This window comes from Vigna radiata, chromosome 7 (genome assembly GCF_000741045.1).
Source record: "Vigna radiata var. radiata cultivar VC1973A chromosome 7, Vradiata_ver6, whole genome shotgun sequence".
NCBI classification, from domain to species: domain Eukaryota; kingdom Viridiplantae; phylum Streptophyta; class Magnoliopsida; order Fabales; family Fabaceae; genus Vigna; species Vigna radiata.
The window spans coordinates 39,466,023-39,527,176 of NC_028357.1; the positions used below are offsets into that span (position 1 = coordinate 39,466,023).

A 61,154-nucleotide genomic window follows, 5' to 3' on the forward strand; every position below is an offset into this window, starting at 1 on the left:
CAAATCTCACCACACCAAATTTCTGGAAACATGAAATGATTAAGGGGAAAAAACAGACTATAAATGGAAGACTAAAATATCACATATTGAAATCAGATAACAGTAAACAAAAAGGACAACACATGGTGAACTTGAGAAAACTTTTGAGAGTTTGGTATTATCACATCAAAAGAAGATTCAAGCAATTGAACTCATAAAAGATAAGAAAAATAATATAAAATAGGCATAGTTAGTTAATGGCATGAAAGAGGAGGAAATAGATGATCCAGCATATATTTATAATGAAGGAAAAACAATGAAAAAAAAAACAACTCTCTACTGTAATTTCCTTGATTACAAAAAGATAATATTTAGAGAACATTTTTTTATAACATTTAAACATTGATTACGTGTCAATCTGTGATTGGTCAAAAATTATTCTACAATCAATAATAATAATCATAAATATGATTGTGGAATAATTTTTGACCAATCACAGATTGATACGTAATTAATGTTCAAATATTGTTAAAAAAATATTGTCTAAATATCATTATCTTACAAAAATGCAGTGAATAAAAACTATAACTTACGGAGAAGAAGCTAGGGTTCAAACTTGGGTTTTCTCCTTACATCTTCCATAGACAAAAAGGTCCTTTCATAAAATTTAAGAAATTTCGAAATGAAATCTAATCTATCAGCCATTTATAAGATTTTTAATTTTTTTAATTTTATTTTTTATTTATGTTTTTTACTTTTTTTTAAAATATTCTTTTAGTTAAATAAAATACATTTTAAAATATTAAATTATTCATAATATTAAAATATTTAATTAAACTAAATATTTATTACATTTTTAATTAAAAAACAAAATTTAAGAAAATATATTAAACAGATTTCAAAATTCGTTAACCTATTTATGACTTATTTATTTATTTATTTATTTTTTGTATTTTTGTTTTTAATTTTTTTAAATGTGTTTTACTTGTTTTAGTGTAATAAAACATGTTTTTAAATATTAATAACATATTACAATATTTAAATTAAATTAATTATTTATTCAATTCTAAATTTAAAATTAAAATTTAAAAAAACATATTAAACGGTTTTGAAAATCCGTTAATATAATTATGATTTTTTAATTTTTATTTTTTGCATTTTTGTTTTTAAATGTTTTAATTTAATATAATATCTTTTAAAATATATTAAATTATATTCAAATATTAAATTAAATAATGTTGTAGATTTACTTATTCTTTCTAACATATAGTTATGTTATTCCAACATTTTCTTAAAAAAAAAAGTAATAACGAAATAAGAAACTCCTTTATTTATATGTATTATGATAAGATAAAAAAGATTAAGACATAAATATACCAAAAACAATATGATATAATTAATTTCTCTTAATATGTAAAAACATAGATAAGTATGATTATGTTACAATTTCTATTCACTCATTCAATCAATGGAGTTAAAATTTGTTCTTAGTTTTTTCTCCTGTAATTTAATTTTTATATTTTAAAAAACTGACATGTCGGTAATAGAAAGCGTATTAAAATTATATTTACAAGGCAAATTATATTAAAAGTTGATTGTTATTTTAAAACAACAATCAAAATTTATTTTCTCACACTTATTATCTTTTTTTTTCCGGTAACTTTGTTTTTTTTTTTTCATATTCCTCCTTTTTACTGTTTATATAATAATATCAAATTCTTTTAACCTTAAATTTAATTCTTAAAATAATATCTGAAATTTAAAAAAAAATATAAAATAAATAACTTATATAATAAGTATGTATTAAAATAAAAGTTAACATATAAATTAAAATGTAATAAATTTTAACTTAACAAAGTTAAAAAAATGATAAAATTTTGAAACTAACGAGTTAGAATAAAATAAAGTGAGCCCAACCCAAAGAATAGGCCTAGCATTATTTTTGTGTGAAGCGAATCCAACCTTTATGATACGTACAGTTGCTATTGGAGGAGAGCCACAATCCAAACAGGTCCTTTAAATTTGACGCAGGTGAAGGCGAGTTCGGAAATCGCCGTAGCCGCTGTTCAGGCCAGCGGAAATGATCCCAAACTGAAACTGAAACTGAAACTGAAACGCGCGTTTAGGTTTGCGTTTGCTTTGATGCTCTACTCTTTTTGTTTTGAAATCTGAATTGAAGAAATAACATAAAAATGGTGCAAGATTCTGAAAAGAGATTCCATTCCATCATGGACAAGCTATTCCATCCTCCCAAACCCCCTTCCTCCTCCAGGTTCTCTCTTCGATCTTTTTCTCACTTTGCAATCCATGAAATTTCATAATAACATGATATGAATCACGATAAACATCTATATATACCCTCATTATATTAACATTGTGTAGTTTGCTAGATTCTACTTACTAGTTACCACTGTTTCATCTTGCTAGTTCTGTTAATTTCTTTGCTGTGGAATTTGATTTCAAGTGTTGAGCGTGTCTGCTTGTTCAGCATGTGCTTAAAATTGGCTCTATCATTGTTTTCTGTAATCAAAATTTTTGTGGGAAATAGGGATTGGAAGGGATAACTAATTTGTTTGTGTTTGTGTTTGCAGTTCTTCTGGAGTGCAGTTATCAGGGAGTAAGAAACGTCCTTACCCGTCAGGGGGGATTGAGTTGAATCGGAGGGGGGATGTTGCTGAGGGACAGCAGTCCTCCTCGGCGGCGTCCACGGCACTGCAGGGACCACTCTGCCGACCGTGGGATCGTGGTGACTTTATGAGGAGATTAGCTACATTCAAATCTATGTCGTGGTTTGCTAAACCAAAGGTCATTTCTTGCTGTCTATATTCTCCCTTTTCTCCCTACTGATAAAGGCTTGTTTGGGACTGGGGTTTTGCAGTGAAAAACAAGATTTTGAAAGTAAAGGGTCATTGCAATAAGTTTATGATAATCTGTCATTTTAATACATTATAAAATTTGATAATATATATTGAAAATAAAAAAATTGCACTTCTTTCCCCTTCAAAATTTAGCTCCTAAGCACACCTTTAGTGAATCAATTTTTGTACTTTTATTACTGCGGTACCGCCATCTTAGTGTCATGGTTATATTTCAACGCTTTTAGTATAGTGTGTGGGTGTTCATGCGTTGCAACAAAAATACACGAGGCAGATACATATTACAAACTGGAAACAACGCTTGAGGAAGGTAAAGGGATTGGGAAGAATACCAAACGTTTGGCTAATGGAAAATTTTGCTCCATTCAGTCTATTTTTAAACTATGAAGGAATTTTTAAAAGTAATACTTGTGCTAGTGAAGTACGAAGAAGGCGATAGATGGCTTATATGATTTGTCAGTCCTTTATAGATAGGCTGTTTAAGATAGGTTTGTTCTACTGAACCTCAAAACTGTTGTTTGCTTTGCTAGGTTGTTTGCTTTTAATTAAGAATGACAGTCCTGTTGAAGAAAAACGTATAGTTCTTTATCAATATCTTGCAAAGAATATCATCTATTTCTATAAAGAAAGCCTCTCGCCTAATGGTTCATGACTTCCCTTTGTCAAGAATGAATCGGCTGTATATTTAATAAACTTTGGTCTACTGCCAACCACCTTTGTCATCTTTCTCCAATCTGTTTCCCCCCAAATTTTATGGCATATGATTTTATTTCTGATATTTTCATTTCAGGTAGTGAGTGCAGTAAATTGTGCTAGTAGAGGTTGGATCAATGTGGATATTGACACTATAGCCTGTGAAGCATGTGGAGCACGTCTTCTTTTCTCTACACCAGCATCTTGGAATCAGCAACAGGGTATGCTGTTCTTCCGAGTTATTATATTAGAACATCGTTCAATTATATGAGTTTTCTAACTAGAATGTCTTCTTTCAGTGGAGAAGGCGGCATTGGTATTTAGCTTAAAGTTGGATAATGGACATAAATTACTTTGCCCATGGATTGATAATGCCTGCAGTGAAACACTGGCACGATTTCCTCCTACAACTCCAGAGATATTAGTTGAAAATTTCAGAGAACACTGTTTTGCACTCTTGCAACTATCTGCTCTTCCACGAATTTCATCTTCTGCTATAGCCTACATCCAAAGCCAAAGTCCACTTCTGGAAGACTTTCTTGGGAAATCTTTGATGCTGGAGTGTGGAAATGGATCTACTGAAAATTCTGGGAGTGTGGATTTTAATAGTCAGGAGGAACTGAAATTGTATTATCAGGTAATAACTGGTTTTCTAGTAAGTTCAAAAATCTCATTTTCTGTATTAGTGTGACAACTTTTTCTCGAATTGGTGTATATGATCTGATATTGGTCTTGTTTTTGTGTCCATTTCTTTGATGCTGAATGAACAAGGCACTTGTTTGCTAGATAGAATTTTCTATATCTGCTTACAGGCTTATGCACTTAATTAACATTTTTAAGAGAGATTCTTCATGTATTTTTGGCTTAGGTGCTGCTTTATCAGTTGATGCTTGCCAAAACTGAACCTGTTTTGAACTATGATTCATTTGCAAACGAATTAGAACCAAGATTGTCAAACTCATGAATTATGAAAAGTTCTTGCGGGTTTGTAGACTTGTAAACTTGTACTGTTCACATAATACAAAAATAATATTAAGAAATCTTTTTCTGGGGGGATTTTTACACTACTTTTGGAAATGGGCGCGGAAGCAGTAATGTTGCTTGAGGAGACCTTGACCCACCAATTTCAGAAATTATGCAAAATGGGGACTGACAATACATACAATTTATGCCTACGTGCTTGGAAAATTCTGACAAAAAATAGTTAAAAAAAACCCACAAAATGGCAACTGTCACTGCTGGATCATGCTATTTTGGAGCTTAGAGACAGCACATAAGTCACAATGGGGTATACTTTCACAGCCTGAGACGTTTAATCAAGTGATGCCTTGTTCTTGCACACAAGAAATTGGTGCTTTGTTTTATGCAGGTCATTGTAGTTGTTAGAGGATGATCATGCACAGCTGTATAGTCCTTTCAGGTCGAAGCAAACTCATTTCAGGCTCAGTTTGCCAATCAGTCAGGTTGATTGGAGGCATGATCATATGTGTGGAGTTTTTTCAGAGGCTTAGATGCTAACAAAATGTAAAAAAGAGATGGAGTGCTGTCATATTGGCTGTGTGTGTGCTTGGAGTGACGAAATGGGGGTGGGGGGAGTTTAACATTTAGCTCGAGTGATTCACTCTGGGCTCTTAAACTCACTATTTTGAATGGTTCTGACTGAATTTGCTCAAAGTCACCGAGTCAAACGAAAACTATTTGTGTTCATGTTAGCACATTTTTTCACTCGTAGAATTATACAACTCACGCAAATTTAAAATTAAATTCACGAGTTTAACAATCACTATTAAGGTTGAAACTTCGCTGGTGATTGTATGTATCTGTCTGCTCCATATATATATATGCTCTTCATTTTTCAGCATAACATAAATGGTTTATCCTGATTTTTTATTATTAAATGGCTAAATGGATTTTATGATTGGTCTCTCGCATCAATATATTTTCATTATCTCTCTACCTTTTTTTTTTTTTCAGGATAACATCTTAGTGTATATATTAGCATTTCTTTATTTTCTCCACTATTAAATAATGATTACTGATGCTTTTAAGTTTTGCAGGCTCAAAAGCTTATAAGTTTATGTGGTTGGAAACTTCGTCCTCTACCTTATGTAGTTGAGTGTAAGGATATATCAGAGCAGTCTCTTAAAAATGCAACTACTCTTGCGATTCATTCTGCTGGCACTGATGAAAATAAAACCGATGAAAGTTCTATGGTTTCTATTGGGGAACAACAAGTGGATCCCAATTCTGCAGTATTGGATTGCACCCTATGTGGGGCCACTATTGGATTGTGGGCATTCTGTACAATTCCTCGGCCAGTGGAATCATTCAGACTAGTGGGATATGCTGAAGTGAATGGTGAAAGTGCTTTTGCGGTCCACAATTTACTGAATACAGATGATCTTGAAGATAGACAGGGTTTCATGCCTGATGTTACAATTTCATCAAAAGATACTTCTTCAAGTCTAAATATGACAATTGCAGGGGGTCCTCCCCCAACAAAGCAAAACTTTAAAGCAATAATATCTCTGCCTGTTATTGGTCAGAATTTATGGGCTCGTCTTTCTTATGATTCTAATTTTAGGGATCATGCTTTTGTTAACAAAGGTGGTGATGAATCAAATTTACAGGAGGAAACTGGCAATATCATTAATGCTTCTATTGGACAACTTGTTCCCCTGACATCTGAAACCAGGGAGACAGCAGATTATGAAACTGGTTCTCAAGCAAGGATCTGTGATTCAGATATTATTGTGGGCACCGATATTGCAGGACAATCGTTTTCTCTTAAGGATAAGATGCCTGTACACACAGATACTGATAAATTGAATAGTTCAGCTGCAGGATACTGTAGTAGTTCTCAGGTTAGAGATTTTTACTTGTCAAATTGACAGATAGTCATTATAGATACAAATTATAGATACAAATTATTGCATAGTCATTATCTTTTCTGTATTCACAATTAGTAAGACTTAACAAAATGCTTGATCATAAGTAGTTTTTCCATGACTAGTTGTTTGGAAATCCACATTAACTAAAATATTGCTGTACAGAAAGACTCTACAGAAGGTGAAGCACTTTCTGTTTCACGTAAGACTTCAGATGGCGTAGTTGGTAGTGACAGAGAAGACAATATTGATAGTGAAGATGTACCTTCTAGTTCAGGTAAGCTCTATGATATGGTTCATTGATAATCATTAACGTTGAATGTTTGAATATGAATTGCCGAGTGAAATATATTCTGACAATTGTATGTTATCTGTTCTGCATGACAATGTGTAGTTCACTTGTCATCATGAGTTAATTTGTTAGAGGAATAGAAAGTTTATGCATCTTCATCCCTTTGCTTTCCAGAGAAATCTAAGAACCCAGCACTTTCTGATAAAGCTATGGAATTTGATCCAATCCGGCAGCACAGACACTTCTGCCCCTGGATTGCATCAATAAATGGCGGGGAACCTGGGTGGAAACAGACATTATCTGCTCTGTATCATCAGAAAAATCAGTTGCCGCATTCACCAAATAGATCTCCCTCATCTCTTCCCATTGTTAAGGTATTTCTTGCTGCTATTAGGACTATTATTTAATCATTGGATGACTAATATATATCATAGTGAATTGGTAGATAGCAACATCATGGACCTAAGTGTTTGGAAGGACCTTGTCTTATTCTAACATAATTCAATCGATTATTTAACAGGCTTTGAACAAGAACCAAAACCCTAAATGTATAGATTTAAATTATTCAACAAGATCCCAAGGTTACACTGTAGTTCAAATTAGTAGTTTATATAAGCCTGCATATTGTGAATAATTGCTAATACTGTTGTAAAAAAGACAGTAAGCCTGACAGTCTGAAATTATAGTCTTTCATATTGTCTCTATTTTACTGTGGTTTGTTGGCCAACACTGTTGCAAGTTGCATCAAACTGTTCCTTTCATGGTCTATAAACATCTGAATATGCCTACTTGACTGTGGAATGGTTACTTAGGGAGATTCACTGTCTTTACATTTAGCATGTGTGTACATGCAGGTGGATGATCCCGTGGGTTCAATTAGAAAGCTTTTCATGTCTCCACCAACGAAGAGAATGAAGTCCACTCATATTATAGGGCAAAATACTTAATTTCTTGGACCCAGGACCCAGGGCATAAGAGAAGTACTAATTCAAGAACAATTCCCTCCTCGATCTAGATGTGTATACTGTCATTTTTTTTTCTTGGTATGCTATTCTATTTAAAAGCCTTAGTAATTGTTGTATCAAAGGTCTAATTTCTTTTTTAACTGATATATCTTAACAAAAGCAGGTAATCTGTTGCACCCTCGATAACTGTTATTGACGATTAGTTTGTCATTTGGAACCGAGCTGCTGTAATATTTTTCCCCCTCGTTTGTAATACAAATGACAGACATTACGTAGGGTTGGATGACAGTGGTGATTATTATAGAATGTGACATGTCTTCTTATACATTCCCTGGAAATCAACTATAGAAGGGATTGAATAATACAATTTTGTCTTACTGCATCAAACCACAGTTTGTAACAATGACCTTTGAATAAGGGCGGTTGAATCCTCTTTCTGCTACAACAGCTCTCTTGTCTCCTATCAGCTTTGCCACCCTGTAATAATAATATCAGTATACTTGCAATATTATCAATTGTACATAGCAGCAAAGAGATATAGGGAAGAAAACAAAGAATAGGTGCCTCAAGACCAAGTCCATCATACACGATTCAATAAATATTGTCTGGTTGACTCACCTAAAATATGGAGATCCTGTATTCTCCTGTACTGTTTTAACCTGACCGATCCTCTGCGCAACCTCCATGCCTCCTATCACTCTTCCAATTACCAGAGACGATGTATCCAATTCCGGCGAGTCCTTTGTAACTATGACAAATTCTGTACCATTGGGATCAATACCTACTTCTTCTTGATCAATCTCAAGCTTCCCTTTCTTTGCAACCAGCTTCATCTTTGGGGGTGGTTTTGATGGGTTTCTCACAATAATGCCAACACTTCCAGTCACGTTTTTAGTCCCGGGACATTTATCATACTCCCTCTCCCATTCCTGAACCAGACTATTAGCTCCCAAGTTGCTACCTGTCTTCGAAGAAATTTCAGCATCCACCCCATAGGATCTAAGGCCACTATGTTGAACATAATTGGGCATGATTTTGACAAACTCTTTTCTTCTGTAGCTAATACCAGCGGCTCCACTCACAATCTTACTAAACCTGTCAACTCCTGCAGGGACCTCATCTCCATAAAGTCCTATGGTAATGCGACCAGCAGGTTCGCCATCAATAGATATGTCTAAAAATACTTGTTTGGTAGTTTTTCTTTCGGTGCAGCTAGGAGTGGTAGTTAGATTGTCTTCTGGTTGGTCACTGTTGCTTGTTTGAGTAACATTTTCTTCTGCTAAATTCAAATTTTCTGCCTGCTGGTTAGCAGTATCTTCTGCTAAAACACGATTCTCTTCTGGTTGAGCAGTGTTAGTTGTGTTAGCAACATCTTCTGCTAAAACACGATTCTCTTCTGGTTGAGCAGTGCTGCTTGTGTTAGCAGCATCCTCTTCTACAAAAACCACATTCCCTTCCGGTTGATCACTGTTGTTTGTGTTTGCAAGTGCTGCTTCTGCTCTTGCGCTGGATCCATCCACTGCCTGAGTACCCAAGAGAAGTAGCAAGCAAGAGTTGCTGAAGATTGTGAGCTCTCTACGTGATAATCTGCATTGCTGTTTGAGGATTGGGAAAGATGGAGAAATGGGTATTAATTGAATTGGCGAAAGTGATGGTAGTGTCGTGCGAGTTGGAGGATTGAATGGTTGGGCGGAGTATCGCACTACTCTTTGTAGCATTTCTGCGTTATTGTATTTGCAATACTTGAAAATTGATTTATGTTAATGTCTGCATCAGCTCTTCACTTCATTTATAGGGAGATCATGAGATTAAGGGGAAAAAAACGAAGCAAGGAAGAAGAATAGATAGAGTAAGGGATACTGATGAGATTTCATGGATAAGAAGATTCAAATAGCAACCGTTCATTTCTTTCATGTTATAATTTTAGGCACACCAATTTACGTGGGTCCCTTTTTTGACGTTCAGAAAGAAATATGCCAAATATGCAAGCCTTTTTTTATTTTTAATTTTTGTTTTTCGCTTTCCAGATATCATTTATGTTATATTACTCTTAAATTTAAATATGAAGAGTTAAAAGTTTTCCAATTATTTAAAAATGTTCTATTCGATTTCTTATACATTTTTTTTTCAATATTTTAATCCAAATAGTAAGAATTAAAGTAATTAAAAATATAGTTAAGTAACAAAAGGAATTAAAAATAACATGTATATAAGACTGGAATATTAAGTATTTTTTTGGGACTAAAAAATAAAATAAGCAATTGAACTCTTTAATAATATTTTAAGACAGTGAGATTTTGAAAGTACAGAATGCAAAGAATTTGCGTCGTCCAGATTCAAAACATTTTATTAATTTTCATAATAATTATACAAATTGGCGGCTTAAAATTATTTAAAATAAGAATACATGTTTTTTTTAATCGACAACGCATACCTAATATTTTAAAAATGAAAATAATTAAAAGGAAAAGATAATATAATATAGTGACAATAATTCATTTGTATTTGATGTAATTATATCTTACATGTTTAAGATCTGAGATCAAATTATTAATTAAACAAAAATAATAATGATCCCACTCAATAATTCATTAAAGACGTATTTAAAAGTATTCATATTATGTAAGGTTTCAACATTGGTGACATAATATACTTTTAAATCATAAAAGAATTTCCTTATCGTGGTATACTTTTAAAAATGTAATTAGTTTTTATTAATGTCTGTTGACACATTATTAATAATTGATTTACCACTTCAACAAAATTAAATTAATAATACTTTTTTTTTCAGAAGTAGCCATGAATACTTATTAATTTAAAACTTTAAATACAGTTAATTTAAATTTAAGGGTGTCCTTATTTAATCTTGCAAAAGCTTATAATTAACTATGATATTAAATGAATTCTCACTTCAATAATTATTAATACAATTTTATTTTATTTAGATGTAAATCTAATTTTAATAATATTTAACTATTATAGTAATCATTATAAATTTAATATAAAAAACAATCAATTGGAAATAAATATATAAATGTTATTACAATTTTATATATATATATATATATATATATATATTATTTAGGATAATAACAGTTTTGAAAGATTTTATTACACTTATAAATTTAGTGTAATAACATTTTTAGTAGTATAGGATCGATTTTATATTATCAAGAATGTTATTACACTGAATTCATAAGTGTAACAGAGTCATTTAAAACTATTATTACACTGAATCTATAAGTGTAATAAAATCTTTCAGAATTATATCAATAGAAAACTAACATCCTAATGTATGCTTCAACATCATCTCCCTTTTGCTTTTGATCAATAAACACAATCTTATCTGCTCACACCTTTAAGGTAATAATTGCAAACAAGAAGACAAACGTACAAACAAACAAAGATAGAAGGGTAAGTTAATTTACCAAAAGAGCATGCATATAACACTTATACAAATTTATATCAACCAAGGCATACAATCATTCATTTTAGACTTGACCATCTAGATACATGCATTGATGTCAGACTCTAACGAGTTATGCACTTGAGGTGACCTCTACTACTCTGCAAAACTATTGCTAATCAGTTTCACTTTTGTTAACACTTTAAGCCAAGGTAAAACCCTTAGACAAAGACCTTTTGCTCCTCTTGTGACACCCGGGCACTGACGAGGGCGAGGAGTGATCGTCGGTGCAAGAGGCATGGTGTAGGGGGCACGGACAAGGAGCGGCTCCTGATAGGCTTCGAGTGGAAGGGGCACATGGACGAATCGAACATACACCGGAATGAGAGGGATCTGGAGACTGTATAGGTATGGGACTATACAGTTGAAAGATAGCTTAAAGGAATTGACTTGGCTACCCATATCACCAAAATGCATTTACTTTTCGGTAGCCTAACCCTTAAGAACTCCATGGTTAAGCGTGCTTAGCCTGGAGTAATTATGGGATGGGTGACCTTCCAGGAAGTTTTCCCGGAAAGTGTGCGAGTGAGGACAAAGCACACTGGAAAGTCTCGTGGTGATTTGTGGGGGCAGTCAACAGTCCCTGTAAGTTGCCGGAGCGTTACAAATGGTATCAGAGCCTAGCCTCTCCCAGTACGGTGTGGTTCGAGGACGAACCAGACGGAAGCTGGTGGGCATGTGACACCGGGGCACTGACAAGGGCGGGGAGTGATCGCTGGTGCAAGAGGCATGGTGCAGGGGGCACGGACAAGGAGCGGCTCCTGACAGGCTTCGAGTGGAAGGGGCACATGAACGAATCGAACATACACCGGAATGAGAGGGATCTGGAGACTGTATAGGTATGGGACTATACAGTTGAAAGATAGCTTAAAGGAATTGATTTGGCTACCCATATCACCAAAATGCATTTACTTTTCGGTAGCCTAACCCTTAAGAACTCCATGGTTAAGCGTGCTTAGCCTGGAGTAATTCTGGGATGAGTGACCTTCCGGGAAGTTTTCACGGAAAGTGTGCGAGTGAGGACAAAGCACACTGGAAAGTCTCGTGGTGATTTGTGGGGGCAGTCAACAGTCCCTGTAAGTTGCCGGGGCGTTACACCTCTCACCACATACATCACCCTTCTTTACTTAGATTGAATGGTTATTAGAGCGTCAAGATAACTTTGAATACAGAATCCTTACATCAATACATACACTATTAAAACTATCACAAGAAATTTCTTCTTGAAATTCCTTTCACAACATTCACCGTTCATAATCAAAGCCATGTTATAACCCATGAAACCTCACAATTTAATAATAAACATACATTAAACTCATAGCAAAACACTTCAATCAAACAAAAGATTAAAAAATCACAAAAACCTACATTGGTGCTTAGACTGAGGCTTAATGCAAAACCTCTCACGAAAGAGAGTGCCCAGTGCCAGAGCTCTCGCAAAATATCTATCTTAATGAGAACATGTTGCTCACCGAAAATATATTAAAAAAGTTCTAAACCTGCAATGGCAAGTGACACTCAACAGTACCTTTTCATCGCTAAGTGTCAAACCATTTGCAAGAATGATTGCTTAGTGGTGAGAGTGAGCGCTTTACAGTCTTGAGCAAAATTGCTTTCAGATTTGCACAACCAAGATGGACTCAATGCCACACCAACATCTCTCAATGCCATATCAGAACCAACAACTTCAATTTTGTAATTTGGGGAACCAAAGACTTTTTCATATGACCAAATTAATATTTCTGACTTAGTACTTGGTTCAAAAATAGGTTTTAATATCAGTGTTCATACCAACTTGTTCAAATGGCTAGACCCTCAGTCCTTCGACTCAACATCAATTTATATAAAGCAAACCACACATAAACTGTTTTTTTAACACAACATATTTCAGTAGTTCAAAACACTAACATCAGTGAGTTAACCAATTCTAGATAAAACAATCATGCAACTTAGATTCTCAAAGAACCAATAACTTTATAATGTAGTAATTAGTTTCCCTTACCTTTTAGATAACCAAACAACTCTAAGGGTCCTAACACAATTCCAACGTTTCAAGGAACTATATATGCTCTTACAAACCACTGAAACATGATCAGGACACATCGTTAAAACCACTAATCAACAAAAAGTGTTATAGAAGACTCAGACATCACATGTAAACCAAGGTAGCTCACATGCAATGAAGAACACACAGAATAAGGAAAAAAAGAAGAAACTAACTTAATCTAAAGGAGTTTTACCTTAATAAGTTTTGTAATAAAGGTTTCAATATAATTGATATAAGAAGTTGTTTGTAATTCTAAAAGCACAAAATCGAGTACTCTTAGTTACATTTTATGACTTTATTATACTTTTATATTTTAATCTTTGATATAAATAAAGATGAGACTTAAATGAATAACAACATTTATTTTATTTAAGTAATCATCACTTTTTAAATTAGTTCTCATTTGATCGATAACTGTGTTTTATGTTAATTTTTAATTTATTTTTGTGAACTACTTTCTCACTGTTTTATTTGACAAGATGACTAATGCATTAACTTCTTCAGAAATCATCTTTCTAGCAACCTTTTCTTCTTGTACATTTTTGGTAACGCTGTAACATGGTCAAACTTTTCATTAATACAAAACGATCTAGCCATGGAAATTCGAGTGAAAGTCTAACCATTTTGACAGCCCTGGTTCAAGTCGTTTAGCAGGATGAATTAAGAAAAACGATAAAATCAATATAAAATATTACGAATCTTAACACAATTTATAAGAAAAGAAATAACTAGATCACTTTTAAAAACTAAAAAATTTAATTGCACAAATTAAAAATTATGTATCATAAAAATTGGATTAAAGTAAAATTAAGCCTTTTTAGATTAAAAAAACAAATTGGTAAAAATATTAGATTGCCGCCATTAAGATGAAATGTTTATTTATCATACTCATAGTAAATAAAATAAATATTTATTTATAAAAATATCTAAAAAAGTATTTCTTTATTATTTGCAAGAATCAAATAGTCAATATTTCTTAAATTAAAACGGTAAATGATAATATAGATGGTGTAAAATAAAATAAAATATCTCTTAATCATAATGAAAAGGTTATTTATCATATTAAAAAATCAATAAAATAATATTGTAAAGATGAAATTGATAAATAAGTTAAATTAAATAACATGATCAATTTATTATTTCCATGATTATTATAATATTATTAAGAGATTATTCTGGTCAATGAAACTAAATAGATAGCAAGATCTATTATAATGTTTCGATAGATAAAATCTCTGGTTATCATGATCGCTGTAAAAGAGATAGTATTACTAAACTGGTAATACTATCGTTGAGATAATATTGATTAAAGATTAAACTGGTAAATTGGATAAAATATATGGTTAGAAATTTTAATCATCCTCACATTTAATAAGATTAAATTGAATAATAGGACAAATATTCATTTATTGTATTCAGATTCAATAAAATATATATTAATCGGTATGAGTAAAAATCATAAAAATTATTTATCTGGCGAAAGATTTAATGGGTAGAGAAGATAAAATAAATTGCAAAATAAATTAATATACAAATTCAAGTAAAGAGATTTGGTAAAAATATTAAATTGACAAAAAAGATAAATTATCCATTTATCATACTCAGAGTAAATAGTATAATTGAAAATTACTTAGAAATATTTATTTATTGTTTGTTTGAATCAAAACATGATATTTATAAAATTAAATCGACAAATAAGATAATATAGACAGCGAAACATAATAACATAAAATAAAATATTAATTTATCATATTTAGAATCAATAAAATAAATTTAATAGAATATCAATTGGTAAAGAAAAAAATACACAAAAAATATTTATTTATTATATTCACAATTAAAAACATGATATTGATATAGATCAACGTGGTAAATGAGGTTAAAATATATTACATTGTCTATTTATTATTTTTAGAACTAATAAGATAAATATTATAAAACAGATTAAAATGGTAAATAAGATGAAATAGATATCAATATCTATTATTTTGACTAGTGTTATACATATAGAATTTATATCTTTTCACATCTTTACCCGTTTTAAAATAAACCATTAGCTTACTTTTAAATCAAATAATATTTTTTTTTATGTTGGACAATAATATTCGTATCCTTTATTATTTTTAAAAAGAATTTATCTTTTTTTTTTAACCAACACACTCAATTATATTATATTAGATAAGATAAAATAAAACTATAATCATTTAAAAAGTCAATATAAAAAATTGATATTTAATATCTATTTATCATATTTGATTGATATACAAAATATTTCATATAAATCTTTTAAATTTTCTATATATATAACCCATAGTTAGTCATATTTCCTCGTTCACTATCATACAATTTTTTATTTTGAATCTTTAAATTGTAATCTCAATACCAAGTAAACATGACAACTTCAAATTTGACGAAAAAGACACGGCCCAACAAGAGGCAATGCCATGAAAGCCATGAGTCTACTCATTTGATTGTAATGGAAGGATCAGTTCAGAGAGATAACAAAAGACAACGCAATGAGCACGACAAATGTACACTATTTCCAATCAAATCACTTCCCACAGACTTATTGGTTAATGTGGTTGCAAAGGTAAGTTCTGAATCTTGTCTTGATCATTACAACATGAAAGTATGTTGTAGAGATTTTATGTATGCCACAAAAGACAATTATATGTGGCAACAAATTTCTTTAGAAAAGTATTCGTTGATTTCATGGTCATGTAAAGAAAAAGCAAGGGCATTTGACATTTTCATGCAAAGTTGTAAAGAGGGTGGAAATATTAAAGCTTGTACAGAGAAAGATTAAGAGAAATAATTAGATACAAGGGAAATATTGAAAAAGGCATTAATGACTTGAAATTGGCGGCCAAAAATGGTTATCTTGAAGCAAAATATGTATATGGTTTGATCTTATTATGTTCATACGACAATGATTTAAGAAAAGAAGGAATTGAGTATATGCAATTTTTGAGAAATGTCAAGTGTCTTGTAAGGTGTAGAAATAAGGTAGTATCTTTGTTAGGTAACATATGGAGAAAACCTTATGGAACACTGGTGCGCAATCCAACTCGTTTGTGTTCCGAGAGACAATGCAATGGTTGGAGTATGAAAAAGTGTTATGCTTGGAAAATAATGGATAATGAAGATGATGATGATAATATTAAGAATTCTTGTGAAAATTGTAAGTTGGATTTCGAGTTAGATTTTTTTTATAATATTTTATTTCATTCTCTTTAGTTTTAGTTATCATCCAATTATGCAAATTATTAGTTTTTTTAATTGAGTATTTATAACATTTTGTATAAATATTTCTTTATAATATACAATTTGAATAAAGATATGAATTTTTTCTTGAATTATTAATATTTTTATTGAGGAGTTATTTTTTTTATTGTAATTAAATGTCATCCTTGAATTAATAAATATATTGAAGTAATCTTTAAAAAACAGAAAACCATTTTAATTTTCTTGACCGAATTATGGAATTGGAGAATGATGTAAGATTTAGAGAATGATTTTTATTAAAATTTCTAAAAGAAAAAAAAAGTGAGAAATACTAATTCTTAGTTAAAACATTTTTTTTTCTTAAAACGAGTACATATTATATTTATTACATTGTTTAAAGTGGTAATGACATAGATTTTGATAAAAAGAACAATTTATCTTCAGATTTACAACGTAGATATCTAGGAATATATTTTTTCAAGAAAATGAAATTATTCTTATTAATAATCANNACTAAGCATGAGTGTAAAAAAATGTGAAAATGAATTTTGAAATGAACTGGATTTATAAACGTTACGCGAGGCAAAACTTTGAAGTAACGAAAAGTGTTTTTGAATTTTTAGTAGGAGATAATAATTATTATAATGAAAATGGTGTATTTGTTATATATATATAATATTTTTTAAATTCAATTAAGATTATTTAAAATTTAGTATCCGAATTAAGATGCGAAGGTTTTAACCTATTTTATAATATACTTACATTGTAATTTTATTTTTTATATACATTTTGAGGATAATATTTCAATTACTTGCACTTTTCTTTTGTTAATTTTACTTCACATCTTATTTTCATATACAATTAATGGCTTGCTTACTATAATTATTATGTGTATATTTATATTATTATTGATATTATTATTATTTTAATATATATTATCGTAAGATAATGTAACTATTTAATTTTTTTTACATTATTCAACTTTTTATTTATATAACATATCTATATATTATATATGATTATAATATTTAAATATATATTTTTTAAATTTATTTAAACAAATATAATAAGACTATATTATTTTTCTAAAAGAAATTAAAAAAGAAGAAGAAGAAGAAGAAGATCCGCCTATGCAAGGGTGAGAGATTAGTTGAAGTAGCAGAGAGTTATTTTGAAAGGCAAATAGAGAATTTGGCGGGAATGGAAGGGAGTGAGAGTGAAGCGGTGTTTGATGCTCTGAATCTGAACCCACAACTCTTCTGTAACGAAGTTCTCAANAACGTCGATGATGTTCTCCTTGAAGCTTTCGATTTTTTCTATCAGTAATACTCTTTTCTTTTTCTCTTTTTTTTCTATTACTTTTTTTTGAAATATAATTCTTGAAATTATGCATTCAATTGCAGGGAAGCATCCACCAAGTTGAACATCGAAGGCACCCAAAAGTCCCAAGATCTCAAAAGGGTCTCTCTCTTTCTCTTATTGCGTTTCATACAAAAATTAGGGCAATGGATCTTAATTATGAATTATAACACTGCTGTTACTGCTTTCTTGTGAAAGGGTGTTGATTGCATTCGTCAGAGGCTTCAATCTCTTTTGGACAAACAGCTTGGTGCTTGGGAGAATTACATCATCCGTCACTGTTTTTCTCTCCCGCGAGGTTTTCGTTTCCCAAACTCGGTATGTTCTGCTGTAATTACTGTTTTTTAAGCATTCTTTTTTAACTTTAATTCAATTTTTATTTGTGCGTATACGTCTTCTATGACATTGATGAATGACTATTCGCTAGAAGATGATGAGAAGCGTACATATGATGTTTTGTGTATGGTGGATGTGTCCTTTGAAGTGCATACCAGAAAACCTGACATCTAAACCCTAAGTCATACATGGAAAATATATGTGCTGGTTTATTGCTTCCTTAGTATAAATTTTCATTTTTGGTTGATTGTCTGACCATGATAGAATGTGTACTTCCAGGATGAATCAACTGAGACTGGCCATGATCCAGGTGCTCCTTTTGATCCAGATATAGATGCTCAGTTAGATTCTTTGAGAGAAAAATTAACTGGGGTAATAAGAATGGTGATTGCTAAATTCTTTCTTTTTTCAGAATTCATTATTGTTGGATTTGTCTTGGTAATGATTATGCTGTCAGGTGGCGAAGGATTCTGAAATGCTTAATCAAGAAATTCAACTATTAGAAAGAAAGTCTACTGTCAATGCTGGATATATCAATGAAGCAGTACAATTATACGAGCAAAACTCTATGAATGAGTTGTTTCAGGGTAACTAAAGAGCTCCTCGTCTTTTTNCTCATATCTTGACCGTCAGTATTCACAATTCAATCCCGCTGAACTATTTTTTATAGCAAAATTATGCTTTCCATTTTAATCAAGCAGGGGATACTCCATTTCTAAACGGTATCCGTTTTAACACCTGTATATTGCTTTTGATTTGCAGTTAGTGAACCACAAGAACATTGAATTCTTAGGTTATGCACAATTCAGATAGAACGTGATTTAATTATTAAGAACATCCCTTTTACGGATCCTCAGAAACGGCATTTCCCATTATTTATTCTTTTTTCTTTTACAGTTGCATACCTTGGTCATTTTATTAAATGATATACATTCATGATCGTATTGGTCATTTTATTCTGATTTTTTTATACGTCGTTTTTTATCTGATAGGAATTTGACAAAACAGTTCTAAGAAAGGAGGGTTACTTTAGTTCTTTGTACTTAAAAACCACACCAATTATTTAGGGGCACCATCATTGGTGCCTATGGATTGGGATGTTAAGGTCCTGCCAAATAATGCTAACAACACTTTCCAGTGTCCTATGTTGTTCTCTGTAAACATATGATGGCAAAAAAAATGCATTTTCTGGTTGAATTATTGTCAAACATAGTTTATATCATATTAAGCGTCTGAGTTGACAGATCTTTATACAAACCATTGATTGCTACAGAGATTGTGACCACAGCCTCAGAACTTGGAATGAAGTTGGGAAAGCTAAACTCCAGCTTGATTGAAGAGACTGACCAAATGAAAACAAAAAGGATCTATAGCACAGAAATGGATCTATCTGCTGTACATTCTGCTAAAGGTAACCAAAATTTAATTCATTGTAGTGCAACATGCATCAACTTTTGCTAGTTAAACTCTATTCTGTTTTTTAAATGATTATTCATGTTTCCAGGACTCTCAAATAAGAACTTAGACGACATTGAAGAATTTGTAGGTATCATTAAGAGTATGTGAACTTGTCATTTTCATCAATCTAGTTGGACTGGGCCCTGCGTGTTTTACCCATTATATAATTACTCCTGTATTTGTGTCAATTTCAGAATCTTAAAATTGCCTACAAATTTAATTGGACTGAGCTTCCCGTAGTTATATACTATGTATATGTTGAAAATGTTAAGTGGTAACTAAATAAGTTTGAAAAGCCTAAATTATTATTGCTGTTTTCTTTAAAATGATATCACAAATATANCAGATTAATTTCTCTAAATACATTCACATTAACAGGGCATGCCCAAAGTTATCATCTCTGGTCATCGAATGGTAGCAATGTTAAAATAACATGATGATTTGAACAATAATTTACAATACAGAATAAAATGTAGATTTAAAAATATATAAGTAAAAAAAAAAAGAAAATATGGTGGTAAAGATTTATGATAAAAACATCAAACACACAACGGAAAAACTGAAAATGATACCTTTACAGGCTTTGAATGATCTTGTTGTGAGCGGCAGTTTTCAAAATGTCAGGCATAAGACTAGTTCGCCCAGCCTGAATACAAGTAAACATTCTGTCTTGCTTGAGTTTTTTATTCTAATGTGCACTTCTCACATGAAACAAAAAAAAAAGATTATCTTTAGAACATAAAAATAAAATATGGACACAAAATTACCAAGAAAAAGAAAATTACAATATCTATAAAATAATATTGTAAAGATGAAATTGATAAATAAGTTAAATTAAATAACATGATCAATTTAATATTTCCATAACTAATATAATATTATTAAAAGATTATCCTGGTCAATAAAATTAAATAGATAGCAAGATCTATTATCATGTTTCCATAGATATCATGTTTCCATAGATAAAATCTCTGGTAATCATGATCACTGTAAAAAAGATAGTATTTCTAAAAAATATTAAAATTAGTAATTAATATAAAAATGCATAGAAATATTTATTTTTTTATTTTATCAATCTAACAATGTTAATTAAATTAGTATTTATAAGAACATATACTCATTTTTATTTATTTTATATTTAATAATATTTTTAGGTCACTGTTAAAATTTAAAAATGAATATATCCATTCATAAAATTAAAACAGAGAACGAAAAAAGAAAGAAAAAAAAAAAAACTAAAACGTGATAATAAAATAACTTACGGAGATGAAAAAAATAAACCATCCACATTTGACTTAGTATAATTACGTTATAAATTTGTAGAATGATTTGTTTTGTAGAATAAATGATATATATAATTATTTTATTTTCATATGATAAATAAAGATATATAAAATAAAAAATATATGTTGGTTTCAAATAAGACATATAATTAAAATTAAGAATATGTATGTGTGTGTGTATATATATATATATATATATATATATATATATATATATATAATTTAGAAATAATATGATTTAGATTTTATTTTTAAAAATATTATATTATAAAATTTCATATTTATTACATATTTTTAGTTTACCGTAAATAACTCTTTTAATTTTTCATATTTTGGTCTCAAAATTATTATTCTATTATTTACACAGAAATTAAAAAATAAAAATAAACTAATTATTGATTTAAAATAACTTTATACGTCATTATATCACACCAGTATTGTTTTTTCCTCTTTCATATAAGTTACATACTATATATATATATATATATATATATATATATATATATATATATATATATATGTATGTATGTATATGTATATGTATATATACATATACATAAAAATAATATAATATAATATATAATTAAAATTTAAATAAATATTTAAGTTAACCTCTTAAAATAAGATAGAATAAAAAAATATAACATCTAATAGTAATAAAATTATCATCATCAACAATGATAACATATTAAATTATAAATATTATAAAATTAATAGAAACACTCATTTGTCACTTTCAAAAATATCGTTGAGATAATATTGATAAAAGATTAAACTGATAAATTTGATAAAATATATGGTTAGAAATATTAACCATCCTCGCAATTAATAAGATTAAATTGAATAATAGGACAAATATTTATTTGTTGTATTCAGATTCAATAAAATATATATTAATAAAATACTAAATCCGTAATAAATAAAAATCACAAAAATTATTTATCTGGCGAAAGGTTTAATGGACAGACAGGTAAAATAAATTGCAAAATCCATTAACATACAAATTCAATTAAAGAAATTTGATAAAAATATTAAATTGACCAAAAGATAAATTATCCATTTATCATACTCAGAGTAAATAAATAATTAAAATTAAACAGTACATGATGAAAAAATATTTAGAAATATTTATTTATTGTTTGTTTGAATCAAAACATGATATTTATAAAATTAAATCCACAAATAAGATAATATAGACAGTAAAACACAATAACAAAATAATATATTAATTTATCATCGATAAAATAAATGTAATAGAATATCAATTGGTAAAGAGAAAAGTACACAAAAAATATTTATTTATTATATTCACACTTAAAAACATGACATTCATATAGATTGGTAAATGGGGTTAAAATTTATTACATTATCTATTCATTATTTTTAGAACTAATAAGATAAATATTATAAATCAGATTAATATGGTAAATAAGATTAAATAGATATCGATATCTATTATTTTGGTTAGAGATATACATGTAGAATTTATATCTTTTCATATCTTTACTCGTTTTAAAATAAATCATTAGCTTACTTTTAAATCAAATAATATTTTTTTTTATGTTTGACAAAGTAATATTCATATCTTTTATTATTATTTTTTTTTAAAAATTATCTTTTTCTTATCATCAAACTCATAATTATTATATTAGATAAGATAAAATAAAATTATAATCATATAAAAAGTCAATAAAAATTGATATTAAATATATATTTATTATATTTATTGATATACAAAATATTTCGTATAAATCTTCTAAATTTTTTTATATATATAACTCATAATTAGTCATATTTCATCATTTACTATCATACAATTTCTTATTTTGAATCTCAACATCAAGTAAACATGACAACTTCAAAATTGATGAAGAAGACACAATCCAACAAGAGACAATGCCATGAAAGTGACAAGTCTGCTCATTCGATTGGAATGGAAGAATCAGTTCAGAGAGATAACAAAAGACAATGCACTGAACATGACAAATCTACATTTTTTCCAATCAAATCACTTCCCACAGACTTATTGCTTGATGTGGTTGCAAAGGTAAGTTCTAAATCTTGCCTTGATCATTACAACATGAAAGTATGTTGTAGAGATTTTTTGCATGCCACAAAAGACAATTATATGTGGCAACAAATTTCTTTAAAAAAGTTTTTTTTGATTTCATGGTCATGTAAAGAAAAAACAAGGGCATTTGATATTTTCATGCAAAGTTGTAAGGAGGGTGGAAATATTGAAGCTTCGTACAGAGAAGGATTAAGAGAAATAATTAGATACAAGGAAAATATTGAAAAAGGCATTGATGACTTGAAAATGGCTGCCGAAAATGGTTATCTTGAAGCGAAATATGTATATGGTTTGATCTTATTATGTTCATACAACAGTGATTTAAGAAAAGAAGGGATTAAGTATATGCAATTTTTGAGAAATGTCAAGTGTCTTGTAAGGTGTAGAAATAAGGTAGTATCTTTGTTGGATAACATATGGAGAAAACCTTATGGAACACTGGTGCGCAATCCAACTCGTTTGTGTTCTGAAAGACTATGCAATGGTTGGAGTATGAAAAAGTGTTATGCTTGGAAGATAATGGATAATGAAAATGATGATAATATCAAGAATTCGTGTGAAAATTGTAGGTTGGATTTCGAGTTAGACTTTTTTTATAATATTTTATTCCATTTTATTTAGTTTTAGTTATCATTCAAATTATTATTTTTTTTAATTGAGTATTTGTAACATTTTGTTTTACAATTTATAAATACTTCTCTGTAATATTTTTATTTTGAATAAAGATGTGAGTTTGTTTTTGATTTATTAATTTTTTTTCTGTTGAGGAGTTATTTTTTTAATGTAATTAAATGTCGCATTTGAATTAATAAATATATCGGAGTAATCTTTAAAAAAACAGAAAACCATTTTAATTTTCTTGACCGAATTATGGAATTGGAGAATGAAGTAAGATTTAGAGAGTGATTTTTATTCAAATTTCTAAAAGAAAAAAAAACTGAGAAATACTAATTGTTCGTTAAAACATTTTTTTTTTCTTCTGAAAACGAGTACATATTATATTTATTACATTGTTTAAAGTGGTAATGACATAGATTTTGATAAAAAGAACAAATTATCTTTAGATTTACAACGTACATATGTAAATATCTAGGAGTATATTTTTTCCAAAAAATGAAATTATTCTTATTAATAATCATTACTAAGCATGCGTGTAAAAAATGTGAAAATGAATTTATAAGAAAAGTGTTAATAAAAGTAATATCTAATAGATAAAAAGTGAATAAATATTTCTGTCCATCATTATTAAATATAAGAAAATGCGAAAGAGAGATAAAAATAAAAGAAATGTAGATAAAAATTAAGAAAGGTTTTGGTGTGAAGAAGCTATTAGGGTTTTAGAAGAGAGCAGCAGCAGTAAAACCATTACAAAGAAAATGTCGAGTTCCATGGTTACGCTCTCAAGGTCCCTCTATCGCTCTCTGCTTCGGACCCCTAACACCTATCACCACCTCCTTCCACTACACTTCTCCACGGATCTCGTTTCCGACTCGGACGAGGCTGACTCACCACCCGACTCACCGTCCCCCGACCCCGCCCAAGGAGAGCAAAGGATCGTCGCCGATCGCCCCTTAGAGAACGGCCTCGACATTGGCATCTACAGAGTATTCCTACTCCCAATCCAATTTCACAATTAACACCACGCATTGTCCAAATCAATTTCAATTGTACTTGTGTTTCTTGTGTAGGCCATACTGGTTGGGAAGGCGGGGCAGGTACCGTTCCAGAAGACTCTCAAGAGTGGCACCGTCGTCACTCTTCTCTCCGTCGGTACCGGTGGGATTCGTAACAATCGGAGGCCGCTCGAGAACGAGAACCCTAGGGATTATGCCAATCGTTCCGCTATTCAGTGGCATCGTGTTTCCATTTATCCTCAGAGATTGGGAACTCTTGTCGCCAAACACGTTGTTCCTGGGTTAGTCTCGCTCACGTATTACTCTTTTGATCAACGAATCACTATACATTACTGACGGTGCTTGTTGTTGTAGTTCGATGCTCTATGTGGAGGGGAACCTCGAGACCAAAGTCTTCACTGACCCGATCACTGGACTTGCCCGGCGAATTCGAGAAGTCGCTGTTCGTCGGAACGGTAACTCTTCCCTCTATTTGTGTTAATTTGATTGGTACTTGTGGATGTTTTGAATGGCTCTGCCGGTGTTGTTTCTAGCTCTGGATTTGCTCTTGTCTGTGCTTTTATTGTTTTGTCCTATTTTCTTGTAAGAACCAGGGTCGTGAAGTCTTATTTCTGTGAAGTTGAATTATTTATGAAGTGAGAAAATGCTGCTTGCGTTGTCTTGTGTTTTTCTGTCCCATGGCTCTTGTAGATCAGACGGCTTGCTTTTCTGGCATTCTATTATATTTGGCATTCTACTATAATGTCATGTTACTTGGTTAGTTGTTTCTTTCAAACATAAAATGTAAAATGGCCTGGGATTAATTTCGAAGTTCAAATGTTTCTTTTTAATAAATCTTAATCCCCTATTTTTTACTCAAATTTTTCTTACCTTAAAATCATGAGTTTGTCGAGCTCTATAAGTGAGATTATCGAGCCTTGCATACCTTAACCTTCTTATATTGAGTAAGTGATGCTCAGGTTCATGATTCAGTGTGTGTGTATATGTATGTACACACACACACACGTTTTGTCCCCTAGTCCCTGTTGATCTTGCACATTTTAAAAACAAAAGAATTAGTTGTTAGAATGACTTAGTATATCTTCACAATTTATTTTGGGAATATTATGGAATTGAAATCTATTGGTCATCTAGTTGAGGACGCACCCTTGGGAGTGGTTACCACCATCCTGATTTCATTATAATTTCTGATTTGTTTTCTTGTTTAATTATGTCAATGATCCTGTTATATTAGTGGCCTTTGGCGCATACTCGTACTTGACTTATTTATTAGTATAAATATTGACCATTCGGTTAGTATTTTTTAACATCATTACATGCTACATGAATGTAATATTTCGTGATTAAAAGTTCTTCCTTTACCCCCTTTCCTACATAAATCTTATAGTTTTAACATCAGTTTATTATACCCATGATTGATCTACTCTCCATATCTATATGTTCTTCCTCCGTATCCTATTGGAACATAGATGTTGTCATGCGCTATTTCCCATTCCATAATGTTTGGCATGTGACACAAGCGTGCTTGAGAATCTGTAGTTCCTTGCCAAAGGCCTTGATGCAATACCATTTCCTTTCAGGTCGCGTTGTATTTCTAGGCCAAGGCGGTGATGTTGATCAAGATACACAACAAAATAATCTGAAAGCTGTTGGCTATTACTAACGTAGATGCTTGAAAGTTAACATGGAGAATTTTCAATTTTGTAATTATGTTTTTATTTTTTACCACAAAGTTGGGAATTATTTAGCAGACATATTTGTGTGCACGAAACCCTTGGTTTGGGCGATTTGTAGTTTCTGTGTGCAATTTAGAATTAGGGAGAATATTGAAAGCTCAGCCTTCCTGATTATGCATGGGGAATGAAGAATGTCAATTTCTCTTTGTTTTTTTTTATCTTGGAGGAATAGTTTCTTTTGGGCCAAAGGCGCAGACGGAGGCATTTCAATTAAGACATCCTTCTTCCAAGGGCCTCACTTAACCTCTCTGATTAAATAATTGCTGATTATATATTGATGAAATAAAAGTAGTAATATTTTGACAACCTTTTTTCTCACGGTGCCGTATATCTCGAAATGGTATTTATACACCATTATTGGAAGCCACTAGAAGTTGGTTCCAAAATATGGTTGCGATTTAGAGAGGCATCACGGTTATGCTTACGCATTTTAAGTTTAAATGCTAAGTTTCCACTTCATATTTGTGATATTGGGATGGAGTTAGTGTTGTTTATGGAATTTAGTGAACTTGTGCAGTGTCTAGGTCGCAGGTTTCCTTACACAGTTTGCTATGTGCATTTTCATTATGTTTTTCATATTTGGTTTAAAATTTTCTACTGTCGAAGGTACTAGCGAAACACACTTATTATAAGACCATCATATGACTCACTCTTAGTTTCATATGGTGTGAAATGTCAACCTTACTTTATGATGTGCAACATGACAACTTTTTAGTGGTTACTATCTAATGTGACTTTCCGCTTCTCATGTTATCATTTAAGATTCATAACTAAAAATTAATGGCCGGACAAAATTTGTCAAATATTTGAACAAAATTTAAAATTTGAAGCAGTTGACAGACACAAAAAGAAAGTTATTTAACTCATAATTTTTACACAAATTTATGATCATCTTTTTCCGTCAAATTATTTATCTCCTCTTTCCTTCATTTTTTTTTTTGTATAGAAAATGTTACTTTAGCAATATGAGAAAAAGACAAGGGAATTATGCTTTGGTAGATGAATGACAAGCAATTAAATTCCATCAACAAGCATTTACGTACATAAATTAACATTCACGTTGACATCACCTCTATTAATTGTTAATCACTGTGACTTCATGGAAGATGAATGAATACCAGTACAACCACAACAAACCACGCCACAAGCATTCTCAATGCCATGCCAAACATATACATTTCTCATACATCATCCTTTGTATTTCGTGATACTTTATATGACATACTAACTAATTAAGAGCATTATTTCTGTGTTTACCGTTCAAACCAACCTAATACCACTTCCTACTTTATAATATTTTTATATCACAAGCGCAATGGAATGTCTTTTACAAGAAGCTTAAAATACACAAGTTATTTTTTTGTAATCGAATATTTCATTCAATTGAGGTGAAATGGCTCTTAATTGGCGTGGGCGAATGTGGTCCATATTTCATTTATACCTCTGATTCTATGTTGTTTCAAATCACAATTTGTGAGAAAATCTATTATCTCTTCGTCTTAAATAGCTTGTGTTAAACCATGAATTAGAAACGAAACCAAACCAAAAACCCAAACACATGGGAACATGAAGCAAGTTCTTTCGGTCTAGGTGTGTGTCTGTCTATATGGACATAAATTTTCTTCCTGTGAAATTGACTGTACGCTAATTAATACGGCACCCACTTTTTATCTTTTTCCTTTTACTTTTCTTTTCCCCATTTATTATGGCAGAAGCTTAAGGTAGCATAGACAAACCAACGTGTGCTTTGGCTTGTGGAGTTGTGGGCTAATAAATTTGAAGTCAATCAAAAGTTGGCTACAACTATGCAAACAGAAACCATCTCTTCCTTACAGATAGAGAGAGAGATAATGATGGTATAAATAAAGAGAAGAAAGAAAGAGAAAAAGAAGAGAGAATGGATGTGAGGAACATTGCTGTGGTGGTGGAAGATGTGGATGCAGCTAGAACTGCACTACAATGGGCACTTCACAACATCATTCGTTATGGTGACATAATCACACTCCTCCATGTCTACCCTTTAACAAGATCCAAAACAAAAAACAAAGCTCGTCTTCTTCGCCTCAAGGGCTTCCAATTAGCACTTTCCTTCCAACAAGACATATTCAACAACTTCTCCAATGTAACAACCCTTCTTATTTTCTCTTCTGGCTTTGTTACCACTACCATTTTTGTTTCATTTATTTTGACAGATTTTGCTTGTTCAAATGGGTATGTGCTATAATCTTAGGATTGTGTTACAGACAAAGGTTGAGATTGTTGTCACGGAAGAGAACCGGGAGGGAATGAAAATTGTGGCCACGGTGCGTGAGCTCGGAGCTTCCATGCTAGTGGTTGGACTTCATGATCATAGTTTTCTTTACAGGTAAGTCCCGTGATAAATATTTCAGCTTTCAACACAATTCCATGTGGAATTGTAACTCAGAACTTCATTCAGTAGTTGGGGTGAAGGGTATTGAATATTGATGACCATATCCCTGTCTTTATGAATGATATTGATGATAATGATATCAACTCTGTCTAGTATCTGTGAAGGTTGTGATCAAAGGAATTGTGGATTTTACTCTGTGATTACTTGTTTTCTGTTTCTGGTTTTGGTAAAAGTAATATTTTTTATGCTTTCTGGGATCACTCTACACATGGGTTTGTGGGACCTGGGTTGATTATCTAATCTGGATTTCTGCTGAACATGAAAGGATCATGGTGTTGTTGCCAGTGAGCTTCAGAAATTGGTCACTGAAAACATTGGCACTTGCACGTGCCTCCTTAATGCTGATAAAAAAATGCCAAAAGCATTTGGGCTCCACTTCTGGAGTGGCCTTGCCCACAATTGCAGCACCCAAATTGAAACATGAAACAGTGTTCAGAAGTTATCCTTGTAATCTACTAAAACATGTGTTTGATTAATTTAATGTTTTGATCAAACTGATTCATTGAATTTTACATGTTTCTGTCTAACTTTGTATAGTCAAAGTTTTCACTCTTTGTATGTTGATATTTCACAGCTTGTCAATGGTCCATAACAACATAGCTAACTACTTTAACTGTAGAGTGCTTGCCATCAATCAGCCTCTTGCTTCCCCAGTCAGTTCAACCAACATGGACTTTTCACATATTGACATCTCTGCCTTACAGTAAGTCTACTTCAAAAATTTCTAGCCATAAACTATTTCTCAACATCTCAGATTAATTTTTCTTCCATAAAAAATAAAATAAATTTATATAAGTCAATGCTAATATTACTTCATTTTACAAAATTAATTTAGATTTAAGATTCACTTTTTATTCAAAATCAACTAAAATTTATGGATAATAATACTTTGACAACTCTTTTTTAACAATTTTTTGGCAACAGGACACGTGTCATCATTTTATTGGTCTGTTTAAATTTATCTTTAAAAAAATATTTGAAACAGACCAATCATAGACTGTCACGTATGCGTTGTCAAAAAAAGTTGTTAAAGAAACTTTTTCCAAAATTTATTATCCTTCTCTTTATCAAGCAAACCAATATTAATATTTAGGATCAAAGTGAAAATATTTATACCACATATTAATAAGGATACACTGGATGTCTCATTTTGATTAAATAGCCTGTCTTAATTAGAGATAAAATAAATTTTTAATATATAACTATTTTATAATTAATTTTATAAAATCAAATTACACTAAAAAATTTAATTTTTCATGATTTTCTCTCCACCACCACTCACATATTCATTTGTCACTGATAAAATAATCTGTTGTGCATTCTCTCACTTCAATTTAATTTTTATTTATTATCTAAACATTTTCTGTTCAATTTTATTGAGTTTTAAAATAATGAAGCAGTAATATCTTTGTATTGCAGAGTGCCTGAAATCCCTCAAGCAAAGATAAAATACCGGATTTGCCCTGATCCGACTGCAATTATTTGTCGGTTAAAGTGGTCAAAGAGAAGAAGATGAATGGAAGGTCAACACTTTAATTGGATAACAAAATTTTCTTTTAATTAAATTGCTTTCTGAAAAATTCAGACCATCATCTTTAAAAAGAAATCTTATATATTGCATTAAAAAGAAGGATGCAATTAGCTGCTGTTTGTAATTATTTATTTTTAATCTGTATATATATTTGAAATAGTAAATTTTTCTCATTTCGTTATAATTAGTATTGTCTATTTTAAAATATAATAAATACGAGTGATTATAAAGTAACTACTCATTAAAGTCATAGATTTATATTTTAATTAAAATTATATTTATCTCTTTATAAATAATAATTATAATACTAAATTGTTAAGATTAATTATAATGTTATTTAGTAGATTTTAACTCTTTAAAATAAAAAGATTTAATAAATTTTATTGAATTGTAATTTTTAGTATCTCTGTTGAATTAAATAGAAACACCAATATTTTATTTTATTATTGTTCGAATTTTTTGATGGTAACAATTAAACCTTAAACTAGATAACAAATCTTATATAACTATTGGTAAACCTCAAAATATCAAACCTAATCCTAACATTATTTTACCTTTATAAAACACTAAAAAAGAGATACTATCCTAACTAGAGAGAGCATTTTTTACACTTATATTAACAACTTAATGAGTCAAGTTTATCGTCACCTTACTTTCTTTTAATAAATATAATCTGATAAGAATATATTTTTAAATTTCAAAGATTTTATTTAAGTTTTAGAGAGAAATTAATAAAATTGAAGAGTTAAAAAAAAAATTATAATGAAATAAGAAATTACCATTTATTCATAGATCTTTCTACCCTTCACTCACTGGAATTTATTTTTATAAAACTGAGATCTTACAAGTTTCAATTTGAAAATCATTTTCTTAAATTATTTTATGGTCAGAAGAGCATTATTACAAAAAGTGGCACGTGTAGAATTTAATAATCCATAAGAAATATTTTATTTTGATTGGGAATAAAAAACTTGATAAAATAATTTTAATTAGTATTCTAAAAACTTCGAAGTTTCGCCAATATTCCTACCAACGGTTTTATTAAGGTTAATAAAAATGATATGTTGACATATAAATTTTTTTACATTTATACGATACTATTCTCTCTTATTTTTTTTTTTATTTCTTAAAAAATACAATAATTTAATTTTTTATAATTATTTTATTTTTAAATAAGTATAAAAATATGTAATCATATCATTACTCTAAAGTAAAAAGAGAGTGAACTTAATAACTATATTTTATAATCTCAATAGATTTATACGAGATTTCTTTCAAATTTTCTTCATTTGAGTTTTACGTTTTTCATATACTTTTTCTTTTCAATAATTTTATTTCTTGTCTTAATACTAGCTTTTATATTTCTCGACTTATGTGTATTGTGCAATATCTCAAAAATATAACTTTAAATTATATTTAAGAGTCCTTACATTTATATTAAAATAGAACAGTTACAGAAAAAAATAAAGTTAATTTACAATTATTTTAAAATAATCATAAATTTAAAACTTTAAAGAAAACCTATACTGTTACTATTACAATACTGAACGGTCATACAAATCAAGTACAAATCGAACGGTTCTAAACTAATACAAAGAAGTACAAGACCGAACGATCTTACTTTAGAGGAAGTTGCCTTCTCTTTCCAACGCCTGCTCCAACATACCTTCAGCACCCTTTGCTCACACTAGGGTGATCATTGCAGTGACAAGGACGACCGAACGGACAACATGACAAGACAAGAAAATAAGGGTAAACTAGTGTAATTTAATTAACTATACTAACATACAATCTAGATCAACATATAATAAAATCATACATATATAGAAATCATACAAACATATCATAACCGACCACTTTACACTGACTGTCCGGACTAGTATGGATATGAGCTATGATCGTTCTTGCACCTGTGGAAAGGTGAACCGGAACACCACGCAAATACCATAGGCTGGAAAATCGCAAGCCATCACACGAGGTTAGCCCTTCATCCCTGTAGCTGGAAAACCGCAAACAACACATGAGTTTAGTCCGTTAGCTGGAACCCCAAGCTAACGCGTACATGCCTCCTGCTATTCCCACCACATGCGCTACCATTCTCTACTTGAGACTCATTGACCATCAGAATGTCAGGATGAACACCAATACTAAGTTGTCCCTATCCATACTTTTACCACATCATAACCAACCACCGAGACATTCCTCCTTGAAATTCTCATTCAGAACCATATTATAAATATCACATCATACTTCCATATTTCTTCAAAATTATCAAGTCATACTTCATTAACATCATACTTACTCATTCATAACATGTTTAATTAAAATCACACAAACAGTAAAACCACTCCTACCATTGAACAAGATCGAGAAGAAGAGATTACAGAATCTTTGTACAATATCGAATGTAGTAACACTCCCTATATATGAATATGATCGAATGGTCATTTGAAAAGTAAGACTCACGCATGAGCCAAGAACTTGAACCTTAGACCGAACACTTCTTGACTTAGATCGAACTTCATGGGCTTGGCCGAACGCTATTGGTTTAGGCTGAACACTACTGGCTTAGCCGAACACTATTAGCTTAAACCGAACAACATTATTGGCTTAGGCTGAACACTCTTGTCTTAGGCCGAACGCCATTAGAACCGAATACAATTACAAGACTAATTACTATGAAGAAATTGAATGCTAGTACAAAACCAAGCACTAGTGAGACCGAGTGCTAGTCCATGACCGAGCACTTCTAAAACTGTACATGACTGAGAGGTCATAAGCAGATAAGAACTATAACAAGCCAACTCATTTAAGACCAAGTGTTATATGAATAGACCAAACACTATATTTAATTGAATAGTAGCACAAGATCGATGGGTCATTGACTGAGATTCCATAATAGTAGAACTCAGTTAAGATCGAGCACCCAAGCAGGCCAAACGGTCAATGAAAGACCTTTAGCGAACTGCATAATTCTGCAGAATGACTGTAGAATTATGATCAACACCAAACCTTACCAATTTTACTACATTCTTCCAACTTCCAATCCTCCAAACTTATTACACATAATCTTACATACTTTCCTAACATCCTCTAAACATTCCTTACATTAATTAAAGAGTTTCATCTCAGATTTGAAAGACAATTCTGCAGAATCATGAACTCAATGACCGATAGTAAGATTTTCTTAGTTTGATACATTTTGGAGTGACTTAAAGGCTCTAATCACTTACACACCGCTTGTTAGTATTCCCCCTACATATCAAAACCACCTCGAACACCACATTCCCCCATTGTTACCATTTCACTTCCTCACATTTCTCTCGGCCATGAACCAAAATCATGCAGAAAACATTTCAACATGAACACAGTACACACCATCAATACCAAGCACCTAAATAATTCAATTTCACATACATGCAACATCATCAAACAACATATTCATGCATCAAAACCAATTAATTAAATTATCTAGCTTCCTTTACCTCTTAATTTGAACCGAGCAGCTCTACTACTTCAGGACTTTTACTCTCAACACCATAAACTTTTAATGACCCACAGTTCACCGATTTATGATGATAGACCGATCCAAAATACTAAAAAAGTGATCAGAATTAAGAAGTGGATGAACACATGCAACCAAAAACATGACTTGTATGTGCCAGAAGACAGAATTTCTAGGGAGAGGATGAATTTGCCGACTCTAAACTTGATTTTGATCGGTGGAAAAGAAGGTCTTGACTTTCCAAATTGCTTAAACGGTGGGTGGCTGTTTGAGAAAAAGATGAAAGGAGAAGAAGATTTTCTAAAGAGAAGAAGGAGAAGAGAAACTTTAGAAGATTGGAGAGAATGGACGCATGCAGAGGGAAAGTGGCCAAAAAATTGAAAAACTGAACTTATATACTGCCACTAAAACCTCTCAATATACACCTGTCTCTGTATTTTAAGATATTTGTCCCTCCTTTACTTTTATACATGTCATTTTCGGAGATTGACATATTACATGACTTAATATTTGATTTATAGACCGTTTTATTGTTTATATTATTTTAATTCCTATCAACCTCAATAAAATTACTTAATTTTTACTAATCCTCCAATTAAACTAATTTGTTATGTTCGAGTAGTAAAATGCGACAGGGACATATGCCTTTCTTAATTAAAATTTAAAGATAATTACTCACATTTTTAATTAAATAAATTAATATTTATTTAATATGTTAAGTATTACATATATTCTTTTACAAATTGTCTAATTTTCACACAATGAAAAGTACAAAATTTCAACAAAATCAATTATTTGTAGTAAAATAAATAATTAATCTTTCTTAACAATCCACTGTAGCTTTTTATATTAACAACAAACAGCTATTCACATTTTTTTTTTCTATTTTATCTAATAAAACAACTTATTTTGTTCATTTATTTATTTATTACCTTTATATTTTCTTTTTATTTATCTTTCTTTCGTTCCTCTGTGAATTTAAAAGTCAACTATTTGTGCTATATTGTAATTCTTCAAAATGAGTGATACAACTCAGATAGAATAATGGAAGTTTGAATTTGAGTTTCATAGGGAAGACATTCAACCTTTTAAGTTATATTGTAATTCAAGTTCACTTTCATGGATCTCCATTCTTTCGCCTGATAATATTTGATTCCCTATCAATTTAATTATATTTATGAGGCAAACTAATTTGATTCCTTATCAATTTAATTACATTTATTAGGCAAACTAATTATTTAAAAATAATCATGATATATATACACATATATAAAATAAATTATAATTAAATCAATTTTATTAAAATAATCATGATATTATACTTTTATAAAACATATAATTTATTATACTCAACACACTTTTCAGATTCAAATGTAGCATATCATACAAAAAAAGAAGAAATATTCTTAACATTATATGTCAAGATACTTCATCCACTTGTCTTGTAAAAACATTACGTGTTAATTGTTTGGTAGTATATAATATATATTCTTCTAACAAAATAATTACTAAAACATGTAAAATATTATATTATTATTTGTTTTCTAAACATTTATTAAACATTGAATATATATAATGTACTTAAATAACAAGCGGTTAAACATTGAATACATTTATTAATAAATGTTCACAATATTGTTAAAAACTGAACTAAAATAAATAACTAAATAAGTGTTATGTATACATGCACATGAAAATTAGGATGAAAATTGCTTCTTGTTAAGTATATCTCTGGCTCAAGGAAAAATAAAAGACAGAGTCTTTGACGTCAGACAATAAAAATAAAAGTGAACTCTTATTCAAAAAATATCTTCTTCTTTTGTATTTTATCATCATAACATTATTTTTGTCTTATATATGAAAGTTTCCAATTTTATTTTTTTTTTATAAAAGTATTATATTTTAGGTAAAGAAAATGAAGGTCGAAATTAATAATTATCAAATGAAAAATAATACAACTGCTGCGTTAAAAATTACAATAAATTAAAATAGTGATTAATAAAAAAAATTGTATTTCAAAAGTAATTTTTGATAATAAATATGATAATAATAATTATTAAATATGACACTTGAGAGTTGAATAAAATTAAATAATAAATATCTAAAACTATTGTATAGCCATTAAGTTTTATAAAAAAGGCTAAAAACAAATCATTTATACAAAGATAAAAATAAAAAATTGAGGAAAAACATTTTAAGATCATTTTCCATTAATTAAATATAAATAAGTATCTTAAAAGATTAAATTCCCATTTTATATTGTTTTATATTAACTGCAAAGCTCAAAAAATTAAATTCACTACATCTAATAGTATCTACTTAAGAATGGACGGTCAATATTTTAAAATGTTAACATATCATTTTCCTATATTTTTTCATATATACATATATTATTAAATATTAAATAAAAAATTATGTATATGCATAATATTTTATTAATAATTCAATTAAAATGTTATGATTTATATATTGGTGGACCCTTTCCGGAGTTGAGAAGGCCTTGCCCTTTCCAAATTTTTTATATATAAAAATTAATACATAAATATTATATATATATATATATATGTACACTTTTATATTAAATTAAATTGCAAATTATTACAATTCTTTGAATATATGCATACGTACATAATTTGTAGTTTTCAGCAAAAAGAATTGGTTCCTTCAAATTTAAAATCATTAGTTTGTGTTTACTTTTATTTTAAAAAATAAATGATAGTTACTTGTATGTTTTAAATTATTTTCAAAGGCATTACATGCTTACATTATTATACTTCCCTTGATATGATGATTTGACCAATTATTTCACACATAAATGGCTAATAAGTGTCGCAAAGATAAAAACAAACAAAAAAAAACTTAAACTTTAAAATGAATCAAACAAGAAAGTTATCTGCGCTTCATTAAAAGTACAAAAAAAAATGAATATTTATTTAGAAACTAAAAAATGTGAAATCTTTAAATTAAGAAGTAAAAATTGTTTTTTTTCTCATTAAGGTCATATTAAAGAAAAATAATTATGAAAATGTCTCTTATTTAACATAATTATACATTTAAAATACACTAGGGATGTTCTTAAAAGTTTGTACACAAAGTTAATGTTTGCTTCTTATAAGCCAACAAATGTGCACCATGTGCATAACATTAAAAGAAAGACATAATAATTTTTAAGGTGGTGGAGAGCCACTTGTCGCCGCTAAATTTTAAGGTTGGTGTCTCTTACCGTGGATTCGGTTCCCATCAGCAATGGTGGCTGTTTCAACCTTTCAGGCGCCGTCATCACCGAAGCCGTCAACTTCATTGCCTTCAACAACTACTCGCCGAAATCTCAAACCTAGCGCTCTTCCATTCTCCTCTTCCAATGCGTTCTCTTCACGCGTTCGCGCCCACAGGCCCCTCCGCATTCGCGCCATCGATGCGGCCCAGCCCTTTGACTACGAGTCCAGAGTGGCCCAACAGTTCCACGACGCCCAGAGGCTGAAGATCGCCATCGTGGGCTTCGGCAACTTCGGCCAGTTCCTGGCCCAAACCCTCGTCCGACAGGGCCACACCGTCCTGGCCCATTCCCGCTCCGACTACACCGACCAGGCCCGCAAACTCGGCGTCACGTTTTTCCACAACCCCCACGACCTCTGCGAGGAGCACCCCGAAGTCATCCTCCTCTGCTCCTCCATCATCTCAACACAGCGCGTGCTCCACACTCTCCCACTCCACAGCCTCAAACGCAGTACACTCTTCGTCGACGTTCTTTCCGTCAAGGAGTTCCCCAAAAACCTCTTGCTTCACGCGCTCCCCTCCGATTTCGATATCCTATGCACGCACCCAATGTTCGGTCCACAAAGCGCCCCTCGCGCGTGGACCGGCCTCCCCTTCGTCTTCGAGAAGGTTCGAATCGGCGACGACGACAGCCGAATCGATCGGTGCGAGAAGTTCCTCAACATCTTCGCGAGGGAAGGGTGCCGAATGGTGGAAATGTGTTGCGCCGATCACGATATGTTCGCCGCGGGGTCGCAGTTCATCACGCACACCGTTGGGAGGGTTTTGGAGATGCTGATGTTGGAGTCCACTCCGATTAACACCAAAGGTTACGAGTCTTTGATCAATTTAGTGGAGAACACTGCTGGAGATAGTTTTGATCTCTACTACGGGTTGTTTATGTTTAATAAGAATTCGCTGGAGATGTTGGAGCGGTTAGATTTCGCTTTCGAGGATTTGCGGAAACAGCTAATGGGGCGGTTGCATGGTGTTGTGAGGGAGCAGCTGTTTGATAATGCTGGGATTGGAAAGGGGCAGAGTTTACCAGATGACTATGGGTATAAACTGCTCACGAAGGGTCAAAATGGATCGGTACCTATGCTATCAGTACTCTCCAAAGAACACAGGTGTTCCTTTGTTTTTCAAAGACATACTATAATTTATGTGCTTCGTTTGTTTGCAATGCTTTGCAATCACAGATCATGGTAATTTTAAGATGATCATGATACATATGACTTGACTTTTAAGATGGTTATGGTAAAAGTTATGGTGTTGTTTAGTACATTATTGGGACATGAGTTTGGTTCATTTATACGGGGATCTAAGGGTAGGTTAGCTTTGTTGCTATGGTTTCTGCTATTTTTCTTGTTTTGAAATTGATAATAAATAATGACCATTTGTAGGGAGGATTGAGATTGTTACTATATTTGGTCTTTCCGATGAAGTCTAATTTATAGTTAAATCCTATGCTAATCTTCAGATCCGATGATGTTGCTAAACTTGACAAATGCCAGACAAATGATTCAAGTCAGTCTGCAGACAACTCAAAGCTCGTGAATGCTCTAAATGGATTTGCACCTGTACTATCACGCGTCTCCAAAGAACTTAGGTGTATATTTGTTTAAAGGTTTATTGTAACCTCGTTTTTTATGTTTATGCATTGCTAGGTTAAAATCACGGTTGACTTTCATGATGGTTCTGGAAAAAAAGAAGCTAAACTTACTGTATATGATCATTTGTTATTGAATGATAGCGTGATTAAATGACACAATGTATAGACTATTTTACCCAAATCTCAATGTTGGTTAGGACATTAAGGGGGACTTGAATTTGGATTTTGTAATTTTAAATTTGGGGATGTAAGGGAAATTTTGCTTTCTTTGATTTTTGTTCTTTTTGGTTTTGAATTGGCTTAATGTTTACGTGATGGAACAGGGTTAGAGACTGTTTTTGCATGCAATTGATAATAAATAATGACCATTTTTTGGAAAGATTGAAGTTGTCCCTATTTTTGTTTTATTTGGGGTTAGTCTATCAAGTCTGATTTATATTTACGTTTTATGCTAATCATCAGATCTGGTGATGTTACCGAACTCAACAAATACAAGCCAAATATTTCAAGCCAATCTGAAGGCAGCGCAAAGCTCAAGATTGCAATTATTGGCTTCGGCAATTTTGGTCAGTTTCTTGCAAAAGCTATTGTGCGTCATGGTCATCAAGTGTTAGCATACTCTAGATCGGACTACTCTCATGTGGCTGAGGAAATGGGGGCTTCATATTTTAATAATGTTGATGATCTTTTTGAACAACATCCAGAAGTGATTTTACTTTGCACTTCAATCCTTTCCACAGAGAAAGTTCTTAAATCATTGCCTGTGCAGAGATTGAAGAGAAATACTTTATTTGTTGATGTGCTTTCTGTCAAAGAATTTCCTAGAAATTTGTTTCTTCAACATTTGTCACATGATTTTGATATTCTCTGCACGCATCCTATGTTCGGGCCAGAGAGTGGAAAAAACGGGTGGAACGGTCTTGCTTTTGTTTATGATAAGGTTAGAATAGGAGAAGATGAATCAAGAACTTCACGATGTGATCGGTTTCTGGACATTTTTTCTAGTGAAGGATGCCGAATGGTTGAAATGTCATGTGCAGAACATGACTGGCATGCTGCTGGATCACAATTTATCACGCATACTACTGGAAGATTTTTAGAAAAACTAACGTTGGAAGCAACGCCAATTGACACAAAGGGTTACGAGACATTATTGAGTTTGGTGGAAAATACTGCTGGAGATAGTTTTGATCTGTACTATGGATTGTTCTTGTATAATGCAAATGCCATGGAGCAACTAGAAAGATTCGATCTGGCTTTTGAGTCATTGAAGAAGCGGCTTTTTGATCGTATGCATGGTTTCTACCGACAGCAAGTATTTAAACATGAAGAAAATCTCCACAATGTAACAGAGAGGCGTATGTTGCCTAAGGGATCTGAAGAAAAATAATGCAGTGTCATTTTTTCTAGTACTGTGTACACTAAATGAAATCGATTTTCTTCATTTACCTGTCATTGATAGTTATAGATGTCCTTGCTCATATTTTTATTTAGTTTAAATGAGTTTGTCATTAGTATAGTTCACGTCCAGTTTCTTGAAGTTACGTTGATCTGCTTGTTTGAGATGAAAACAAAAATGATTTTGAAAATTTTGATATATATACATCTTTAATTCTCATATTTTGATTTCTCAATATATTCTATTTTCTTCTGATTTCTATCTTGCTGGGTCGATGCTCAAGGGACCTTGCATCTGCATATTTATGTCTCATTTCTAATCCATGGACCATGGCAATGAATGTGAACTTGAACGTTCTGAATCTTAAGAGATATTAAATGAGTGCAATAGAGTTGTGATCATGGATCATAATCTTCTACCTGACATGTATTGGTGATTTCGGTCTTCAATAACTTGTTCAGTTATCTCCTGGAAAAGGGTTCTAGTTCTGGAATTACTCTTACTTTATTTGTTCTTGCTGGAATCACTCTGCAACATGGGATTTGTGGGACCAAAGTTGACAGTGAGCTTCTGAATTTGGTCAAACCTCGGCCCATGTGGGCTCCACTTCAGTTGATCTTGCCATGAAATCAGCAACCAAGTTGAAGTTGCTTTAATAAATTATTCTTTTTCCATGCAATATTTATTCATACTTCATGGCCTCCTAAAACATTTTATCAGTTACTTTAATATTTTGAAAACAAAAATTAATCGCATAAATACTACATAAAGTTTTAATAGATTAATTTAAGAATAAGTAATATTAATTATAATTTAAATTTTAGTTCAGGTAAGTTTGTATATAGAGTAAGTTGAAGAAGATGAACACTCACAATTTATAATCGCAACCATTTTATGAAAATAGTAAATCAAACTAGTTCTTAGAATTATGAACACTCATTGATTATTCTTCTTTAAGATTATGAATTTTTTTTCCCTTAAATTATTAAAACGTCAATCATTTTAGTCCATTTTTAAATTTAAAACTTAAATTGAACATTATTTACTAATAATACGATTTATGATTTAATAAATACTACGCAATATTTTTATGATGTGATATTAAATTTACATTAAAGTGGGCTAAAACAACTAAAATAAACAAGTATTGGTGAAGGCCCATTAAAAAATAAACTACAGGTGGCACATGCTTATAAAAGCTCGAAGATTCTATACTCCTCTGGTATTGTTGGTTCTTTCTAGAATAATCTTTTTCGTTCTCATCCTCTTCTAATATTGTATTCAGTGTAACCCAATTTGGCAGAAGATACCTATAACAGATTCCATTAACAAGGTAGTTAACAAGCTTGAACCTTGAAGGTCATTCCCAAAAACACAATTATTTCCACAGTGAAGGAGTATGGGTGTGGACTACTATAAAATTTTGCAGGTCGACAAGAATGCCACGGATGAAGATTTGAAGAAAGCTTACAGAAAGCTTGCAATGAAATGGCACCCTGACAAGAATGCAACTAATAAGAAAGAGGCTGAGACTAAGTTCAAGCAGATATCTGAAGCCTACGAGGTTGCTTATCTTTTCCTCCCTTAAACTTCTTCTGTTCAATTTCTGATCATGGATGTCTGTTCTCTTCAAACAGGGACTGTGGATTAATTTGTTTATTTAGGTTAAACTTTCGCCTTCTTCTAAATAAGATAATTTATTTTTTCTGTACTGTAAAAATAAATAGCTTTTTCTCACCATTTTGTATATTGAAACGTCTTAGATATGATTTTTGTCTTTTATAAAAGAATTCTTAAACTTTAGTTTATGGAAATCCAGAATATTGGAATGATTTATTTTTTAAGGGGATTACTAAACATAAAAAATAGGGTAATATAGATGTCACTTTTCATATTTATGAGCAAAATGGTTTTGTCTAATGTAGAATCTAAGTTGGTGTATTGGTTTGGTGAAGGTTTTGAGTGATCCCCAGAAAAGAGCAATTTATGATCAGTACGGAGAAGAAGGGCTTAAAGGGCAAGTACCACCTCCAGATGCTGGTGGCACAACTTTCTTCCAAACTGGGGATGGTCCAACAACATTCAGGTTCAATCCAAGAAACGCAAATGACATTTTTTCTGAGTTTTTCGGGTTTTCAAGCCCAAGCTCATTTGGTGGCGGTGGTGGTGGTGGCATGAGGGGTGGTTCCTTCGGTGGAGTTTTTGGCAATGGTATGTTTGGTCCATTTGCAGAAGGAGGGCCAATGAATCAGGGTCCACGCAAGGCACCTCCTATAGAGAAGAGGTTACCTTGCACCCTTGAAGAGCTCTATAAGGGCACTACCAAAAAAATGAAGATCTCAAGGGAGATTGCTGATGCAAGTGGGTAAGTCCTCTTCTTTATGTATTGTTGCAATTTACAAATGTAGTAATAATAAGTGAAGAATCTCTGATATGGTTACTTTTGTCTGGTATATGTTAAAAAAGTTAATGGATACTTGTGTTATGGGATTTGTGTGGGGTAGTAGTTTGCTTGCACAATTGGTAAGTCACAATTATATGGTAGTTGGGCAAATAGCTTAATGATCATAATAATGTAATCATAACATCAGCTAAAAACAAGAGAAATCAAACATAAACAATTTAGACTATCATCCTACATTCTATATTTTTCTTGTTTGCAGGAAAACTTTACCTGTGGAGGAGATATTGACCTTGGAAATTAAAGCAGGGTGGAAGAAGGGAACAAAGATCACATTCACAGAGAAAGGGAATGAGCTTCCAAATATGATTGCTTCTGATCTTGTGTTTGTTATTGATGAGAAACCTCACCCAGTCTTTACTAGAGATGGTAACGATTTGGTTGTGACACAAAAAGTGTCACTTGCAGAAGCTCTTACAGGTTACACTGTTCATCTTACAACACTGGATGGAAGGGCTCTAAACATTACCATTAACAATGTTATTCATCCAAACTATGAAGAGGTTGTCCCAAAGGAAGGGATGCCAATTTCAAAAGATCCTTCAAAGAAGGGTAATCTTAGAATCAAATTCAACATCAAATTCCCGGCAAAGTTGACATCAGAGCAAAAGGCAGGAATCAAGAAGCTGCTGTCATATTGAACCGCATCTTTTGTGTGCAGTTTTCCTATCTGATGTCATTCTTAATTAGATGGTTTTGTTTTTGTGTAGTTTGTGTGTAATATCTTGTGGAAAGTTTATTATGAAAAGGAGTCTAGCAATAAGAAGGATGATACTACAAGTGATATGTTCAAGGTTAAACTGGCCATGATATGCAAAATCTGACATTACCAGTTTTGGATTCAGCAAACCTACAATAACAAGACTATGAATGCAAATTCCAATGGGTCAGACACAATGAAAAAGAAAGACTGGATTGAAAACTGCACAGGTTAGAAACAATAGTAGAGTAATATTAAAATAGACACTAAAAAGGAGTATAGACATGTTATACTAAAATGAATGTAAATTGAGAAATGCATTGATAAAGTGATAATACCACATGCATTGCTAGAAACTTAAAATTCTATTTTTCCTTTTTACATTAAAAATGAAAAACACAAAACTCCAAAAAAATATACTTCTTAAATCTTCAAACATCCAAGATAACTGATGAAAAAATCAAAAGTGATTGGTCATTCCCCCAGATTAGTTTGTTTTAAAAAATTAATAGGATTTTTAAAAAAATTATGAATATATCCATAATAATAAAATAAATAAAAAATGTATTTGTAAATAATAAGTAAAATTAAGAGCAAGATACGAAGTATAATAAATAAAATTAAAATTTTCAAATTCTATTCCACTTTATTTTATTTAATAATTCTACACTATCAATTTTGTAAATTTTATAAAATATTACTATTTTATAAAATATTATCTGTGAAAAAAGGAAACTGAAGCTTAACTACAGTCATATTTACAAACGGGACAACTCCTGTCTTATATATTTGTACCTGTGTCCATTTTTTTGCGCTTATATTTGTGTCTGTGCCTGACTCATGTTTATTTGAAAATAATAATAAAAAATTAAGAGAAAAGTTAAATAATCTTATTTATAATTTTTTTCAGCCAAATTTGGAAAGTCTTACTTTTCCTTTTGTTTACAACTCCCAGATATCCATATACATTAATATGCATTTACAAAATTCGATTGTATACGTTATTTAAGAAAATGTTATATATATATATATATATATATATATATATATATATATATATATATATATATATATATATATATATATATATATATATGGAGTTTGTTCATTTACAAAAAGAGTTTTAATTGGTATATTTTAGTGAAGTATACTAAGTTTTAGGTTACAAAAACATCTTAATAAAAAAGAAAACCAATTTTAAATTCAAGGATATTTTAATAATTTTAAATTTTAATTTAAAATAAAAAAAATAAAAGGTAGTTATTAAAAAAAGAAGTTATTAGCTTTTATTATATATTTTTTAAAAGGTAATTGTTTTTTAAAATAAACTAAACCATTATATTTTTTAAAAGGTAGTTATTTTTTAAAATTAAAAATAAAATAAAAGTTAATAACTTCTCTTCTACGTTGATGAATCAGAATTTTTAATAATTATCTTTTATTTTTTATTTTAAATTAAATTTTAAAATTATTAAAATATCCTTAGATTTAAAATTGATTTTCTTTTTTGACAAGGATATTTTGTAACCTAAAATTTGGTACGCTTTACTAAAATGTACTAACTAAAAAACCTCAGTAAATTAACAAACACATATATATATATATATATATATATATATATATATATATATATATATATATATATATATATATATATATATATATATTCAAAACAAATGTAATTATTAAAATATGACAATAATGTTGTAAAACGTAATAATTAGTCTTTAAGCTCCCAAAGAAGGTTGTGTAATTATTCTTTAAGCTTATGAAAAGTTATTAATATATCACTACAACCAATGTGAAGTAAACAAAATGATAAAATATAAAATAATTATAATAAAATATAAAAAAATTAAATCAAGTTTATATAATTTTTTCAAAGTGTTCTTGATTTATTATTTATAAATTTCAACTTTAAAATAAATTAAAATATTCATGTTACTTTGAGATAATTTCTTCTTATTTCAAACAAGCAATTTCCGTACTGAAAATTAAGCATACAATTAGAAACAATTTTAGCATACAAATTAACCATAATCCATTAATATTATTTATTATACTTTCTAAACGTAAACACAAATGTGTGTACATTTTTAAATATCTAGAAATTAAATAATAATTAAAGAAATAAAATTTAAAAAATAAAAGATGTATATAGTTATATATATAACTATAAACAAAATAAATTTTACTTATTAAAATAATAATATAATGTAAATAATTTTTTTATTATGATTAGTTATTTAAATTAAAAAAATGGTTGAAAAAAGAATAAATAATTCTTTTATAATTAGCAATAATTTGAATTAAAAAAATTACTAAAATGATAAATTGAAAAAATAATTTTTTATTATGAATTATTATTTAAATCTAAAATGTAGTAATTAAGAAAAAAAAAACACCAAATAGATGTATCCTCTTTGTATACATACTACTTTATTAAAGTCTTAACAAACTTTTATATGATCATACATTATTAGCATATTCAACAAAAATCGTGATGAATAAATAATTCCAAAATCGTTTATCACAGTCTTCAAATCTTCAAATGCACCACAAAATCTTTGAATCCTTCCTAAGCATTCATCATACATTACCAAATCTTTATATAAAGTATGACATTTTAAATTTTGTTAAAAAAAATTTTGTTTATTTGAAACCAGCATAAAGGATTATAAGTTTTAAAAAAGACATTGATAATTACATTTACAAAAACAAAATAGTTATTTCCAAAATTTGAAATTTGAGGGGTGGATGTAGAAAAATGGCTTAGGGAGAAAAAAGAGGACCCAAACCCAAATTTGAAAAAAAAAAAGGGAGCCGAGTGACTAATGCTAGTGACATTGGGCTTATGTGAAAGCTAGCTGATGGCTCCAAAAGCCAAACTCAACTCCCTTCATTACTATTCCTATTGCTACGTGGTTTTTTATTTTTATTTTTTATTTTCTCATTCTAGTAATAATAAATAAATGAATAAATAATTCCCAAAAATAGTTTTAGGCTTTAGCGAAGCCGTGTTAAAGCTAACAAGTGCAGATCTCATCAACCCTCAGCCACGCCGCTTTCTCTTTCTCTCTCTTCGGCTCCGATCCACTCCACGCCGATCTTCATCAGCTTCAATCATCGCTCTCTCTGATTTCAATTGCAACTCAATTCTCCGCCAAAATTGAATTATGAGTCTCATGAACTCTCCCACACGGGTATGTCCAATTCCCTATTTTCTTTTGACGCCACCACAATACTACTCTCTTAACCATACCAACACTGTCACAGAAATAAATATTATGTATCACATGCTCTTATGCTGTGTTTCTTGCTGATCAGACAGGTGACGGTTGGTGATGCTAATTACATGGACTGGACTGGCGTTAACAACCACTACAGAACTGCTTACAAAGGTATTTCAACAGTTTCTTGCCTATAACCAACTGGGTTGCAAAAAAAAATTAAACTTGTTCATGTAATATTGCTGTTGAAAATGAAGCAAATTTATTGAAGACTGACTGTGTTTGGAGTTCTGGTGTACTACTTGATTGTGTGCTTGTTTTAATAAGGAATCCATCAAGTCATACTTATCAACTATATTTCCAACATAATGTATGATCAATGAAATGAGTAAACAGTTTGATGAAGGTTTGTTCTCTAATTCAACAGTTAACGGTTATGGATGATAAATTTAATGGATTTTGTTGTACTGCATATAAACTGCCTTTTCATTAAATGATGGTATAAAAACAGTATAAAATTAAAGTTGAAAGAAATGGACCTGGTTTGCAGCATTCTATGTGGCTTAGTTGTGTTTTTGTTTTTTAGTGGACGACCAAAAATCCGTTATGGATGTGGCACTCATTTCAAACATGGATCCTGTAAATATTGGGCTGGCTTGTTCAGACAAGCCAGGTCCCGTCACTTCCCTGAAGCCCAGAAAGAAAACAATGACATCAGTGTATTTGAAGTTCTTTGAGACAGCTGTTGATGGCAAGACTCGCAGATGCAAGTTCTGTGGACAGAGCTATTCCATTGCAACCGCTACAGGTTACTTTCTGCATCATTCTATATTACTCATCATATTACCTTGTGTCTTTCTTTTCTAATGGGGTCGTGAATATCTTTTCATCACTTAGGTTTACATATAATAATCAAGCCTAACCTATTCTAAATTTGCCACGAAACCTCAAACAATAATGCACACCGATGGAACTTTGTTATGTAACGATTAATATAAGATTTTGTCATCTCATCAACTAAACCGTTCCCGTCTTCTCTCTTTCATTTTTCTTATTTCAGTTTATGTTTAAAGTTTGATCAAATCCAATTTTAGCACCCAAAATATATGCTGATTTAAACAAAAAAAAAAAAAAACTTCTTCTATCGTTTATAGTGATATGGTGTGTTACGTAAATTTATAATTTTGGTCATCATTTAATGTATAAGGTTGTATGTAGAGTTATTTTATATGCATGAAAGGTTCAAAAACACATCTTTAGAATTTTGCAGACATGTGAAGGGAATTTTCACATATTAAAGCAAGTTTATCGAATTCAGAAGAATAATGTTGATTGGAAATTCAAATGTTGAGTATAAGCCTGAAACAATTCAAAAGCTAAGTATGAGCCTAAAATAACTAAGGTCAAGTTTGAACCTAGAGCCCAGTTCAAATATAAAATAATTAAAAGGCCAAGTTCGAAAATATCTTATAAGTTCGTTCACACTGATGCTAAGAGCTTGGGAGCTTGTTTCGGTGAGAGTTGAAGTCAAAGAGTAATTTATAAAAACTCTCTCCTTAGTTTACTAGGACAGCTTTTTAATACCAACTTTAAGATTGAGCATCAAAATGATCAGTTTCTCAGAATGCAATGACCTTACTTGTATATGTACTAATGTTCCTTTGTTCGTGAAGGCAATCTGGGAAGGCATCTTGCTAATCGCCATCCAGGTTATGACAAGTCAGGTGACGCTGTCAACAATTCAGCTGCAAGGCCTATCACTGTGGTGAAGAAGTCACAGCCTCAAGGAAAAGCAAACCAGGTGGATTATGATCATCTAAATTGGTTGCTCGTTAGGTGGCTTGTTCTAGCTGCTCTCCCACCTTCAATTCTAGAAGAGAAGTGGCTTGTGAATTCCTACAAATTTTTGAATCCTTCCATACAACTCTGGCCAAGTGACAAGTATAGAACTGTACTTGATGAAGTCTTCAGAAGCATGAGGGAAGATGTAAGAGCATTGTTGGAACAGGTTTCTTCAAAGTTGTCCATTACACTTGATTTCTGGACCTCCTTTGAACAGATTTACTATATGAGTGTGACATGTCAATGGATCGACGAAAACTGGTGCTTCCAGAAATTGCTTCTTGATATCTGTCGAATTCCTTATCCATGTGGGAGTACAGAGATATATCGTTCCCTCGTAAAAGTTCTCAAATTTTACAATATTGAAACCAGAATTCTGTCCTGTACCCACGACAATAGTACAAGTGCTATGCATGCTTGCCATACTTTGAAAGAGGACTTAGATGGCCAGAAAATAGGGCCTTTCTGTTATATTCCCTGTGCTGCTCGAACTTTGAATGTGATAATAGATGATGGATTGAGATCTGCAAAACAAGTAATTTCTAAGATACGGGAGTTTGTAATAGAGTTAAATGCCTCACCAGTGATCTCTGAGGATTTTATTCAAATATCCACTGCTTATCAAGAAGGCATCTGGAAATTTCCTCTTGATATTTCAGCGAGGTGGAGTGGAAACTACCAAATGCTTGATCTTGTTCGCAAGGTAGACCATTGTATTTTCACCTGTTTTTAGTTACTGCGCACAAGAATCTAAAGGAAAAGATAATTCTTGCATTTTAGTACCAATGTTGTTCAAGACAACTTATATTTGGAATAACTTTACGTGCATCAAGTGACCCAAATTTGCTCGTCTGCTAACTGTAAGAAATTTTCTGTGTTTGGTGATGAATTCAGCCTGTGTATTGATGTTGATTTTTTCGATTTGTTTACTACAACAATGTAGCTTGTTACGTCACTCGTGTAAATTGAATCATAGGAATTAAGATGTCTTGTGATGTATCTCATGCATGGCCATTTCCATCGAAATCAGAACAATGGAACAAGAGTAAAATAAGGTGTATATTTTGTGGTGCAGGCAGGTAAATCAGTGGATGCTGTTATTCGAAAATACGAAGAAATGCTAGGCAGCAGGATGCTGCTGGGATCTTCTGACAAAAGTGTGGTTAGCATCATGCATCAATATCTTGAACCATTCTACAAAACCACAAACAACATCTGCACAAGTAAGGTGCCAACGGTTGGGCTTGTGCTTTTCTTCATGGATCACATATCAGAGACCATTAATTCCTGCAGAGAATCGCGCCACAGCCCAGACTGGCTAAAAAATGCTGCAGAGGAAATGGCTAAAAAGGCCAGAAACTACATCCACCAGGTTTGCAACATATTCACTTATATGACTGCAATTCTAGATCCTCGAATAAAGGGAGAGCTGATCCCTGATAGTTTAAACTCGGAAACTTTTTTGGACGATGCGAGATCCCATTTTATAAGAAATTATTCTACCAGCCATTTCTCATCCATGAGTTCTGGATACAATGCTCAAGAAATTGAAGAAGGAGGAAGCGTTTCCTTTGCAGAGGAAATTGCACGCAAGAAGCGAAGGACAACCATGAGTTCTGCTACTGATGAGCTTACACAGTACCTTTCAGAGGCTCCAGCTCCAATACCAACAGATGTTCTAGAGTGGTGGAAGGTCAACAGTACACGCTACCCTCGACTATCTGTTATGGCTAGAGATTTCCTGGCTGTGCAGGCAACTTCAGTTGTGCCTGAAGAACTTTTCTGTGGCAAGGGTGATGAAATTGACAAGCAACGAATCTGTATGCCACATGACAGCACACAGGCAATTCTTTGTATCAAGTCATGGATTCAGGTTGGCGTCAAGTTTAAGTTTAAATCCACTGAAATAGATTATGAGCGGTTGATGGAATTGGCAGCAGCAGCTGCTGCAACAGATAATAGTCCTGCAAGTTCTGATAAGAAGCCAAAGTAATGATAGAAGATGGAAACGGCTACAGATTAATTGATTAATTAATCGGGCTTCATTACTGTCACTGTTAGATTATATGTTGACTTTGGGCCGTCGCCACTTCAACTTAGAAGGGTTAAGTGGTGGGTGTTTTGTTCTTAAAGTACTTCTCGTTGTATCATATTAATATATAATTATGATGTACAGTTCTGAAAATTACTAACCCAGAGAAAAATCAAATATGCATCAAGTAATGGACTCCCCGCTTTGTGCCAATTTTTGTGTCCTCACTTCACACAGAAAACGTATGCTTGAGCTGACACCATTGAGACCGAGGCTACATATCAAACACTTACAGGAAGACTTCAAAAATATTTAAAAAATAGGGTCCCTTAATAATTCTGTTGTTTGGATCTAGCTAGAACCATGACTGAAAAGACAATATATATTTTACACGGGGAAAATGACAGTTAAATCAGTAAGAAAAGCAAAATATTATGTAAGTGACATTTCATTATTATAATAATATCCCAGGAGTCATATGTCCGTCGTCTTCAGACTTGACGTTGTGATACATTATCTCAGCTTCGGCATGCTGCCGAGTGCTGATAAAAATAAACATAGGAAACTAACTAATGGGTTGTACAAATATGACTCAATAGTACAAGATGATGCACGATGGCCTCAACTGAGATCCTGTTATTTCTTCGACACATCAATATCAATTATTACAACGCAGAGTATAAATAATTATATAATTGAAAATAAGTGCACCTCCGAAATTGCTGATGCTGGGGAATTGAAAGCCTAAACAATTTACTAAAATTAGATATAAAAAATTTCCATTAATCTAAATCGATTGCAAGGCTGTTAACACCAGTTTCTGACTTTTCCATATCTACATCAACAAATGCTGTCGATATTCACGAACTATTACAGGCACGCTTGTAGGAGGAAGCTGTGACAGAAACGAGAGTAAATGGGTAAATGGAAGTTTTGGAAACTGGTAAGCTTCAAAGGAAAATAAAAGATACCAAGTATCATGTGTATCATCGTATGAATATTCTAAAATATTTGAAATTAAAAAAAAAAGTAATGTATGATTAATTCAAATAAATAAAATATAAGCAACTTAAATTGGGTGGGGGGATCATATCCGGGACCAGTAGCTGAGGTTGAAACAAAAAAAGAAAAAACTTTAATGCAGAATTTAAGAGAAAAAAATAGTTAATTCTAAAATTAGAAGGAAAAAATTGAAATCAATTAACTTTTTGGTAACAAGAAATTAATAACTTGAGGAATTTTAAAAATATAAAAAGTAATAAATATAATAGCAAAGCCATCGTGAAAAAAAGAAAGGGTGAGCATGACAACTCATTTTAAAAACGAGAACTCAAATTTATGATGTAAGAGGTTCAGGTGAAAAGAAGCATAGTAGAGGTGTCTTGAAGTGTATGTAAGGAAGAAAACTACATTTGTTTCAAAAACACCAGCATGGCTCTATTCCCCTTTCAACCCGTTCTTGCAAACGAAAAAGATAACAGAATTTAAGTTCACAAAGTATAGAGACCAAAGATCAATCAAAAGTAAACAAAATTCTAAAAGTTTTGCCAACAAGTACTCAGAATTCTAAAAATCGATTGATTTAAAAATGTGTATGAAGCAGTCAACAAAGTATGCAAATAGATTTGGAAAGCTAAATATAATGTACCAGGTGACGACTGATGGACCCAGTCTCACCCTATACTAGCATCAAGAATTAACTTACCATGCCATAATCTGTTACAATGACAGACACATAATCTGAAGGAGTAGCATCATACCTGTCAGGAAAAATAAATCAGTGGTAATCTTTCGATTTTTTCTTGGGGAATTGGGTGTTCATACAAAGAAAATATCTTAAGCTTACATCAAATTCAAAAGCCTCAAATTGTCTTCACTGGCCCAATTATCCAGATAATTGACACCCATTCGTCCAGGAACCCTGGCAATAGCATCTGGGTCACCTGCAAGCAATTGAAGTTTATCAACAGACAACTTCCAACTCCTTTACCAAAATATGAGAGCATGTATAAAGCCGACGATTAAAAGTGCTTAAATTGAATTGAATTGAGATGAAGATGCCCCCATTTTTTTTTTTTTTTTGCATTGCAAAAGAAAAAGTCCATCCTAATCCCCCTTCTTGAAACATAAAGACAGTTTATACCAAAGGCAAAATACAACATATTTTACAAGCTGTTACAACAAAATATACCTAGTTCGTTAGAACATATTGAATCCAGTAGCACCCTTTCATGAAATTTATATGCTTCACAACAGATCAATACAGGAACACGAAATGCATGAGCCACCATTGCAACACAAGAAGTCCCAACCCTTGAATATACAGTTCCATTAGACAAAACTGCAGAAGCTCCCAGAAGAACTCGTGTGACCTCATGCATGATATAAGAAACAGCATTTATATGAGTATATGTGCAACTTAGACCCTTAGCCACTAGCCTACGAAGCAAGGCCCGACCTTCTAGCCTTGGCTGGGAATCGACCACGACAACACGAAACTTTTTACCCAGTTCATGGGCATATAAAAGAATCATCTCAACAACACATGACAATCCATATGTGAGAAGCACATCCCCATCCTTAATCTTTGTAAAAGCATGTCGGACAATCACCTTATCAGCAAGAACTATTTTTTCATTTATAAACCGGTCAATATCTGAACACAGAGTTGTTTTTGCCTCAAACTCAGAATAATTTAAAGACAGGTTAACAATACGACTCTTTACAAACCTAATTGCATTTCCCATGCTCATTGAAAGTGGTCTGCATTCAGCAAAGAATGAAACAGAACTGTTGATTTTTGCTGTTAAATTCCTAACAAGGGCCTTTTCATGATCTGTGCAGTAATCTCTAATGGCATCTTGAAGTGCTCTTAGCATTGCTATACAACGAGCATTACCCCCTGATATTTCTCCTGCTGAATAACGAAGACCTACCTGAAAATTAAACAAGACAAAAATGAGCACCATGTTTGAATTGCTATTTATGTTTTGACTTTACTTTCATACATACAAAAAACTCATTTAAATTGAAGAACTACCTATGCTGTTCAAAGCTCCATAAGCAATTTCATGTCAAATCTGACTCATACATACTAACCAGTCATGACAGTATACAAACCACTGGCTACAGAATCTCAAAAAAAAAAATTAAATGGTTTGAATGAGCATTTTGATGAGAACTCTCATCCAAAGGAAGAAGGGTAAATGCCCAACACACTGGGTATATTTACATTGGTTAACATAATTTGAAGCATGCAAACAAAGGACATACAGTTTGAGTTAAATACTCGATAGCATCAAGGTCTTAAAAAATAAACCACAAGGCATTAAAAGTAGTGAGATTCAATATGAAATGAGAATAATTAAGAGACAAGTGGACAACAGAGCAAATATATACAGCCATAAATAATTAACTATCATGAATAAACAGTTGTCAGCATTTATTTTTTAGATCACAATGTCCTGGTCTACAAGTAGACCTCATGTGAATTAATTCCAAAAGAGTACCTCAAAAACAGAAGGTTGCACTAAATCAAGGTGGAAAAACTTTGATTCAAGATTAGAAAGCTTGGTCCCATGTTCATATTGAGGCAAATGCTGAAATAATTCAACTCCGGTTCTAGATTTAGTTGGATTGACTACTGCACGCCTTCTAGCCTTTTCCATTCGGCTTTCATCATCAAATTGCAATCGTTGATGAGGAGCATCCTTTTTCCTGTCTTTATCTATAGGACGATCTCCTGCTTTTTTATCAGCAGCCACTGGAGAAGAAGGACCAACTTTCTTTTGTGAAGACTGCTTTGTACTTTTACCCAAGGCAGCTCTACCAGTCCCAGCAACAGCCTTACTTCCCTCAACTGTAAGAAAAATGACCAAAAGCTAAGCACAGGTACACAGACTATATAAAAGGATGCAAAGTAATTAAAGCTCCTGAGTACTGCAACTGCACTATATAAGGCAGAATTCCATATCTCTCTTTCATGGCCAAGGCCAAACAAAGGACATGATGCAAACTTAACACAAATTTATAGAATTTCATCAAATACTATCAGAAAACAAAGTAAAAGAGATAAAAAAAAAATGCGACACCCTCAAATATGAGCAACCAAAAATAGAAACCACACTACCACGAACTAAAATTACATGAGTTTCATTGTAACAGGATTCATAATCCAACATCACTCTAAAATTCCAGTAAGAAAACAAGAATAATTCAATCTAATATGTTAAAATTTATAGTTTAGACAAAAATGTATGCAGAGAAGTAATCAATCAACAAATACCATCTGAACTTTAAACTAACGGCCATGATTTAATCAATTATACTCATAATTTTAGTCATGATCAAAGTACAAGGGAGAGAACAAATTGTAATTAACACAGAAAACCGTAATCGACCTTTAGAAGAAGCAGCTTTAGCAGCTCTCTGTGCTTCTTGCAAGGCTCGCCTCTCTGCTTTGGTAGTTTTTTCTTTCAGCGGCTTTGAACTTGATTTTATAACTTCTATCTCTTCATCTTCCCTCTTTTCTAATACATGAAAGAAAAAAACACGTCAATAATCAATAATTAGAGTATAATTCATGAATCATGCATGCACAACAACAGTAACATTGAACAAATAAATGAGAATTTCATGTGTACCAATGCCAGTTTCAAGGTTTCGGTTTTCCGAGGGATCATAGCTCCGAGATGTCACTTGGCCATGGACGGAATTCTGCATCTCCGGAACGGAAAGATGACTTGGCGGCAGTATCTTGTGGGAATCGGTGGTGGAGGATTCGGGAACAAAGAAACCAACTTGACGAATTTTGGGATCCCCAAGGCTATGAGAGACACGAGTTGAATCCATGTGAGGATGAAAGAGGCAATGTATGTTTCAGTTAACTGAAGATTTGGAGTTTGTTATAGAAAAGGGAAATTAGGGTTTGTGTTCATTTGAAATTGAAGGATTTTTTTCCTCAAAAGTTGCGTTGTCATTACGTTCTGGCCGTTATTTCATTGCCCGGGAGGCGGGAATCCAATTTTTATTTATTAACTACTTAATTTATTAATTATTATTATTATTATTATTATTATTATTATTATTATTATTATTACATCTATCCGTATCTTTAAATATTTATTATATATTATAGTATGAGTAACATGCGTATCCGTTTTTTAAATAGTTACAATACATTATATTATAGAGTAATGATATTTATAATTTATAATTCTTTATTTTGTTTTTGTCTTTTATATTTTTTATATTTTAATTGGATTCTTTTAAAAAGTTAAAACAATTAGTTTTTTTCTGTTAAATTGGCTAACTAGTGTTAAAAATACATTAATGTAACATATGTAACTTTTTTAAATAACGTGACACGATAAAAAGATAAGTGATGTAGAATTTTGTTTATTTTTAATAGAAATTTAGACCTTCATCTTGATTTATTGTTTTTTTTTAAGTTCTTCGTATTTTTACAAAAACTATTTTGAAAGAATATCATTGTTTGCAAATAGCTAGACTATTACATTCCCTCATCATTAATAATGACAAAGTTGTTTGTGGTTAGACGATTTGAATTAAGGATGATAAAAAAATTCGAATACATTAAAATTCGCGATAAATAATTAGTATTCACGTATATTTATAATATATGTGGATTGAGAGTAAAATTGAATTGAGACAAAAGAAATAAGATGAAACTAAAAAAAATATTTTTGAGATTATTAAACCTTATATTATATTATTAGTAACATGGTCTGTGTAAATTTATTTTTTAAATATTTATAATATACTATATTATAAATTGATAATATTTATAATTTTATAATAATATATAATTCAGACAAAATTTAAACAAATATAAGTAAAAAGATAATAAATATTAAAAATACAAATGTTCCTAATTTATAATTAAAATATTGTAAATATTTTAAAATAGATACATATTAAAAATTAAATATAATATAAATATTAAGAATTATATATGATTATAAGATATAACATCTGATTTTTAATAATTTTAACACTACAATGGAAGGCATACATATTTAATAAGCAAAAAAGTTAACTTAACATAAAGCATATAAAATATCGTTACTTATCCTATCATAATCATAATACCAAACTTCATATATATAACAATATTATAATATTAAGGGTTTCTATACAGAGACTAAATGTTTATCTAAACACATAAATTACTTATATTGTCTATACATATCGTCATCTTTTATCTGCTCAAAAAAATATCCTCACCTCCTCAGACCATCTAGGAGATTATTAGAGAGAAAAAAATCAGATACAAACAAGAGAATAAACTAATTCACTAAGAACATAAATATAACAAAAACATAAATATCACTATCCAGATAAATATGTTGATGTCAGCAAGTTTTGTATTTACAATGGTAAAATAATTTGTCGGCCCAACTATCATACAATGTCAATCACTTATGACAAAGAAATCAGACCATAAATTAAAACCTTCTTTCACTCCTCACAATAATAAGAAAGAAAATAATAAATTAAATTTTACTTTTAAATTATTTTTATAACGTTAAATGTAAAGATTAATAACTAATTGAATGTTAAGAATAAGATTTCAATATTGAAAATAGTGAAAAATATCTACATGAAATAAAAACAAATAGAATAAGACAGTAAATTATTAAAACACATTGTTAGAAATTATTGATCACTTTACTTTCACATTTTCTTATTCATTGGATCTGGTTCCCGTAAATTGAGCAGTTCAATCAGGGTAAAGTAAATAAAATTCATCTATGAAAAAAAAAATTAATCAAATGTTGATGTTACCATTCATGTCCAACAAATGAGGTTTGTGTTAGGATATTAACCATTTTCTCATTAACCAAGGTTACTTACTTATTGTAATGTTCACTTTGAGGGGATAGATTGCTATTTATTGACAAGATGAATTTCCATCTATGCATGTGTAAGAAAATGTCTACAGTTACAGTAGGGAGGGAAAGATTTGCTACGGTTCATGAGACCCACAGAAATTGTTATGTTGTGGGCTTTCAAAAGACCCGAGTTTTTGGGTTTTTCTATGGTAAAATCTGTTTCCTTTTCAAATATATTTCTTTAAAAGAAATCTGTCACAAATTTAATATTAACTGGAACACTTTATAATTTTGATTAACAGAACATTTTATAATTTTGACTAATCCTATGTAATTAAAAAATTTAAATAATCTCTCATTAATCATATATATGTTTACAAATATGTAACCCAAAAATTTAAAATGAATAATATTGTAGTATTAGAAAGAGAAGATTGTTATTGGAGAAAAAGTAGAAAAGAAAAAGTCTGAATGTGATGCAATGATCCAACACGTATCCTCTTGCATGTCACCATAATAGCCCTTCTCAATCTCACACCACACCTCTCCTTCATTACCTCTCTTTTCCCTCAATCACTCTCTCTCACACACACACACACACAACGTTCAAACCTTCAGGCATGGCGGACCAATATCCAAGCCCGGCCCAAGCCCAGGCCCAGAGACCCTCCCTCTCTGCCGCGTTCCTCCAAAAGCTCCAAGACCGGGGCCCCAACTCTGCCCACCTGGGCGGCATCTTCACCCTTCTCATAACCGCCTCCGTCTTTCTCCTCCTGGCGGGGCTCACCCTCACAGGCGCCATTCTCGGTCTCATCTTTTTCACGCCTCTGATCATCGTATCAAGCCCCGTCTGGGTTCCAGCCACCATCATCTTGTTCGTCATTACCGCGGGCTTCTTCTCCGTCTGTGGATTCGCGGTTGCCCTTGTCGCCGCCTTGTCCTGGACGTACCGCTACTTCAGAGGCCTCCACCCACCCGGTTCCGACCGGGTCGACTACGCCCGGAGCCGCATATACGACACCGCCAGCCACGTCAAAGACTACGCCAGAGAATACGGTGGCTATTTGCAGAGCAAGGTGAAGGATGCAGCGCCCGGCGCCTGAGGGACCCACCCGATTACCATTTGGTGTGTAACTGTGTAACTCGATTATCTTAAACTTTGTTATTCTTATGATGCTGTTTGTGATATGCTTAATTATTCCCTCCACGTGTATCTTTAGCTTCGTCTGAGTCAGAATCACCCGCCACGTGTCTGTTTCGTCTCTCTCTGTCGGTTTTCTCAATGCAGAATGTAATTGTTAGTTATATAAATTTGGTCTAATTTTCTTTTTTTTTTCTCTCATGAAAACCATAAAAAGGGAAATAAAGAGATGCAGAAATGAAATGGAAGAAATGTGTGTGATGACAAGTTTATTTTCCATGGTTAGGATAAAACGCATTATTTCGATGGAATTTGCAATTAGTTAGCTCGAGATTAATTATTATTCAATACAAACATGAGAAATGTAAAGAGAAAGAAAGAAAATGAAAAATATTATTTAAAAATATCGATATGTTGAGCAAGTTTACCTAAATTTTCTCATTCCGAAATGTCAGAAAAAATATATTGTTTAAACTTGTTCTAATGTTCTTAACCACCACAAACAAACACATATAGATAAAAGATTAGGTTAGACTTAACATAAATAAATATAGTATAAAAGCTAAATGTCTAGTTTGATTATTAGTTAAGGCTTTTTCCTTTTTATCTGATATGGACTTTAAAAAATCTGACGACTTATAATAATTTATGTAGAAAACTTATACACCAACTAATTTATAGAATAATAATTATGTTCTATAAAAATAATATATTATGATACAAATATTTCATTAGATCATATGTATTATAATTTATGCCTAAAATCAATATATTAAAACTAAAAAGGATTCCTTGATATAATTTAAATTTTAAAAGTAGATTCGTTTAAGAAAGGTTTTTTTACTTCCTGCACCTCCATACCCCCACAATTTTTTCGTGTACCACCAAAGTTTTCAAAATAACCCTTTTATCTTCTATGAAATTAACTTTCCAATTATATCATATATTTCTAACATAATTTATATGTTTCCGAAACTTTCTAAAATAATTTTTTCGAAAATTTTAAAATAATTTTTTCCCACCAGAGCGTTCTGAAGTATGACTTAATTTCAAAAATAAACTTTTTTTTGTGAATGTATACAATATCTTTCGAAACGAGTATTCTAAAATATCCCAGTGGTGTAATGATGAAGGGTGTTACAGATTTTTTTTTTCTGTTATTGTGGGCTGGTAGAAACAATTAATTAACTAAACATTGGGTCAGACTAGATAAGCACGAGGTGTTGCTTCCTCCACCATCACCCCCTTCTTCCACCACCTCCTCGTTTCTCTTTTATTCCTCCTTCTACTTTTTTATTCCTGATTTATCCTCTTTTACTTTTAACATTAATAATTTTGAATTTTTACTTACTCCAATCTCTTACATAAATACATGGTAGCGGCACAAAAGTTCTTCTTCCTCTATAATATTTCACTTCGTATTGTTTCATTGTATTCTTCTTTCTTTTTAAAGGTTATAATTCTTCCTCCTCTCTTTTTTTATTGTGATGTGAGAGTGAGAGGTTGCAAGTGATGGTGGAAGGAATTGTTCTATAAGAATGTCAGTGGTCAGTATCGGTTGTGCTTGAAGGTGCAGTGGTAAAAGGGATGAAGATGCACTGCATTTGTGTTTGAGATACATAATCAACTCTAAATTAAATTCTAAAATAACGTGTAAACTCTTAAACGGATCCGTTAAAGGATATGAACATCCGTTTTTAAACGGATGCCAAAGAGATAAAATGGATGTCAATTTTACTTGGTTTCTCACTCTTCTCCTTTATCTTCTTTCTAGGGAAAGGTGAAACAAGACACTCCATTAGAATGTGTTCACTTGGGATGATAGGAGGAGTGATTGAGTGGATTTGAGGGGATTTAAGGGTAATTTTTTTGTTGTTTATTTGAGTGAATTTGGAGGTAAACGAGAGTATATTTTGAAGTAAAGTTTGTGAGAATTGGTGTATGATTTAGTTTATATGACAGATTAAAAAAATTTACTTCAAAATATACTCTCGTTTACCTCCAAATTCACTCAAATAAACAAAAAAAAAAAAAAATTATCCTCAAATTCATTCAATCACTCTCTCCCAATCACTCCCAAGTGAACACACTCTTAGGGTTCTTTTGTTTGTATCAATTCTTGGGAATTTAAAATACAAGGAAAGATCTACAACAGAAAACAAATTTTTAATTGGAAAAAGTGTTAATAACTTTTTGATAACGCATATGTAACAGTTTATGATTGGTCCGTTTTAAATATTTTTTTAAACGTAAATTCAAAGAGACCAATAAATTAATGACACGTGTCCCATTGTAAAAAAAGTTGTCAAAAAGTGTTATGAAAATATCATCATCCCCTTTAATTCTATAGTATTCTTTTTATAATCAAGTAAAAAAGAAATTAATGAGACCAAACTCATGCTCCATTGACTGTTTGAGAGTCGACTCAAAATATCTTTATTTAATCTTCTCATTAAGAAAAAAAATAAATTGTTTTAATTATAAATGAGGTGTATCGGTAAAAATAAAATATTCCAATAAGATATAATACTGTAACCTACTTTAGTTAAAGTTAGGATTTAACACTAGTGCAAAAACGCTGTTTAACATCGGTTAATTTGAGCTTTTAACGTCATTTTCACATCCGACGTCTAAACGGGTGACGTCTATGGGACGTCGAAATTCCTCGTAACTGACGTCCAACTCAACGTCGGTTACAGATATCCACCGACGTCTCTATAGACGTCTGCTTAAACACACACCGACGTCTAATTACTCTGTATAGACGTCCTCCTATGATTAAACCGACGTCAACATGAATATATGAAGAGGTTTAAAATGACACTAACCGACGACTATGTTGTTATAGACGTC

General features: G+C 31.4%; 10 protein-coding genes across 15 annotated transcripts; 8 read left to right on the forward strand and 2 right to left on the reverse strand.

Moving 5' to 3' along the window:
• Positions 1–1,956: 1,956 nt before the first annotated feature.
• On the forward strand, positions 1,957–7,999 carry LOC106768499. 2 transcript variants are annotated; one of them, XR_002668718.1, is made up of 9 exons: positions 1,957–2,251; positions 2,571–2,784; positions 3,646–3,769; positions 3,848–4,185; positions 5,606–6,412; positions 6,602–6,713; positions 6,903–7,102; positions 7,583–7,771; positions 7,857–7,999. XR_002668718.1 is itself a non-coding variant. In XM_014653683.2 (8 exons), the coding sequence occupies exons 1-8, from the start codon at positions 2,172–2,174 to the stop codon at positions 7,673–7,675; spliced, it is 1,968 nt and encodes a 655-aa protein (XP_014509169.1). In that variant the 5' UTR covers positions 1,957–2,171; the 3' UTR covers positions 7,676–7,999. The 2 variants fall into 2 exon arrangements, 1 of the variants encoding a protein (XP_014509169.1); XM_014653683.2 differs by having other exon boundaries at positions 7,583–7,999.
• LOC106768500 (peptidyl-prolyl cis-trans isomerase CYP26-2, chloroplastic) lies at positions 7,897–9,682 on the reverse strand. 2 transcript variants are annotated; one of them, XM_014653686.2, is made up of 3 exons: positions 9,063–9,682; positions 8,312–9,005; positions 7,897–8,170 (listed from the first exon to the last, which is right to left on the reverse strand). In XM_014653686.2, the coding sequence occupies exons 1-3, from the start codon at positions 9,409–9,411 to the stop codon at positions 8,068–8,070; spliced, it is 1,146 nt and encodes a 381-aa protein (XP_014509172.1). In that variant the 5' UTR covers positions 9,412–9,682; the 3' UTR covers positions 7,897–8,067. The 2 variants fall into 2 exon arrangements, with proteins under 2 accessions (XP_014509172.1, XP_014509171.1); XM_014653685.2 differs by having other exon boundaries at positions 8,312–9,680.
• Positions 9,683–17,557: 7,875 nt separating this feature from the next.
• LOC106767690 lies at positions 17,558–19,804 on the forward strand. 2 transcript variants are annotated; one of them, XM_022783658.1, is made up of 7 exons: positions 17,558–17,753; positions 17,835–17,892; positions 17,989–18,108; positions 18,406–18,510; positions 18,584–18,713; positions 19,400–19,537; positions 19,631–19,804. In XM_022783658.1, the coding sequence occupies exons 1-7, from the start codon at positions 17,632–17,634 to the stop codon at positions 19,690–19,692; spliced, it is 735 nt and encodes a 244-aa protein (XP_022639379.1). In that variant the 5' UTR covers positions 17,558–17,631; the 3' UTR covers positions 19,693–19,804. The 2 variants fall into 2 exon arrangements, with proteins under 2 accessions (XP_022639379.1, XP_014508117.1); XM_014652631.2 differs by having other exon boundaries at positions 17,559–17,753; positions 18,406–18,498.
• A 4,435-nt stretch (positions 19,805–24,239) lies between these two features.
• On the forward strand, positions 24,240–26,466 carry LOC106767192 (single-stranded DNA-binding protein, mitochondrial). Its single transcript, XM_014652031.2, has 4 exons — positions 24,240–24,542; positions 24,627–24,853; positions 24,927–25,027; positions 26,153–26,466. The coding sequence occupies exons 1-4, from the start codon at positions 24,315–24,317 to the stop codon at positions 26,233–26,235; spliced, it is 639 nt and encodes a 212-aa protein (XP_014507517.1). The 5' UTR covers positions 24,240–24,314; the 3' UTR covers positions 26,236–26,466.
• A 1,278-nt stretch (positions 26,467–27,744) lies between these two features.
• Positions 27,745–30,394, forward strand: LOC106767193. Of its 2 annotated transcripts, none has more exons than XM_022783659.1 (4): positions 27,745–28,430; positions 28,552–28,673; positions 29,359–29,442; positions 30,159–30,394. In XM_022783659.1, the coding sequence occupies exons 1-4, from the start codon at positions 28,206–28,208 to the stop codon at positions 30,253–30,255; spliced, it is 528 nt and encodes a 175-aa protein (XP_022639380.1). In that variant the 5' UTR covers positions 27,745–28,205; the 3' UTR covers positions 30,256–30,394. The 2 variants fall into 2 exon arrangements, with proteins under 2 accessions (XP_022639380.1, XP_014507518.1); XM_014652032.2 differs by having other exon boundaries at positions 27,749–28,430; positions 29,314–29,442.
• A 6,510-nt stretch (positions 30,395–36,904) lies between these two features.
• LOC106765463 (arogenate dehydrogenase 1, chloroplastic) lies at positions 36,905–40,239 on the forward strand. The gene is made up of 3 exons (XM_014650099.2): positions 36,905–38,157; positions 38,511–38,639; positions 39,105–40,239. Exons 1-3 carry the CDS (start codon positions 37,022–37,024, stop codon positions 40,030–40,032), a joined length of 2,193 nt encoding a protein of 730 aa, XP_014505585.1. The 5' UTR covers positions 36,905–37,021; the 3' UTR covers positions 40,033–40,239.
• Positions 40,240–41,296: 1,057 nt separating this feature from the next.
• On the forward strand, positions 41,297–43,346 carry LOC106767493 (dnaJ homolog subfamily B member 13). Its single transcript, XM_014652398.2, has 3 exons — positions 41,297–41,605; positions 41,997–42,406; positions 42,705–43,346. Exons 1-3 carry the CDS (start codon positions 41,441–41,443, stop codon positions 43,141–43,143), a joined length of 1,014 nt encoding a protein of 337 aa, XP_014507884.1. The 5' UTR covers positions 41,297–41,440; the 3' UTR covers positions 43,144–43,346.
• Positions 43,347–46,188: 2,842 nt separating this feature from the next.
• Positions 46,189–50,503, forward strand: LOC106769405 (zinc finger BED domain-containing protein DAYSLEEPER). Of its 2 annotated transcripts, none has more exons than XM_014655013.2 (5): positions 46,189–46,405; positions 46,530–46,603; positions 47,019–47,240; positions 48,106–48,977; positions 49,350–50,503. In XM_014655013.2, the coding sequence occupies exons 2-5, from the start codon at positions 46,558–46,560 to the stop codon at positions 50,265–50,267; spliced, it is 2,058 nt and encodes a 685-aa protein (XP_014510499.1). In that variant the 5' UTR covers positions 46,189–46,405; positions 46,530–46,557; the 3' UTR covers positions 50,268–50,503. The 2 variants fall into 2 exon arrangements, with proteins under 2 accessions (XP_014510499.1, XP_014510498.1); XM_014655012.2 differs by having other exon boundaries at positions 46,534–46,603.
• Positions 50,504–51,070: 567 nt separating this feature from the next.
• LOC106767128 (translation initiation factor eIF-2B subunit delta) lies at positions 51,071–55,285 on the reverse strand. The gene is made up of 7 exons (XM_014651961.2): positions 54,950–55,285; positions 54,707–54,835; positions 53,816–54,165; positions 52,498–53,242; positions 52,153–52,249; positions 52,012–52,066; positions 51,071–51,201 (listed from the first exon to the last, which is right to left on the reverse strand). Exons 1-7 carry the CDS (start codon positions 55,155–55,157, stop codon positions 51,142–51,144), a joined length of 1,644 nt encoding a protein of 547 aa, XP_014507447.1. The 5' UTR covers positions 55,158–55,285; the 3' UTR covers positions 51,071–51,141.
• A 2,348-nt stretch (positions 55,286–57,633) lies between these two features.
• On the forward strand, positions 57,634–58,491 carry LOC106767816 (oleosin 1). Its single transcript, XM_014652769.2, has one exon. It carries the CDS (start codon positions 57,781–57,783, stop codon positions 58,261–58,263), a length of 483 nt encoding a protein of 160 aa, XP_014508255.1. The 5' UTR covers positions 57,634–57,780; the 3' UTR covers positions 58,264–58,491.
• The last annotated feature ends 2,663 nt before the right edge of the window (positions 58,492–61,154 follow it).

Excerpts from the sequence above, each read along its gene's own strand:
- LOC106767192 (XM_014652031.2), top strand. The coding sequence starts at position 24,315 with ATGTCGAGTTCCATGGTTACGCTCTCAAGGTCCCTCTATCGCTCTCTG. Across the intron at positions 24,854-24,926 it reads GCCAAACACGTTGTTCCTGG|TTCGATGCTCTATGTGGAGG; the intron begins GTTAGTCTCGCT and ends TTGTTGTTGTAG. Across the intron at positions 25,028-26,152 it reads AGTCGCTGTTCGTCGGAACG|GTCGCGTTGTATTTCTAGGC; the intron begins GTAACTCTTCCC and ends ATTTCCTTTCAG.
- LOC106767193 (XM_014652032.2), top strand. The coding sequence starts at position 28,206 with ATGGATGTGAGGAACATTGCTGTGGTGGTGGAAGATGTGGATGCAGCT. Across the intron at positions 28,431-28,551 it reads TATTCAACAACTTCTCCAAT|ACAAAGGTTGAGATTGTTGT; the intron begins GTAACAACCCTT and ends ATTGTGTTACAG. Across the intron at positions 29,443-30,158 it reads ATTGACATCTCTGCCTTACA|AGTGCCTGAAATCCCTCAAG; the intron begins GTAAGTCTACTT and ends TTTGTATTGCAG.
- LOC106767493 (XM_014652398.2), top strand. The coding sequence starts at position 41,441 with ATGGGTGTGGACTACTATAAAATTTTGCAGGTCGACAAGAATGCCACG. Across the intron at positions 41,606-41,996 it reads AGATATCTGAAGCCTACGAG|GTTTTGAGTGATCCCCAGAA; the intron begins GTTGCTTATCTT and ends GGTTTGGTGAAG. Across the intron at positions 42,407-42,704 it reads GAGATTGCTGATGCAAGTGG|GAAAACTTTACCTGTGGAGG; the intron begins GTAAGTCCTCTT and ends TCTTGTTTGCAG.
- LOC106769405 (XM_014655012.2), top strand. The coding sequence starts at position 46,379 with ATGAGTCTCATGAACTCTCCCACACGG. Across the intron at positions 46,406-46,533 it reads TCATGAACTCTCCCACACGG|GTGACGGTTGGTGATGCTAA; the intron begins GTATGTCCAATT and ends CTGATCAGACAG. Across the intron at positions 46,604-47,018 it reads CTACAGAACTGCTTACAAAG|TGGACGACCAAAAATCCGTT; the intron begins GTATTTCAACAG and ends TTTGTTTTTTAG.
- LOC106768500 (XM_014653685.2), bottom strand. The coding sequence starts at position 9,411 with ATGCTACAAAGAGTAGTGCGATACTCCGCCCAACCATTCAATCCTCCA. Across the intron at positions 8,171-8,311 it reads ACAGGATCTCCATATTTTAG|GGTGGCAAAGCTGATAGGAG; the intron begins GTGAGTCAACCA and ends TTATTATTACAG.
- LOC106768499 (XM_014653683.2), top strand. The coding sequence starts at position 2,172 with ATGGTGCAAGATTCTGAAAAGAGATTCCATTCCATCATGGACAAGCTA. Across the intron at positions 4,186-5,605 it reads AACTGAAATTGTATTATCAG|GCTCAAAAGCTTATAAGTTT; the intron begins GTAATAACTGGT and ends TAAGTTTTGCAG. Across the intron at positions 6,714-6,902 it reads AGATGTACCTTCTAGTTCAG|AGAAATCTAAGAACCCAGCA; the intron begins GTAAGCTCTATG and ends TTTGCTTTCCAG.
- LOC106767128 (XM_014651961.2), bottom strand. The coding sequence starts at position 55,157 with ATGGATTCAACTCGTGTCTCTCATAGCCTTGGGGATCCCAAAATTCGT. Across the intron at positions 53,243-53,815 it reads TGCAACCTTCTGTTTTTGAG|GTAGGTCTTCGTTATTCAGC; the intron begins GTACTCTTTTGG and ends TTTAATTTTCAG. Across the intron at positions 52,067-52,152 it reads TTGAGGCTTTTGAATTTGAT|GTATGATGCTACTCCTTCAG; the intron begins GTAAGCTTAAGA and ends TTTTCCTGACAG.
- LOC106767816 (XM_014652769.2), top strand. The coding sequence starts at position 57,781 with ATGGCGGACCAATATCCAAGCCCGGCCCAAGCCCAGGCCCAGAGACCC.
- LOC106765463 (XM_014650099.2), top strand. The coding sequence starts at position 37,022 with ATGGTGGCTGTTTCAACCTTTCAGGCGCCGTCATCACCGAAGCCGTCA. Across the intron at positions 38,158-38,510 it reads GTACTCTCCAAAGAACACAG|ATCCGATGATGTTGCTAAAC; the intron begins GTGTTCCTTTGT and ends GCTAATCTTCAG. Across the intron at positions 38,640-39,104 it reads CGCGTCTCCAAAGAACTTAG|ATCTGGTGATGTTACCGAAC; the intron begins GTGTATATTTGT and ends GCTAATCATCAG.